Here is a 71,455-nt window from a genome sequence, read left to right as displayed (position 1 = left end):
GTGTTTTGGCTAGTGGGCTTGGCCACTTACCTGCACCATGAAAGAGCATGAGCAGTGCTCAGTCTCTGCCTGCTTTCAGGACAGGCACCTCTCTGAGACAAGCCCTGGGGGGTGGTGAGAGGGGCAGGGCTGTGCCTGGGCTTCTGCCTCCAGCCCAGCACATCCCAAACACATCCTGGAGCTTGTGACACATTTGGCCCTTTTACACAGTGTTTGGTTATGGGTGAAAACTCCTGCATGGGAAAGCAGGGTTCCTCGGGGCTGCCTGGGGACTTGGGCTGATGGTGCAGGGGAACTAAGGGGGATAAAAATCACCACCTTCCTCCAGATGACTTCTTACTGATGCTGCATCTTCTCTAAGACAAGCAATGATGCTGATACAAGTTGGCATGTGCATGGCAAATACTCTGGAATAAAACTTCCCCATACGCAGGCGTCTCCCGTTCCTGCTCTCTTCCAAATATCTGTTCTTTGAGCCCCCAAATATTGCTCTGAAACACAGATTTAATGTACTAAGGGGCTCCAGGGCAATCACCACATCATGCCTTTCTCCCTGCAGCTCACTTACAGCCAATTTCTCCGGCTTGCCTTTCCATTTGCCAGGAGCACTGCAGCCAGAGGCCCCTGCCCAGGCAGAGAGCATCCTCATCAGCTCTTAAAACTCCTGCTTTAATGGAGAAAACAAGAGAGGGAGGAAGGCCCTTGGCTGGACTCGCCTTCCCTGGGCTGTGCATCCCGGCCGTGCAGAGCCCTGCCTGGAGCCCTTCACTGCTGCGGCGGCAACGGCAGAGGGAGCACACGCCGCTGCCTGCCAGGCACTGCGGGTTTTTTACCCAGATGTGACTTTTAATTTTAGTTTTCTAGCAACAGAGAGGTGGACTGGCCCCATCCACCCCCCCGTGATTTTTCCTGATTGGCATGGCAGGCCCCGAGTGAGCGCAGCTCGTGGGTAGCGGCAGGGAAGAGCTTTGCTTCGGCGGCGTGAGAGTAAATCCCGCAGCACGGTTGCGGTTTGCTCCCTAGTAAGAGGCTTGGAAATATCGATCGGCACTGGAGAAGAGATGTGCACAAGAGAAAGAGCACAAGATTTGGGGATTTAAAAATGATATAATTGGATTCCTGAATTAAACACAGCAAGCGGGAAGGTTGGCAACAGCATCCATCCAGGGGCTAAGGCGGGGTTTCTCAGCCTTGCTTGCCTGAGTGTCCAATGTGGGACCATCCCAGATGATTTCTCCTGGGAAAGTGATGTGCCTGAACAAGTGTTTTTGGGAATGTCTTTGCTGACAGGCTAAAATGGTGGCATTGCCTCCACATGCACTACGTTAGGCTGTTTTCCCTGTGGTGCAAGTGCATGGAATGGTGGTTCATCTGGGTGGGGCTGGACACTCTTTCTGAAGGATGGGAGGTGGTTTTCGGTTTCCAGGGATGGCCCATAGTTGCACTTACCAGTGCCTTCTGTCAGCAAAAAGATTTAAAATATTTAAAATTTATAGATTTTTAAACTATAATCTCTTCTGCTGTTTGTGTGAATACTTGGACGCATCTATTTATGCCATATATCTCTCCCTATCTAGATCTCTCAATGCACATGCCAGCAATTCTATAAGATAAACTCCTTGAACTTGTAGTGGCTTGGTCCTCACATGCTGGGCTGTGCGATGCTGGTATGGGAGACATGGGGTCCATTTGCGCTGTTTTGGGGACAGAACTGAGTCCCAGTGTGAGGTGGCCTCCCATGCCACAGACATGGGGGGCAGAGGCAGCGTCCCCTCACCTGGGGGATGGTGCTGAGCTGCCCTGGAGGGCTCAGCCCAAAAGCAAGGACCAACCTGGTGCTACTTTTACCCCAAATCCCCAACATCTGCCCCAGCCCAGGGGATGAGGCTATGCACTAGCATCCCCACCTGAAGCAGAGACCCTCCAAAACATCACCCAGGTTCAGGTGGGAACTTTTAGCGGTTAAACTGCATGCTTATTATTATGTATAGGAAACATATATTCATCTTTTATATGCATTTAAACATTTTGAGAGACCTGGGAGGCCCAAAGCAACAAAAAGCCTGTGTTTTGCAAATTACCCCTTGTAGTTTTCAAGTATGGAAACCTCTCCTGGGGTTTCCCTGCTCCCTGGCTGCCTCTGGCCAGCTGATTTTCTGTCCATGTTTCTATGGAAACAAAAATGGGATGGGTGAAAAGAGGGGGGAAAAAAAGTTCTTGCAATAGGTTGCATTTCCCAGCTCAGAAAGTGGGATATTCCCAGGCCGGGATTTTTTTTCCCAAGAGAGCTGGGGTTGGGATATGCCCTGACGTGCAGATGAGTGGGTAGTGGTGGGTTGCCCTTGCTGTCTGCTGCATTCAGAGGAGCAGCTTTGGTCTTGAGGCTTTAATGCTATTATTTATGGCCACTTTGCTGCTATAGAGGTAGCAACTGGGTTAAAATAAAGTGTTATCTAATGGCTGGGGCAGGACCAGGGGGGTGCCCCATCCTGGTTGAGCCTGCTCAAAGGTGTGACCTTAAGGGATGGTCTCAGCCACTTGATGCCTCCTCTCTGTGTCTGCGTGGGCATAAAATGACATTATTTACTTTATACCTCTGCTACGAGGCTTCATTAAAAAGCATCTGCAAAGACTTTGAAGTCCTCAGCTGGACATCTAACGACATAAATGTGAGTAGTTACAGCAACACCATCCTGTCAGGTAGGGCTGGCACAAAGGCTCTGACTTCTGATGAAGATATCAAACCCAAGGTGTACTGCAGCCAGCTCAAAGCAAACCCGAAATTATGGTCTCTGCAGGGAAAAGTGACAGCCCTGCTATGGAGATCAAGGATTTATGGAGATGGGGTGGCCAGATCTCTCTCCTGCATCCTGATAGCTGATGTGACACGTCAGGTGTCAGGGGAGCTCCTATTCCTAAGAGGTTAAACAAGTTGTGCGATCGGGAGGGCTGACACGTTGATCCGGGTGAGGAGTGCATCATTAAGTTGTATTCCCGTTGCTGAGACAGGCAGCAGCAGCTCAGTGAGGCTTGCGTAGCCTCAGGTGAGCTGTACAACAGGAAAATATACATCTGATGTGAGGTTAGGTGCTCTGAAATGTGAAATGATAATCAGGATAGTTGCTTATTGCTGAGCCAGGTGAGGGGCTCTGTCATATAATGCAGGGTCATGGTTCGTATTGGTGGTTTATATGTATATGTATACATCTGTATGTATGTATCTATCTATATATAGCAGTAGATGTATTTCTTTTAATATTTTAGATGGTTGTTTGCATTGAAACATTTTTAAAAATTATTATAGTCTGCCTCACTTGAAAACTAACTTTTAAAGTGTCACAAGATGGAGAAAAGAGGATTCTTTGATGGGAATCAGGGCAGCTTTTGGCTCCCACTGGAGAAAGAAAGAGGCTGGTTACAGGTTCAGTGGCCCCAGCACGAGGAGCACGGGGGACGGACCATATCCAGCAAAGAGAAGTGACGTTCTTTGGAAATCAGCAAGGAGACAAAAGACATACAGATGTACATATATATAGAGAGAGTATATACAGTATATACAGTATGTACATACATATATGTTATATATATATAAACACCACCACCATGAACCACAATATATGTATATATATAAAACACCCACACATATATATATAAAAACACCCACGTACACACTGAAGGTGAGTGTTAGCATTTATACTGGAGTATAGATACCTGGGGGATACCTCTGACCGGAGGCTGCTGAGATCCCCATCCCTTACTGTGGTTATTTACATTTACTTGTGCTGGAAAGCACTGCCACTCTCCTCCTGTCTTCTTCCTTGCACGTTTGGGCTTTCTACCCCTATTTCTCTTCTCTCAACTCCAGGTTATTTTCTACAGGAATAGGATAAGGAAGTTTAAGGAGCAAATTGCAGAAGGAGAAATACCATCAACCTGAGTGTCTCATGTCTGCAAACTTAACAATGAGGACAGTTGACATTGGTAGGGTCAAGTGGGAGGAATCGAAGTCTCATTTTAACATGCTTATGATTAACAAGCCACAAGATATACGCTGAAGTGATGCTCCAGCTCTCCTCCAGCCTGCAGTAGCAAGGAGGGGCAGGGGCAGCGCTGTGTGGAGAGCGAGCGGCTCCGTGTGCGGGTACCGCAGCACATATGGCGAGCCCGGCCACACGCTGCTCCAGAGCCGTGAAATCCGGAAGCACAAGGGCACAAGCCACAGAGAAAATATCAGTTTGGATCTCTAGCTAGCTCTGGGGCTTTCTGTTCAGACCCATTGCATTACCTGAACAAAAGGCTTTTCACAGTGGAAAGGGTTTGTTTAAAACCCCTTCTCAAAAGAGAAGAAAATAAAATCAGTTATACAAGAGGATGCTGATTGCAGCAGCCATTCATTAAAAAAGGCTTGTGATTATTAGGTGATTTCAGGAGCTGGCATGATGGGAGATGCAGCAGGCCACCGGAGGATGCCGCACCCAGTTCCAGTGGGCACAAAACCACTGCCAGGCCATGCCATGGGGGCAAACAGTGGCACAAAGATCCTTTGGGTTTTGGGAGGCAATAGAAGAAATCACATGTCTCTGAGTTTGACATTTGAATAAGTGCAATGCCCTGACCATAATTCTGCTGTCTCATTGCCTGTCATGAAGCCTGGGCACAGTTGGGAGCCAGGTGCCTTCAGCTCCCACAGCCTTGAAAAGGTTTTTCTCATGGGGATATTCATCCAGAGCCGGGCAGCAGTGCAGCAGCCTGGGGAGATGGTGCAGTGGCTGTGCTCGTGCAGCCCTCAGTCATCGATACATGGATGGTTTCGCTCTTTGGTTTTGTAAATCTAGGCACTGTCAGAGTGGCATATAGATGAAGGCAATGTGGTAGGTTATACTTTCCCCTTCCTATCTCTCTGTGGATGCCAAAATCATGATGTCTTCTGTCTCCTTGGTGATGTCCAAAAGATGTCACGTCTCTTTGCTAGACGTGGTCCATCCCCAGTGCTCCTCATGCTGGGGCCGCTGAACCTGTAACCAGCCTCTTTACTCACTGGGAGCCAAAAGCTGCCCTGATTCCCATCAAGGAATCCTCTTTTCCCCATCTTGTGACACTTTAAAAAGTTAATTTTCAAGTGAAGCAGACTATAATATTAAAAAATAAAAAATAAAGCAAACAACCATTTTAAATATTAAAAGAAACATATCTACTGCTAAACCCCATTCCTCGTGTTTGAGGAGCTGCTCCCAGTCTGCACAGTTTACCTGGGTAAAGTGAGTTGTCCCTGATTTCATTGTCAGAGCATTAAGAAGTTGTTTCATTATTCTAATTTGGCATGAAAATACCTTTAAATAGCATTTCATTTTGCCCTTTCGCAGTATTAAGTAACTGCAAGAATCTTTTCAAGAGCAATTGCCCACAGCTTTTTGTGCAAATATTCTCTTTACAAAAGTCTCATGATGATTTGTGAGAAGCAATAGGGGAAAAAATGTTTCACTGACAGAATAAAGGAGAAATCTAGTGTAATACTCAATATAGCCTTATTTATCCTGTAGCTAATTACAACCATAATCTGTTGTATAAGGGAAGCATTTCAATGTCAAATTTCATAAAAGAGATTAACTCTCAAGGAAAGAAGAAACGATGGGGGTGTGGGAGCATTGCAAGTGCCCACCAGCACTAAGCATCCCTCCTCTCCTCCAGGTGGGAGACCTCAGCTCAGTCCCAGACGCACCACTGGGCACTGGGTAAGCAGATTTGGGCCCGACTGATAAATATCTTTGGTTAGTTTATTAAAATCATAGAACAGTAGAATGGTTTAGGTTGGAAGGAACCTTTAAAGATCATCTAGTCCAACCACCCCTGCCATGGGCTGGGACACCTTCCACTAGATCTGGTTGCTCAAAGCCCCGTCCAACCTGGCCTTGAACACTGCCAATGATAGGGGATTTACAACTTCTCTGGGCAACCTGTTCCAGTGTCTCACCACCCTCAGTGTAAAAAATTTCTTCACCTCTTCACAGCAGAGGTGCTCCAGCCCTCTGACCATGATCGTGGCCCTCCTCTGGACTTGTTCTAACAGGTTCATGTCTTTCTTGTAGTGTGGACCCCAGAGCTGGATGCAGTACTCCAGGTGGGATCTCATGAGAGTGGAGTAGAGGGGGAGAATCACCTCCCTTGACCTGCTGGCCATGCTTCTTTTGATGCAGCCCGGGACAGAACTAGCTTTCTGGGCTGCAAGTGCACATTGCCAGCTCATGTCCAATTTTTCATCCACCAGTGTCCCCAAGTTGTTCTCTGCAGGGCTGCTCTCAACCTATTTATACCACAGCCTGTACTGATACAGGGGATTGCCCCAACCCAGATGCAGGACCTTGCACTTGGCCTTGTTGAATATCATGAGGTTCACACAGGCCCATTCCTCACATAGTCACACCAAACCTGTACAATAACTTTCAAACGCTTCAACAACCAAAACGTTAAATGATGTTAAAACATCAGTTTGACAGGACTTCACCACATTTGGTGGGGTTGTCACTGGGGAGCAGGTTTAAGAGAGCAGCTGCTACTATATAGTAAAGATCTTTAAAAACCAGTGCCCACAGACCCTTCCCTGCAGGAAGACCTTCCTCTGTCATGCATTCATGGCCCTAATATTTATCCACCTCCTTGTGAGGTTAGTGAATGGTGATCTGCAAGAACAGACTGAATTACCAGGTAATAAATCAAATTGCTTGTCCTGAAAAAGAGGGACGCAATATCAGTGCAGTTATTTCTTATGCAGGCAGAGGCCAGAAATATTCAGGTAATACCTGTGATGTTTTCCTGAAACTAATGAGGATGAACCGTGTGATATCCATCAGGTTTACAGAGTGGGAAATTTGCTCATAAACTTTTAGACATGTGCGCCCAGAAGCTGAGTGAAAAGGATGCAAGTCCCAAGAAGACTGTCTCTGAGAGGGCCTCTTCAATTAAATCTTCCTCAAGATGTCAATCACCCACTAAACATAACTGCTCTGGGCATGGGAAGTCCAAACCAGGAGGTTTAAATGATCTGGGAAGAGCTGGACCGCAGCAGCTGGGGCTGCTCGAGCCTCCACGGCTCCTGTGAGTGGCCACAGCACTGAGGAGACATATTGCCCGGACTGAGACCAACTAATGCAAATCCATTTTCTGAATGATGGATGTCCTCTGAACTCCAGTGCAAGACAAAGTGTTTATACTCCTTTGGGTGATGTTGTACTCAGGGATTGGTAGGCACTGGATTTAAGTTTTCACGTATCAAACCAATTAGCTGAACAGTGATGCTGCAGTAACCTTGCCAGGTGACCTTGGAAAAGAGCAATAGTGATGTTTGTCATTTGTAACTTAATCGTAAAAAGTAGATAACAGCCACCTTCTCCCACTGATCTGGCTCTGTGGGTTGAGAGCTTGTTGGGATGAGGAGTGCTACGGCTCAGGCATAGAAAACACCAGGTGTGATGGTACCTGCATGTGCCAGGGCTGCATGAAGCAATGGAATAATGATGATGATGATGATGATGATCGCAACAACAGTCAGCTGCTCAGGGAAAACCTTGTTCATAATACAACCAGGCAATTAGGAAGCATTCACTGTAAAGGCCTTAATCTGTGCAATTTTAGGCAAGACAAATCCTTGTGAAATACATATTCAAATGCCGTCCGTGCTCTAGAGGGTGAAAGCCCTGCCTGTGCCTCCTTGTACCGCCGCAGCTCTCCAGCGTCTCTGGTCTCTACCTAAAAATAAAACCCTAAGCAAAAAAGAACAAGACCCCCGCTGGCAGCCTGGCACAGAGGCAGAGCACAGTCGCTGCCAGGCATGTGGTCTCTTTGTCCTTACAGGTCAAACCTGGAATAGAGTTAAGGATGCCAAGTCTCCAGATCAAGACTTGGAGCCAGAGCTCCCTCTCGCCTGCCTCTTGCCCGGCCCCAGCCCCCGCTTGGACCCCTGCCCAGGGGTCAGCCCCATGGTGGTACCAGAGCCCAATGCTGAGGTTGAGTCAAGGTCTGAGGGCATCACCCAAGCTGAGAAGTGCCCTCTCCCCTTTGCCACTATGCACCGAAAGAAGGCAGCGGGAAAACTGGAGTGTTTTCTCCGCCTCAATAGCCCCACAAGATTCTCACCCACACCGGTGAAAGGCTGGGAATTGTGAGACCTTGACTCCAGGGCCAGCCCAGGACAAGTGGAAATAGGAACTTCACTTTGCCAATGATTTCTACTGTGTCCCCCTTGCTGGCTGCCCACGGACAGGAGCATGTTTTCTCAGGAGGATGTGGGAGGGAGGCTGGGCTGGGGCCTGATTGCATTTGCATCCTCCTACTTCCTAAAATCCAGGATAAACCACAGAAGTCCCAGCCTGTCTGCAGCACAGCAGAACTGTAAAATCCATGTCTGAGCTTCAAGAGCGAAAGACCTGGAAGTCATCTGCCCTCAGGTGCTCCCCATTTCATGTCAGGAGCATGCCCTTCAGTCCCAACCAGCATTTGCCTTTTGTTAAGCACAGGCAGAAAAAAGGAAACTAAACCAAACCCACACAATACAATACTGAAAGAAAAAAAGAGAAATGCTGAGGTTTCACGTTACTCCAAATCATCACATAAGCAGAGCATCATTAAAACAACATTTCTGGGAAAGTCACCCTTCAGCCATTCTCTCCTGTTCTTTCCTACCCTGCCCCTGAGTCCCAAGACAAGGAGTTGAGAAGTTACAAACAAAACCCTAAAGGAGAGATGGTTTGACATTGGTTCCAGCAATTTGGATTTCTACTCTGTCTCAAAAAAAGTGGCAAATCTGTCACACAGTGCTTATAGGTTATCCTTGGTGAGCACAGGCATAAGCCTGGTGTGTTTATTAAACCTGTGGCCTGGCAGAGCGAAGGTATCTGAATTGCAATAAAGTTCATTTTAAGGCAGTAGGTTTAAAACTCTTCATCTTGGTTTAGTGAATTGAATGCTGGGATAAAGTGTTCAAACAGTGTCTCATGTCTAGGCACTAGTGCCTCGCAGGTGGTTCTGGTCACTTCAGCAGACACTTAGGGCTCTGGTCTGGCTTTTTCCTGGTTGTGTACCATAGCAAAATAAGATGCTCTTGTGTCTGTCTATGAATATATATGTCTAGGTGGATAGACATATGCACTGTATAAATATTTATAAATAAATTTTATATATAATATATATATTTATAAATATGTTTAGGACGAGAGGAAATGGGCTTAAGCTGCGCCAGGGGAGGTTTAGGTTGGAAATTAGGAAAAATTTCTTTACGGAAAGGGTGGTCAAGAATTGGAACAGGCTGCCCAGAGAGGTGGTGGAGTCACCATCCCTGGAAGTGTTTGAAAAACGGGTAGATGTGGCACTTGGGGACATGGTTTAGTCTAGTCTACCATTGATTGGCTTAGAGTAGACTTGGTAGTGTGGGTTAATGGTTGGACTGGATGATCTTAAAGGTCTTTTCCAACCTAAATGATTCTATGATTCTATGTTAGATTTAATTACGTGGGGCTGGCTTTGCTCTCAGTCCCATTCACTAACCCCAGCCCCAGCAACTGTCCACATGAGCCTCAAGCCTTCGTGTGGACCACCTATGAAACAGACCTGTAGGAGGACAACGGCTGTCTTGGTCCAACCAGACATTCACCATTCACCAAACCTTTCCAGGGGCCAACGGCACAAGGAGGCATGTACACAACTGGAAAGCCTCGCCATGTTCCTCAGGAAATGCTGACCAGCCTTACTTTTAACAACACTGGGATGAACTTTGTTTCTGGCCAGCAGTAGCATCACTGGAAGATACTACAGGATGCTAGCTGCTTGCACAGCAAGGAGGTATCAAAAAGGCTCCAGCACCTGCAAAGTTCAGACTACTCCAAAACCTGGCTGTTTTCTTCATTTGAGGAATCAGATTCATGACAGACATATAGTGATGCACACATTTACCTGGAGCTTAGTTTTGAGGAGCCAACGTTGTTGTTTCCAACATTGTTGTCATACTTTCAAAGATGAGGTGACTGAGCTACATATGACGCTGTGGCCTTCTGCTGTCAGTCTGTGATCTTCTTCTATGGAACAAGCAGACAGTAATCCAAAGGACCAAATCTGTCCCACAAAGTTCTTTGCAGAAATCATGGGTTTGCAGCCTGCGGGGACCAGGGAGCCACCAGTGACCCTGCCCGTGGCCATTCACCACCACGTCCTCATCTCAGCGAGTGTTTGATGTGTCTTCTGTACCTCCAGCACACAGTGCTACTGGGGGGCTACGCCAGGTATCAGCACTGTTTAAATGACCTAAAGCCCATACCAAGCCTGGGAGCTGGGCAAACTGGGGCAGCACAGAAGAGGAAGCAAATGTTTTGCTGTTTTCAGGTACCTCTGAATATCTCTGAACTGCCAACCAGCAGCGGCAGGATTGAGGTACCCATAGACTACGGGTCATTTCATGGGGTTTCTGAATGGACACTTCAGCACGTTGAGGATGCTCTTCCTGGGCTCTGCAGCTGTGTTGGTGGGATCAAGCCTCCAGGCAGCCCCCACTAAGGCCAGGTCTGTACATTTGGAGGCTCAGAGGCAGTATCTACTGAGGTTTGACAGCAGCTCTGATGACATCACTTACGACCTTCTCCTCTCTGGGGAGGAGGATCCCCAGCACAGGGGAACCGGTGCAGTTCAGCAGCCTGAGCAGCGCTCAGTGGCATGTCCTGCACCTCCCTGCACCTTTTGGGCTCCCCCCCTGCTTATCTGCCCCAGCCCAGCACTGGGGAAGCAGGAGCTGTGGCTCCAGAGCCACCGCATCACTTCCCCCTCCTTCCCAGCCCCACACCCCTTCTTTTTCCCTATCTACACCCAGCTGGGAGGCCAGGGAACAGGAGCCAGCCTTTCTCTGCAGAAAACCTTTCCTGTTTATTTATGTTTCCCTGCTGCCCAAGGAGATCCCACCAATCTCTGAAAACTGTATGAAGTTATTTGCTTAAGCAAACTGACAGCAGCCTCTGGGCTAAATTTTTGATCCGTCAGTTTTCTGCCATCTTCAAAAAGCGATGCAGCGCAGGTGTATGCATGGCCGGGCACAGGCAGCAGCTATCCTGTGGTGCACGGGGCTGACACAGCTCGCTGTGGGCAAGAGGAGTCAGCGGAGGTGGACCACCACCCTCCTGCATGTCACGTCTGGCTTGGCAGCAAGGGGACAGCTGATGTTATCCAGTGCCCAGTGTCCAGGTGTGGGTGTCTCCGTCCTGGCATGGCAGGAGGCACCAAAGAAAGCACAGAGTGGTTCTGCTGTTGAAGCAAACCAGAGCTGCAGGGGCTTCAACTGCCTTTAACTTCTCTCTTGGTCCTGGCTCCCAGCAGATCCCCTCCTTCTGTCCCTCAGGCAGGGGAGCAGTAGGAACCCGGAGCCCAGCCCTGCCCAGGATGAAGTTTTTCCAGCACTTGCTGGCAATGCTCTGGCTGACTCTCTTCTCTCCAGTGAAAGGTATTTTTCAGTGCGTATCATAGTCTCATATCCTGAGGCTTTTCTGTGCACTCAGAAATTCAAAGTGATCACACTGACGCCAACACTGTTGTTTCATCATTCACACCTCTGGGATGAATACTGTAAAAATAATGTGACATAACAGACAAAACTGCAGGGATGGATTCAAGCACAGGAGGAAGGAAATGGAGTCAGGAAACTGTAAGGTAAGAAGGCTCAAACTCTACACTGGATAGCCAAAACTTCCCACCCCAGCTTCTTTAAGATGCACATAGAATATCATGCTGTGAAACTTTGTTCTCTAATTGTATAGCATGAACCAACACAGACGAAACCACGGGTACTCTGCATACACAGGTGTAATGAAAAACACGTCCATTGTCCAGCTGATACTGAGAGATTACATGCTGTACCAGGGGGGTAAAGAATATGGGTATATTCTACTCTGGACCAAAATTTAATGTCTGCTGACTTCAGTGTATGGCTCCTCATTGACTGCTGGACCTTGCCCTTCAGTGGCAAGGACAGACTGCCTGAGGGAAATGCTGCTTGTGGTTAGTAGACATGCAAACTTGGAAATGCGTAGGGAAAAGCTATACTTGTAGGAACCGAGCACAAGATCAGGTAAAAAGCCGTGACAGTGAAGAACATTGTCCATCACAGGCAAATGCTCTGTTATGAGTGGGATGTGGATGGAAGTCTGTGCAGGGGGTCCCCAGCCAGTACCACCCCTGTTGGTGAGAGCCACAGCAGCACCAGAAAGTCCCACTGGAACCAGACGTGGGAGATGCTGCACAAAGACAAGGGAGGAAACGCTGCCTGCCCCAGGGAAAATGTCATCCCTGGTCCCTCAAATGGGCAAAATCTGGGCTGCCATCTTGTAGCGATCCTTACTTGCCATTCTCAGTTGACACCTTTGAGACGGGCAGATTTTGAAGCCATTTCTCAGTCTTTGCTTCTACAAACTTTGGAGGCAGATGGGTCTGGCTGAGAAGCAAACGAGAACAGCAGCTCTTCAGATGCACTGGTGTCCACTGTTGGACATCTAACTCCACACTTAAGGGTACAATGAGTGGCCCGATTGTCGAAGACATTGAGCATCCAACCTCCACACTGGGTCATAAAAGGAGATCGACATATTTGACAAAAATGAGCATTGTCCCAGTCTCACTGGAGAATTTTAAAACCGATTCAGGTCTCCACAGCTGTGCAGAAAAATCTGTAAATCAAGAAGTTACTCCAGGCAAGATTTAAAATGCTCTAATTGCCTGTTGGATTTATGACAAAAGTACCACGAGAGGCAAACTGGTTTCAGTACTTCATTGGCATAATTTAGGGAAAAATATATCTTTCCTTCTGTAATAAGTCATTATTACATTAAGTACAGTGTTCAGACTTTCCCCATTAATATTGCAGCATTTTATACCAAAAAAAAGGTGTGTATAATTGATAATCAAAAGTCCTTGAAGGTCAGAAAAATACAGTATTTTAGTGCAGTGAGCTTAAAAAACAACTGCAAAGTGAGATTACCATTTGGGATTTTGCTGTGAAACTCAACGGGAGGTAGATAAACAGCCCAGGCCCCATCCTGCTCTCGCTACCCTGGTGTCATTTGGACTGATCCTGTTGAAACACAGTAGGTTTCAAGGGTTGGCCCAATACATTTTTAAAATGGAGGTTTAATATTTTATACCACTCCTACTAGTGCCCATCAGCCCCTATTATTAGTTATGTTCACATCCACAGGGTATGCTGATTAACCCCATAATACTCTTGTTCACTTTTTAGCTCATTTTCAAGTTACCAGAACTTTAGGCAGAAGTGTGGTTATGCAGTCCTTGGCAGGTACGATCTCCGTAGCCTTAGACGCTGCCAATGTAGGGATGCAGGATTTGGCTGTGGCCAAGGGACGCACACAGTGCCTGTGGTGGTATGGGGACACCCAGAGGTGCTGCCTACAGGGGAGCCCATTGGCTGTGTACCATCTCTTGCACTGCCTCCTCCAAAGCTGAGGAAGTCAGGGTGCCTTCCAAGCCTCTAGGTAGAAGAACATCATGATTGGGGAGGGGATTGGAAGAGCAGACTGCATTAACCTCCCCAGGTTTTCCAGAAGACATCATATGGCTGCAAAGAACACCACGTGGGGACGGAGAGAAGGGGTGCTGTGTGCTGCGGGGTCAGTGCTGTGTGGCTGTGAGGTGGTGTGAAGGACGTGGGGATGGACCCGTTCCCTGACAGGCGTCCCCCCTCCCCACCTCAGGCAAAGAGGGTGAGGCATGGAAGAGGAGCGTGAAACGTGAATGAGGAGGGCAAAGGGTGGAAGAGGAGGGCAAAGGGTGGAAAAGGAGGGCAAAGGGTGGAAAAGGAGGGTGAAACATGGAAGAGGAAGGTGAAAAGTGGAAGAGGAGAGTGAAGGGTGGAAGAGGAGGGTGAAGAATAACAAAGGATGGTGAAGCAGCTTTGCTGTCCCCACTACTCCTGAGTGTATTATTCTAGCAGCTGGAAACCAGCCTTCATACCAGGTTGTTGTACAACAAGATTTTTTAATGGATATAAGCCCAAACCTGCAGAAAGTTTCTTGAAAGGCCAGATTCTCACAGGGCTCAGTAATGAAGCTTCACCGATGGAAGTATCTAGTGCTGGTTTATAGCAGCCGTAAGAAATCAGTGTAATGTAAGAATAACCAGGGGAATATGGACTTTAAATATACTGTCTTGTTTTGGTTTTAACTGGTATTTTGGATCAAGAATCTTAAAAGAAGACTTGACACCAGCTTTTATGATAATACTTTTCCCTAATGACACTACACCTTTCCCCCAGTCACCACTAGAAGTAAAACTATGAATAAAAGCATTTTTTCTAATCTTTACACTTTATATTAAAAAATAACTCTCAATAAACACCTTCCAGGATCACTTTTGACATTAAACATTGATTTCTATGTCTGTTATAAATCTTGAAGAATTGCCTCAGGCACTTGTAATAATCTAAGCATTAGATAGGAGCATTTTCACTATCTAATTATTACCCAGTTTAATACAAGCCGCACTTCAAAAATATTTGAAAAAAGAAATCTTAAAAAAAGACCCATCCCCTAGCAATTCCACTATTGCTGTTGGAGCCAAATGCGGTACGTGCCAATACAGGGAATACAAGTCAGACCACCCAGTAACACGACTTCTTTGAAAAGACATTGCAATATATACAGAAATGTCAGGGTCTTCTTCTTTCTAAACAGGTAGAATCCCCCCATTGCCCTTATTTCCAAGAGGAATAACATCCGGCTTCATTCTTTCCTGTTTCCAAAACATGCCTCATTGCTGAGCACAATTCTGAGACACAAGGTTAATGTAACAAAGGGGTTTGTGCATTCCCATGTCCAAGGCTGATTCCTGCTTGTTTACATTTGAAAGCCATCATTTATTTTTGCATCTTTCTCCCCAATACATGGCTTTTGGGAAATGAAAGCTGGCAACACTCTCCCGTAATTCAACCTAAAGGAGGCCAGTACAGTATAACCAGACACAGCACTGAAAATTTCCAGAACAACCTGAATTTAGGGTCTCCTCTACTTTGTCCAGCTGTTTTCATGATTTAAGTTCACTTTGCTTAACTTGACTTTATAATTCTCACTCCAAAAATTATAAAGGAATTATAAAGAAATAAAATACCCAACACAGCAAGTTAAATACTTGAGCTGGGCTTAATGTCATCACATGTAATCATATATACTGGAACCAGCTACCCTGGTCTGTCTTCTTGGTGGCATGAAGTCTGCAGTATTGCTTTCCCTGTAGGTATCTGAGTTGACACCAAAAGGGCTTGTTTGTCTCCACCAGCCCTGCGGAGGACCAGGATGACAAGCCTACATAGAGACATGTATACTGGAGTGAGCTACAGCTAAGTGGGGTGAATCCCACTTTCCAATGTCCAAACGATTTAATAGAGATGAAACCCAAGAGACATTACTGAAATGAAATAAATCTGGGCAGAAATGATTGCAATGGCGTTTGGGGAATGGAACAACTGCATATACCCTGAGAGATCCGGGGTCGACAGAAAGCTTGCTGTTCTCTGGGGAAGCCTATATGACTTTTCCTGGCTAGGAAAAAGTGAATGATGGCTCCACGAGTTGTCACTGCTTGCTTGGGCCCCATCCTGAAATTGCTTGATCTGTACCTGGTTTATAAGGACAGCTTTGGATGCAGGTGACTTCCTTGGGAGCTGTAGGAGCAACCACGGGATGGACACATCAGCTCCTGGGTGCCTTCCCAACCCCTTCACCAGGGTGAGGGGAGACTGGGGATGGAACTCACCCCTTCACCCAGGATATTTGCAAGGGAGCCCCTCACCTGAAGCGTTCCCAGTTGCTGGACTGAAAACAGTATTTTTGAGGAGTCATCTGCTTGAGGTGCTTTTGTGGAGGGGCTTCACCCCTAGAAGCACCCGGCTCTCTCCACGACTGTAAGGGTAGCCTGAGTGACAGGCTCGAGTGTGACATTTGCAATGCCCATGTCCACACCTGGGCAATGCATCCCAGCTGTCTGGTCGCAACTGAGTCGCAGTAGCAACCCCGGCACAACTGGTGAGTGAAAGGCTTCCCAGGGATGGGGATTGTAGGTAGGGGAATACCTTTTATTACACCTGGAAAGGTAGATGAGGTTGTTTGTAGCTGGAAAGGTAGATGAGGTGCTTTGCACCCATGCTTTCCTTCAGATCTGAAAGCCTCAGACCCCAAAGACTATCGGTTATATGCAATTACCCCAACTAATCTCATGAAAGGTACTATATCTCCCCATAAACGTTGCCTCATTTAAACGCTTCAGTAAGGAAGAACAATAATTGCTACCACTACAGTGATGTTTTCAATACAGTGGGAAGATTTCAAGCTCTCCTTACGGCAGTGCAGCCCAAGAAGTATGAGACCGTGACAATATTACCTACCTTTTCCCAATACATTGCCTCACACTATGCAAATAGAGCTAAATGTGATTTGGGCTCCAGATATCGGCAAGAGGATACAATGGAGTGATCAGAAAATATCTTCTGCTGGAAGGCATCAGGTTAAAAAAGGATAAAAGGCTTGCGGAAGGATGGGGTTTAAGAGGAATATTATAGAAAAATCAGAAATTCATGATGGAGGTGTAAATCTCCCGGTGTAAATCAGCACAGCTTTATGGATGCTTATGTTTGCATTAGCCAAGGATCTAGTCCCATGTGTTTGATCAAACGTGCTTTGGTACAAGGGAATAAAGGAGTATTGCAGAAGTGGGAGAAAGCGGCTTCCTTCTCTGAGGGAGAGCAGGAATGCAAAATATGTCTAAAATAATATGCTATCCAAATAGTCTTTCAGCCTTTCCCAAAGGAAAAATACACTTCTCTACAAGGAAAATGCCACATATCTCTACAGCCTCAGGAAAAGAATGAGGTCACATCTTTCACTAAAGCTGAAAGAGGTGGGTTTTTTGGTGCAGTGTTTCTTCCCCTTCTTCCAGTAACTAGACATGCCTTGCTGCTGTGGGGTCCTTGGGTATTCATCTTCAGCTGGGCTCCTTCCCCCATGAAGTTCAATCCTCACTCGATCTAAAGGGCTAAATCCTGCACCACCAAAGCAACGCTGCTATTACAGAGGAAATGGGTTTGCCCCTTGCTTCTATTGGTGTAAATTGAGAGCAATCCTCCTTAAGTTAAGAGGTGAACGCTGTCCCATTGACTCCGGCTGCAGAAGGGTTTCTTGCATGGGAATGAGGGAAAAGAAGCCAACTTTATAAACCAGATTTTGGTCTCTTTACACAAGGACAATTTGTAATAAACCCTGTGGCTAACATGAAGTTATTGCAGATTTGCACTGGCATGAATGAGGTCAGAAACTAGCCCGGGGTGGCTGGGAGAAGGCAGCACAGAGGTGTTGGAGCAGAGAAATTTGGAGTTTGACTTCCTGCAGCCCCTAAATGATCTCAACACGGTGACACCCCGCCTTCGATGTATTTTGGGTCTAATTGATGAGTGTCATGGCTCAGGACCGAGCACATCCGACATGGAGAAAGCCACATGGAGCTTGTCGGAGTGAGCCGGCACCATGTGCTAATTAGAGCTGTCTGCTCAATGAATTTAGCTTTAGCTGCTCACAGAGTGTCTGCAGCTAGATTGGGATTTCCTCAAATTGATTTGTAATTTGAGGTTACTCAATTAATTTTTCTTTTTTTTTTTTTTTAATTTTATTTTTGCTCTGTGGCTTAATCGCACAAATGTTTGACTCCCAGTACCCATGCCCTCCTTGCTTTGACGGGTGCTGGCACTCCCCAGCCAGGTGCCCTCTCCAGCATCTCAGCCCTGATTTGGCCACCAGCGGGCCAAACCTCCCAAGATTCACCAGCCATTTAGAAGGAGGTTTCAAATAAGCAGGATAGAGGAAATTCAAACTTTTTTCTTTTTCTGGGCCACACAAGCCTTGCCCAAGGCATTATTCATAGCAAAATTAGGCTGCTGCAAGATTCACTGGCGGGGTGCAGAATTTAAATAGAATTTTCTCTCGTCCCAGTTACACAAAGTCAGCCTGATTCCCCCATCCCTTATGCTGGCGTAAAGTGGGAGTAATTCCAGCCACATGGCTGGGATTTACTGCCCACCAGAGAGTCCAGCCCCAGCCCTGTGGGTGAGCGGAGAGCCAGGGCAGATGTTCCGGGAGGCATCGTGCGGTGGCTGCTCTGGGTGGCCGGTCTCAGCCCTGGTGGGTTGGGACCTCACTGTGTGAGCAGCATCTTCCATCTGATGTGAAAAACTGCATGGGTGCAATTCAAATTTCTTTTTTCCAAGCATTTTTTGCGGTCAAGCTTTGAGCGCCAGCGTGTTTGGAGGCAGGGAAAGCAGAGGGTGTATGCGTGACCGCTGCAGAGTCATGACCCTGCACGGACAATGTTTTACGGCGTTCATCTCCCACTGCTTCTAACGTGGAGCAATGAAAGGTCCCGCTTGCCTTTCCAGCCTTTCAAATATCTCACTGCTTTAAGCTTCACAGGTCAGAGTCATTGCTCTACTACAGCAGTTTTATGCCAGGCAAATTTGGCTGGCTCCAGGGAAGTGGTGCTGTCCCAAAATAAGTGATGTGCTCTTGGGAACCATTTGGTTTTGGGAATGAAATTGTGGCTCCCATTCAGAGACATTTGCTTTTGCAGTGGCTGAGCCCAGCGACACGAAGAGCTGAACCTTGCAAGGCAATGAGAACCCTTCACTGCTGCTGCTCAGCCTTGGCTGTTTTCGTTCCAGGACTCAAAACCAAGCATCTGCTGGTGGGAATATCTGGTGTATCCTGAGTTCAACAAGCTTCCCTTTATCCTTAGGATTATCCTCCAAACCATAAAAAATAGCCTGGAAAAGGTACCAGGCACTACTCGCCCACCAAGGTAATTTGGTTCATCATTTATGAACTTAAAAAATGCCAACATAAACACTTCTGTGATATTATGGGATTTTTACAACAAAGGTGTTTGTTCTGGTTTCTGTTCAGCTTCTCCCCTGGGGGGGCAGAGCCCAAAGCTGTTGCTCACTGCCTGTGGCTCTTCCTAGCGGGAGCTCAGACCCGGAGCCAGGCTTCCCTGCTCTTGACTTGAGATTTTCAATCAGAGCAATTCCACTGACTGCAGAGGGCTGCTTCTCATTTCCAAACATATGCTTAGGAATATAATCAGGCTTACAAATCTCTGCTGACGGCAAAGCCAAGTGCCAGCTTCCCTTAACGAGTAATGCAAAACCCTGCTGGCGGGGGGGAGCAGCCTGTGCCCACTACCCAAAACCTGACAAGCCCAAAGCGGAGCACGGTCCTGGCTTCCTCCTTAGAAATGAACATTTTATGAGCAGGATTGGAAATTAACGGGTGCTTTGGCACTGCAAGAACATGCTATACCCACAGAAAGGTGCTCTTTGCCATCGTGGCAGCGCTGGCATTGCTCTGCTGCCTGTGGTGTAGGGATGCGCACAGGGCAGGAGGGTCTCTGCAGATAACCAAACCCCAGGGAGAAATAGTGTGGACTTCACCAGCAAGCCCCAAAGCACAACTCAGAGGAGGTGAGGGTTACTCCCACCCACCTCTGAGCAGCCCCTTTCAGCCCCAGGTGGCAACAAAGGATGTCGCTGTGCTCGTTCCCACACAGGAGAAGGTGACACAACGGGTTCCAGCCTGCAGATGCAGTAATAAGCCGCTCACACCGCTCATCCTTATGGTGCTCCAGACACGTCTCTGCTGACGGGGATCACCATGCTTGTCAATAAAATGATTCATCTGCTACCTGGCTGCTGCTGGAGCTGGAGGAAATGTTGCTCAGAGTTTTGTCAAAGCTGCAGACACGCTTGGCAGGATTTAGCCTGGTGTCTCCACGTTGGTTTCTACATGTGAGCAAAACGCACAAGCTGTGGTGGTACTGGTACCACTGGAAGGGTGTCTGGGACACCCACATGGTGATGGTAGATGTCACCAAGGGCCTACAAAAGACCAATACTCTTCTGGACCCACAGCTGGAGGTTGCATGGGGCTCCATATGGGAAACCCAGAGCCCAAGCTCATGTAGATGCCCACATGCAGACACTGGCATTTACAGATCCCTTCATCTGCCGGTTGTTCCCTTGCCCATGGTGTTTCCCAGAAAACCATTATGACCATTTCTGACCACTCTGACCATTTCTTCCATCGATGCCTGGCCACCGTTCCCAGCCACCACAGTGATGCACAGCTCCAGGAGAATAAGGCGGTCTCATCTTGTTCAAAATTCATTAAAAACCTCCCATGGAAATGGTAAATCATCAGGGTGGACCTTAGGAGCGATGGAGTGGTTCTGCTCTCTGCAGAGCCTCAAGGAGAGATTCAAAGCACCCAGAACCACTCGCCTTGGGCAGGATGTTTGGTCAGCTGCGGCTCGCTGGTGTCTCTGACTGGACATCAGAGCGGGCTCCGGCTCAGGAGGGAAGCGTGGCCCCATGGCACGTGTCTGCTCCAAGCTGGGTGGTGATTTTTGGGGCAGGGCACATGTGTGTGCAGCTGGGGCATACATGGCAGGACATGGCAGGCACCAGGCAGACACCGGGGTGCTCAGGCATGAGCAGGACGTGGCACGGGGTGGCTGAGGAGGGCACAGTCAGACTGGGAGGGTGGCACTGGAGTGTGTCTGGCACTGGGCAGCATTGCCTGGCCCCATCTGGGTGCAGCATTGCCCTGGGTGGGTGCAAGCACTGCCTGGGGTGGGTGCAGCACTCTCAGCCAAAAGCTGTGGCCGAGCCCCCAACAGGTGCCAGCGTGCAGGGCTGCCGCCCCCCCGGCTGCAGTGGCACCATGTCCCCCACCTGCACATGGCCGAGCATGTCAGCAGCACCTCCAAAACCAGCCAGACCATCAGCACCAGGGTCTTGGCTGGGTGACAGGGGATCCCACCTCCACCTCTGGGCACCCCAGAGCCCCAGGCCCACCCAGCCCTACTGTACATCCCCTCCGTCCCCTTCTGCCCCTCTCCTCTGCAGAGGAAAATGGAATTTGCCTTTTGTCTGGCAGGGGTCAGACAGAGCCGGTTTGTTCGATAAAGCTTTAACGCTTTGTGAACACGTAGAAAAGCTCAACCCGGGGCCCTTTGACAATCTCTATTGTTTTGCAGCTAAAAAAAAAAAAAAAAAAAAAAAAGAAAGAAAAAAAAAAAAGAAAGGCTGGTTCGATTTAAAACACCAAGTTCATGGCATTTCAAAGAGAAATGATACACAGCGTATGGATTTGTGTGATACGGGGAGATAAAGCAGGGAATAAAATGCCAGGCAGGAGCATTACAAACGCTGCTCTCGGGGGTGAGCCTGGTATTTTGCCATCTGATTATTTTAAGAGGTTTCTGTCTCTGCAGCAAAATCTCTGGCATTAGCTTCACATCCCAACTCTCAGCATTTGGGTCAAAGTCTGGGAAAGGAAAAGGTGTGAAAAAGATGAAAGAATAAGTGATACTTTGCCCTCATGTCTAGCATGCCCGGGAAATGGCATGTATATGTGTGTACGGTCCGCTTCATCCACACTGGGGTTCATTGTCTGCAAAATTCATAAGCCACATAATGCACCAGTTGCCAAGCAAAGCTGGGATATGGGAACCCTCCCCATAGTTTATTTAAGCAATAAAATTTAAAAAAAAGGGACTCCTGAAAGAATCATAGGAGCTGGCGAGGAGGTCAGTTGATTGAATATTTCATTTATTGAATGTGCGATTGCCAAAATAAATAACTCGGGGAGGAAAGCACTAGTCAGGAAATTGAATGTGGTTTTTTGTCTCCGGCGAAGTTTCCCTTGAGTGATTTCCTTTGGAAGCTGCCGCTGCCCGCGGAGCGCATCCCGATCCTCCGGCTCCGGTGGCAGCCCAAGCACTGGCGACGCATTCCTCCCGGCCAGCCTCTGCCAGGAGAACAAAAATGTGTTGTTTCACTGCCCTTAGAATGCATGGAGGAAATAGGATTAGGTCCAAATAGGAGCAAGGTAAGTAGGCATAATGGCTGGCTTAAATAAACTGTGCCGTTCTTTACGAGGCTTCTCGATATTGTTTCCGCTTGGTTGTGCTGCATGCAAGGCAGCGCGTTGCCGTGCCCAAGAGGTGCACGCGTAGATCAGGTTGGGGGGATTGGAAATGTATACTGCTTGGTGGATTTTTTCCTTTTTTTTTTTTTTTTTTAATTTTCAATAAGAAATGCAACTTTTGCCGTTGTGAGATGCTGAAACCCCTGTGGGAGGGAGGGATGGAGGGAAGGAGGGTGGAGGGACGGAGGGATGGAGAGATGGAGGGATGGAAGGATGGAGAGATGGAGGGATGGAGGGATGGAGGGATGGAGCCTTTGTGAACGCCTCTTGCCCCCTGGCGTCCCCTCGCTGCAAGGACAGCCGGGGCCGGGGAGGGCACCGGGGAGACCGGGGAGGGGACGGGGGGGACGGGGGCAGGGAGGACGACACCGGCCGCCTCCCATCTCTCATCGCTTCTTTCCCCAAAAACCCAACCAACAAAACCAGGCAAACCGACCCAAGCGACACCCCCGGGCAAAACTTGTTTCTCTCTCCCAAAAGCACCTTGTAAAAATAAAAAAAGATCCTGCCCAGTTCCTCAAAGGGAGGTTGGGAGGGCAGGAAAGGGAGAGGGGGGAAAAGAAAAAAAAAGAAAAAAGAAAAAAAGCAATAAATTTAAAGAGTTGGTTGCTAGGAAGGGAGTGCGGTGGCTTATTTGGCATTTCTATCCTCTTTTGCATAGTCTCAGTTTCAGCTGGCAGACCAGGAGGTATGTGATTGCCTCCAATAAATCTGTTTCTCATTGCAGGTTGACAAGATTTTAAGAAAGGTTCCTAATGACCGATGCAGGCTGGCATCGTAGCTGAGTTTTGTAATTAAACGTTACTGAGCAGCGGCAGTAGCTGGGGATAAATGTCAAGGATTCTTTTTTTCTTTTTTTTTTTTTTTCTCCCCGCAATTTTGGGAGGAGAGGCTGGATATGTCACACAGAAATTGCAACTGCCAAAACAATCTACTAGGAGTACATCAATAAAAAATAACTTCCACAAACTTCCCCAGCGAGCCAAGGAAATGACACTTAGTGGCTCACGATGCTGAGCATCTCCCAACCACCCCCCCCGCCCAAAAAGCTGCAATTGCCAACGGCCCCGGCAAACGCCCCGTCCCGCTGCAGCGGGACCCGGGGCGCTCGGGACATCCTGCAGTCGTTAAATTGAATTTTACCGAGAAACGGTGCTCGGTTGACAACTTGACGGTAGGGAAAAAAAGCAAGGGAAAAGGAGAAGGATGAACGCGAGCGATTTCGTGTGCGGGGGGAGAAGCGGCAGGGCAGGAGCTGCGGTGGCAGGGGGGCGGGAGGGTGCGGGCAGGGGGCTCGCTGCCCGGGAGGGTGCGGGCAGGGGGCTCGCTGCCGGGGAGGGTGCTGAGGTGGGGGTGCCCCGCCGGCCGCGGGGCTGCCGCCTCGCCCCCTCCGTGCTCTGCCGAGGTGGGATCAGCTCCTGCCCAGCTAACTCGGCTGCCGCTTCCCTTTCCTTATCTCGCCTTGCTTGCTTGCTTTTTCTTTCGGATTTGCCTTTTTCTGTTTCTCGCCTTTTCTTTCTTTTCCTTCCTTCCTTCCTTCCTTCCTCCCTTCCTGCCTTCTCCTTTCTTTCTCTCTTCTTCTCTTTCTAGATTTGCTCCAGCTCCCTTCCCTTCCCTTCCCTTCCCTTCCCTTCCCTTCCCTTCCCTTCCCTTCGCTTCCCTTCCCTTCGCTTCCCTTCCCTTCGCTTCGCTTCCCTTCGCTTCCCTTCCCTTCCCTTCCCTTCCCTTCCCTTCCCTTCCCTTCCCTTCCCTTCCCTTCCCTTCGCTTCCCTTCCCTTCGCTTCCCTTCCCTTCGCTTCCCTTCCCTTCCCTTCCCTTCCCTTCCCTTCCCTTCCTTCCCTTCCCTTCCCTTCCCTTCCCTTCCCTTCCCTTCCCTTCGCTTCCCTTCCCTTCCCTTCCCTTCCCTTCCCTTCCCTTCCCTTCCCCATCCTCTTCCCCATCCTCTTCCCCCTCCCCCTCCCCCTCCCCCTCCCCTTTCCCTTTCCCTTTCCCTTTCCCTTTCCCTTTCCCTTTCCCTTTCCCTTTCCCTTTCCCCCTTTCCCTTCCCTATCCCCTTTCCCCCTTTCCCTTCCCCATCCCCTTTCCCCCTTTCCCTTCCCCATCCCCTTTCCCCCTTTCCCTTCCCCGTCCCCTTTCCCCCTTTCCCTTCCCCATCCCCTTTCCCCCTTTCCCTTCCCCGTCCCCTTTCCCCCTTTCCCTTCCCCATCCCCTTTCCCCCTTTCCCTTCCCCGTCCCCTTTCCCCCTTTCCCTTCCCCATCCCCATCCCCATCCCCATCCCCATCCCCATCCCCATCCCTCCCCCTCCAAAGCCCCATCCCCGTTCCCGGCCGCCCAGCCCCGCTCAAGCCCGGCGCCGCACCGCGCCCCTCCGCAGGGCTCCGCGGCCCCTGGGTCCCCCCCGCCCCCGCGCAGCCCCGCCCCGGCCCCCGAGCCGCGGCAACGCGGGGGTTTGCGCCCCGCTCCGCGCCGGGGCCCCGCCGCCCTCCGCCGGGGCTGCCCCCGGCCCGGCTGCGCGCAGCGCGGCCCCTCCGCGCCCCCCCGAAGTTGCGCTGAATTCCCGCAAACCGCAGAAAAGCCATTGCCCTGGGCTGGGCCAGAGCCGGGCTCCATTCATTGCACATGTGCATGCGGGAAGTTGAACGGCGGTAGCAGCCAGGGGTTCAAAACTGCGAAGTTAAATATTTGTTTTTAATTTTCTGGCTCAAAAATTTTAACTACCAGGCAGGATTCCCGCCGCTCTGATGTGCTTGCATAAACGGCTTTGTTATTACCGCTTGCCTGCTAAAACAACATTTGCTTCTCGTCCTGGCGCACCGTGTTGGGAATCCGGGCGGGCGGGCGGAATCTGCCGCCTCCGCGAGTTAGCGGCCGCGCCGCGTTAGCCAAACGTGGCACTCCGATCGGGTTCTAATTAGATTTGCTGATTACAGGCATGCTTAAAGGACAGGACTGCGTGTTCATGGAGGGAGATTTCCTCAAGAGCCTGTTTGATTAAACGTATTTACAATAACTCCGGTGTTTAAACATTGTCACATTTAGGGGACGGTTTAATGAAAGTATAATTTTAGGAAGGGGAAAAGTTGCCGAGAACCGCGTGCTCGCCCCGGGCTTATTTTACTTTATTTTACTTTATTTTACTTTATTTTACTTTATTTTACTTTATTTTACTTTATTTTACTTTATTTTACTTTATTTTACTTTATCTTACTTTATCTTACTTTATTTTACTTTATTTTACTTTACCTTACTTCCTTTTACTTTCTTTTACTTTACCTTACTTTCTTTTACTTTACCTTACTTTCTTTTACTTTATCTTACTTTGTTTTACTTTCTTTTACTTTACCTTACTTTGTTTTATTTTATTTTATTTTGTTTTATTTTATTTTATTTTCCTTTTATTTTCTTTTTCTTTTTCTTTTATTTTACCTTCTTTTCTTTTACCTTCTTTTATTTCATTCAGGCATTACAACCGATAAACCACAGAACCCGGGCCGGTTCCGTGCCAGCCAGACAAAAGGGGCTTTGTCACCGGCTCTCCGCCGACAGGAGCCCTCAGGCCCCGCGGAGCGACCCCCGCGGAGCAGGGGCTGAAGGTGCGCACCCGCGCACCGCATCCTCGGCCGCACCGCGGCCACCTGCGCGGGGCGCGGCCCCTCCGCGGGGCCGCCGTCTGCCCCCGCTGCCGCTCCCCGGGGGGCTCGAAGCCCCTTTCTCCGCAGCGGCCAGCGCGGCTGGGGGATTTATTTTTATTTCTATTTTTATTATTTTTTTTTTGCAGCGCCGCTTTTCGTTAGGGTCCGTGTCCCCCCTCCCCCCGCCCCCGCCGCGGTTTCTTTCGCTCTTCCCCTTGCAGCGGAAAGACCGCGCCCGGCCGCGCAGCCTGCGCCCCCCGCCCTGCCCCCCCCCCCCCCCCCCCGCGGGCCGGCGGGGGTGCGGGGGTGCGGTGCGGGGGGTGCGATGCGGGGGTGCGGGGGGGTGCGATGCTGGGGTGCGGGGGGTGCGATGTGGGGGAAGCGGGGGGGTGCGATGCGGGGGGTGCGATGCGGGGGAGCGGGGGTGCGATGCGGGGGGTGCGATGCGGGGGAGCGGGGGTGCGATGCGGGGGGTACGATGCGGTGGGTGCGATGTGGGGGTGCAGGGGGTGCGGTGCGGGGGGTGCGATGCAGGGGTGCGGGGTGGTGCGATGCTGGGGTGCGGGGGGGTGCGATGTGGGGGAAGCGGGGGGGTGCGATGCGGGGGGTGCGATGCGGGGGAGCGGGGGTGCGATGCGGGGGGTGCGATGCGGGGGAGCGGGGGGTGCGATGCGGGGGGTGCGATGCGGGGGAGCGGGGGTGCGATGCGGGGGGTGCGATGCGGTGGGTGCGATGTGGGGGTGCAGGGGGTGCGGTGCGGGGGGTGCGATGCAGGGGTGCGGGTGGTGCGATGCTGGGGAGCGGGGGGTGCGATGGAGGGGTGCAGGGGGTGCGATGTGGGGGGAGTGGGGGATGCGATGCGGGGGTGCGGGGGGGTGCGATGCGGGGGGAGTGGGGGATGCGATGCGGGGGTGCGGGGGGTGCGATGCGGGGGGGTGCGATGCGGGGGAGCGGGGGGTGCGATGCTGGGGTGCGGGGGGTGCGATGCGGGGGGTGCGATGCGGGGGTGCGGGGGGTGCGATGCTGGGGTGCGGGGGGTGCGATGTGGGGGAAGCGGGGGGTGCGATGCGGGGGGTGCGATGCGGGGGAGCGGGGGGTGCGATGCGGGGGGTGCGATGCGGGGGAGCGGGGGTGCGATGCGGGGGGTGCGATGCGGTGGGTGCGATGTGGGGGTGCGGGGGGTGCGATGCAGGGGTGCGGGTGGTGCGATGCTGGGGTGCGGGGGGTGCGATGTGGGGGAAGCGGGGGGTGCGATGCGGGGGGTGCGATGCGGGGGAGCGGGGGTGCGATGCGGGGGGTGCGATGCGGGGGAGCCGGGGGTGCGATGCGGGGGGTGCGATGCGGGGGAGCGGGGGTGCGATGCGGGGGGTGCGATGCGGTGGGTGCGATGTGGGGGTGCAGGGGGTGCGGTGCGGGGGGTGCGATGGAGGGGTGCGGGTGGTGCGATGCTGGGGAGCGGGGGGTGCGATGGAGGGGTGCAGGGGGTGCGATGCGGGGGGAGTGGGGGATGCGATGCGGGGGTGCGGGGGGTGCGATGCGGGGGGAGTGGGGGATGCGATGCGGGGGTGCGGGGGGTGCGATGCGGGGGGTGCGATGCGGGGGAGCGGGGGGGTGCGATGCAGGGGTGTGGGGGGGTGCGATGCGGGGGGAGCAGGGGGTGCGATGCAGGGGGTGCGATGCGGGGGTGCGGGGGGTGCGATGTGGGGGAGCGGGGCTCATCGCCCGCCCCGCCGGCGCGGAGCCGGGCAGGGGGTCCGGGGGGGGCGGCACGGCTCTGCCCAGGGGTACCCACGCTCTTCCTCTTCCTCCTCCTCCTTCTCCTGCCCCCGGGGCAGCAGCCGGGCGGGAGCACCCAGCCCCCGAGCCGCCCGCACCCCATCGGCCCCGCAGCCCTCGATGGGGGGGAGCGAAATCACCCCAATTCCCCCTCTCTGGCACCCCAGCACCCCTGCTCTGACATTGCCACCACTTGATTTTTTGATTTCCCACCCCAGATGTATAATTTCACCACGGAGGAGACTTTTCTGGGGTTTTTTGGACGAGGAAGGCTCCATCCGAAAATACATTTCCCTTTTTGTCTTGCCTATTAGATATAATTCAACATAAAATGCCTGTTATAATTACTGATTATACAAGGGGTCCCTTGTTTTCGCAAGCTACTAACAGGATTATCTAACCAGCGCTGGATTTCAAATTAACCATAAACATGACATCGGGATTCATTTCTCTGCACTGGAAAGGAGGGAAGGAGTGGATTTGGGGATGGGGGGACGGGGTGGTCCCGGGAGCCCTGTGCCCAGCATCACTTCCCGCTTGCCTGAGCCGGGCACACCAGGCAGAAGCATCACCCCTGCAGAGCCTATGAAGGCTTTATTATAATTATAAAAATACATATAAAGATTGAAAAATACGTATGAAACCATTCTAAAGTGCTGTCTCGGGGGGGTTTGGAGCGGCCTGATCCATCCTGGGGCAGAGCAGCAGCTCAGCCTCCTGCCCGCTGCCTTTGCCCAGCCACGGGAAATGGAGGGCTATAAAAAAATCTATTAGAGATGAGTTAATTAATGGTAATTGGAAAAGGGACCTCCCCTACGTAAAATCGTCTTTCTCCATAAAAGAGCATTTAAATATAACCTGAGAAAAAAACCCACAACACCATAATGAAGCTTTTGAGTAAAAGACCTTGTTTTTATTGCTGAGGGGAGCGGGGAGAGGAGGAAAGCCCCCCCAGCCCCAGCCCCGGCCTGGCTCCTGCCAAATCCCGGGAGGCGACGGGAGCAGCTCTCCTCGCACGTTGCCTGGGCGAAGCCTCGTGGTCTGCGATGAAACCTGCCTGCCCGGCCACCCCTGCTTGCAGCCCCCGTTTTCCTTCTGTGTGGAAAATGGCTTCATGTGGGGAAGGGGGGACCTGGAGGGGCTCAGCCCCGAGCGCAGGCTCCCGGGGGTGCTGCTGGGGGGCTGGGGTCCCTGCCCGCGGTGCCGCTCCTCCCCTCCTTCCCATCCTTCCACCAGAGCTTCAACTCTTTAGGCCTGGTGGAAAGTAAATCCTTCTAATGAGTCAAATAATTTTGGACACGAGAAATTTCCCCCCTCTCCTTTGTAATTAGAGCTGGCCGCGTGTCTAAAATGATCTGCTTTCCAGAGGGAAACAATAATTGAATTGTTGGGTGTCTCCCGAGCTTTGCAGGGCTCCGGGAAGGCTGCGAGGGAAGCTGAGCCGTTCTCTTGTTAGCGTCTGCAATAAGAGTGAGACACCCTAGAATTCAATTACGCGGCTCCTCCAGGAACCATTATAATTATAACGTCAAGTTGTTTTTTAAAGTTTCATAATTACGTTTTAGGATCCTTGCGTGGGTATTTGGGAACATGTCTGCCCGGCCCCGGCCCCCCGCGCGCACCCTCCTTTGCCGCAGCCTCTTCCCTGCCCGTGCTTCGGTGGCATCCTGCTCCCTGCACCCACGGGTGCCCGGTGTGCCCTCCCTCTCCATCCCTGTCCCTGTCACCCATGCCACGGCCCCGCTGAGCCCTTCTCTGCTCCATGCTGCCGGACATCTCTCCGAGCACCGTGCCACAGCGTCACGGCATGTGCTGTGGACAGGCTGGTGGCACGTCCCCGTGTCAGCTCTGTTCAACCCCTCCGATTTCTCTGCCTGCAAAATTGATTCCCACGCATGCCTATTCTAGAAGAAAATCGGGAAGCAGCAGATCGGAGTCGCGAGTTACTGGCAATTTTGTGTTCAGCTAGTTAGAAATAGGCGTCCGACATTGTCCTCCCTTCAGTGGCACCAGAGGGGTGAGATTTGGGGCACGCTGGCCGGTGCTGGGGGACCCTAGGCGTGGGGTATTCAATATCAGTGCTGCCTGTGCTCAGGTTGGCATCTTCACCTTCAAAAATGCAAACATAAAATACTGAAAATCTCTCCCATTCCTTTTGCAGGTGGAAATTAAAAGCTCAGAAGGGCTTGATGTGCCACTGGTGATGCCTTGCAAGCTAGAGCAGGGAGCAGCATTGTGTTTGGATGGTGGTTGAGCTGCTTTTAGTCTCTGTTCAGAAAAGCGGATCAGACCGCTCATATTTTACATTCCTGCTGAAACGAGAGAGCTGTGACTCCTATCTTGCTGCAAAGCCCTTGTTCAGTGCCTCTTCTCTCTCCTGCCCTCACCATGTGCCTGTTGCAGACCCACTGTGACCTCCTTGGACACATGAAGTCCCTGCCCAGGTACACGTCTGTGTAGAGACCAGCGCCGGGCTGACAGGTACCAGCACTGGATGGAGATCTCCCAGCTGTACAGCGCTGTTTGGAGGTGTTTAGTGAAGGAGCTGCTTCTGCAAGATAGGAAAGGGGAGACTGAGAGAAAGTGCAAAACGACAGAAGAGGGAGAAGACCAAATGGTGGGAAGGTGGAAGAATCATTAGCTGCTTCTCCAATGAGAGGGTGAGTAGAAAAGCTAAGCTCAGTCAGATCCAGTTAGAGCACAGGCACTGCAGCACAACCTGTTTTCCAGCATCCCGCCATCAGAGGGATCCATCGCATCCCGGTTTGGCTCTCCTTGAAGAAGTTGAACGAGACCCAAGAACATTCCTGAGTTTCATCCAGCCCAGTCTCAAGTGTCAAACTGGGGGGAGAGTCTAGCTCAGGCTGCAGTGCAGACACTTTTCACAGAGCTCCTTGCCAAGGTGGACCGGGTCTCCCCAGAGATGTGCACAGAGGGGTTTGCTGTACGCTGGCCATGCCATTTTTCTGTAGAGGGAGAAACCTGACCATGTCTTTAGCTCCCCATACGCAGCAAAGAGCCACAATGCACAGGGCCATGCACAGCAGGAGCAGGCAAGCTTGATGTTCTCCCATCCTACGCCATGGCCATTACCGAGGAGGTTAGACAGCCCCAGGCAGAGAGAGAGAGATCAAATGAATCCTGGTAAACACTCATCAGCACCGAGACAAAGGTGCCACCAGAATAACCTTGTTTGGTAGCGTGTCTTGCAATCAGATGCTCAAACCAACTTCTGAGCTTGTACGCAGGTCCTGAGGAGGCTGGTGCACACCACTGGCTTTACGGAGCCACATCGCTGTCCAACCGAGGCGCAGAAGATGAAGAGCGTGCCTTGGCCTTCGCAGGTCAGGCCCCCACGTAACAGTTGTGGCACTGGGACAGGAGAGCGGAGAGGAATACGCAATGACTGTGCTGATTTCAGACTGGGAATAGATTCACTTTTCATTCTCTCAGACAAGCAATTAGAGCCGTCTCCCCAAGCAGTTCCCACCCAGCAAGGAGTTCCAAAATATGAAAATTCTTCCCTTTCATATTATTTTCCAGATGTTCAGTCTTCACTTCCCTTTATTAATGCTTCTTTTGCCAGGGTGACTCATTTAACAATTAGCCCAGGCATAGGGTGTAGCAGCTGTTACAGATATTACCTGTGCCTCTAAGGCAAAGCTTCTTACCGTTGTTTTTTACCCATCTTTCTTTTCCTTCTAGGCCTTTAATAACGTGTAAAAATATCTTCAAATTAATGGGAAGCTCTGATTCCTCAACCAGGTCAACAGATGGCTCATTTGGACCTGCCTTCAACAAAGCAGGTGGAACATGCCCAAGGAGCAGGCAGACAAATGCAGCTGTTCTTTCCCCAAGTCCCACTGCAGATCTGATGGGAAAGACTCATTCGCTGGCTCCTGCGTGAGGCTACTTGTTCTATCAACCTCATAACTTTTTGTTCAAACTTCTCTCACCTGACCGCACCTTCCAGGAGATTGCAGCTTCTCACAACCATGAGCTGTGGGTGTGATGATGCTGAAGTATCTGTACATTTTTGGCTTCAGGATCTACTTCCAATGTTTGATTGCTGGGCAAAATCCCAAAACCCTGGTATTCCTCAGCTTAAATGCTGATCGACATCTTTGGTTCACATATTAGTGGACACTGAGGGTGGGGTTCAAAACTTGAGCCTAGTGCCATCTGAGATGTCCCACATTGTCTGTGTGGCCTTCAGCTGCCGCCCTTGGCTATGGGTCACCTGTGCCCAATCTATCGGCCCCATAGGGATGCCTTGAATACCCTGGGGTGTCTAAAATTATGGTAGATGTTTGTGTTTTGCAAATTGGTCCCACCAAGAGAGTCACTGGTCCCCAGGTCATATCTTCAAGTTTGTATTCAGTAAGGACTCATTCGCACCATGGTAGGACTCTCATCCCAGCAGCACCGCGAGCTGTTTGGGTAAAGATGAAGTAAAAACTAAGTAATGATGGCAGGATCTGCCCTGGTGATATCAAGTGCTTTCTTTGCATGAAAAGAAAAAATCTGATAAAAACCTAAGTAAAATCATCAGGACTGATTATCTTGTTAGATACCATTACTATCGTCTTCCACTTGCAGCTGATAACTCCTACTTCTGCGTGGCTCTTTTCCTGATGTTTTTATTCACTTTTATTCAACTTGTTCCAAGACAGCCTTAGGCGAGGTGCTTGGCAGGTGACCTACGGGAGGTTTGGTAGGAGGATTACTCAACGGCTGACCTCCAGCCCTGAGCCATGACAGTCACTGCTGCTCTGCTACGGCTGTTGCTCCCTTCCGCGAGCAGAACTCCAGACCTGAAGCTGCGTGTGATGCTCAGCGCATCTCCAGTCCCATTACTTCGCCTACGATGCACCTCACGTCTCTTGGGTTTTAATCCTTTCTGGAATCAGGACTTTACTGACTGCACTGTCTGGGTGCTTCAGTAAAGCAAAGAAAAATATTTAAAACCAGAGCTTGCAAAGAAGTTAATTGCTGCAGAGTCCTGCATGGAAATGAATGAGCTCTGCTGGTCTGGATAAGAGCTCTGTTGCACAAGAGAGCCCTTGAAGTTTTGATTTCCGCCCTGTTTACTTTGCTAATGCTGGGTCAGTGAGCAGGGTGTATATTCCTGGTGATTCTTCCTTAGCTCAAGTTCTGCATCTGTGTTAGCTTCACAGAGATTTCTGGGCTATGCTGTCCGATCCTTGCAGGGCAAAATTTGGAATGGGCTTGTGCGATGCTGGCTGGGATGTGTTGCACCTCCTTCATACACCAGCTCGCTTCACCTCTTCCACCAGCAGCAAATTTCCTGGAGAAATCAGAGCCCCTTGCTCAGCCCACCAGCATGGCTCCTACGCTACGGGGTCCTGGTGCAAGAGCTCAGCAGCACAGACCCCCACCAGAAGGATCCTTTGCCAGCTGCACACCAGGAGGGATCAGGGATCACAAACAAGATTTCTTGCTTTTGAATGACATCAGGTTCAAATTAAACCTAGCATTAAATTCAACAGGAGCTTGTTTTTTATAAAGCGGCAACAGTGCAATAGGTACTGGTATTAAAAACTGAATGATGGCTTGTAGGTTTCAGAGTTAACACATAGCCTGAGGTATCCCATCTCCAAGAGCTGCTGTTTGAAATTGCGGCAGTCTCCATCCAGTACAACATGACAGCTACGTAGCTGGCACCGCAAAGCTGCTCTTCTGAGCCAGGGCAGAATAAATGAGAAAAATTTGGGGGTTTTAAATGTGGTTTTTTTTTTTTAAAAAAAACCCAAACCCTTCAGTTCGTCTTCTGAAATGCAGTTGTCAGAACAAGGCAGAGATTCTGCAGAACAACCCGGCTCCCTGCTTGCTCCCCCGGGCACCAAGGTGGGGGATGCGGGTCCTTCCAGCAAGCTGACTTCTTTATTGTAGAAAGAGGTTCAGAGACAGGCTGGAAAAGAGGGGGGCGGGAAATAGCCTTGAACAAGCTGAGAGTAAAGGCTGAAAATGAGAAGGTCCAGACAGTGCAGCGTGCAGACTACAGATCCAGCACAGGTCTCTGCTGCCTTTCAAGCCACCGTTGGGATAGCATGGAGAAGGATGAAGTCCGAAGGGTGACGAAGCCAGTGTTGAGGCTTGAGGAGGCTGCGTAACCAAGAAGGGGTGTGAAGGAAGAAGAAAGTGATTAACCCGGAGCCAGGAAATAAAAGGTTGATGATGGTGGCAAGTGAGCAAGGAGACACTTTGTAAAAGTGATCAGGACTTGCCCCTCCCCCCCAGAAAGAAGCTGATTTATCAAAACTAAAGATAATTCCTAAACCAACACATTCTTATGAATTTCTGTAACATGAAATACAACTGGGAAAAAAGTTTGGAAATTGAAATTGTTCATCCCATTTTTATAAAAAAAAAAAGCATGGTTTAGATTTTTGAATTGGTAAAACTTTGTACTGTTAAACGACTTGGACCACCTTTCAAAGGTCAGAATCAAACCAACACATTTGAAGATGGTAACAAGTGTTTCAGTTGACCCAAAACTTTGTGCTCGGAGGTCTTGTCTTCATGCAAAAAAAGTAAGGGTCTAGGTCTTGTTTTTACTGCAGTCGGTGGCAGATCTCCCACAGCCACCTCTGATGGCAGACTTTTGTCATCACTGGAAGACAGGAATAGTGCCATGTTTGGGCAGTTGCCCTCACATACATGCCAGCCTGTGGCAACAAGAAGCAATGTGAACCCACAAACCCCCACATGATGGGCCAGACCAATGGATTTCAAGTGATGAGCTGAGGAGCGCCCCGGCATGCCCAGGGAAACCCCAACCCCAGTGACCTCTCTCAGTGATCCCACCATCTCCTGCTCCTAAATGATCTGTTTGTAACATAACATCTCCTTCATATCCAAGTCTAAGGTTTAGGAGTCTCCCCCCCAAAAATTAGGGGATCACAAGCCCCTTGTTCAATCCCGTATGTCCCAGCAATTCTTTGGCGATGGGTAGGAAAGGCTGTAGGTACTGCTGGGCATGTTCTCAGTTGGCTGTGGGCCAACTGCATTGCAGGATAAAGTCCTCTCCAAGCTGCCCTTGTCCCAAGCCAGATTCTGCAATGCAGGAGCATGTGATTATCTGTCTGGTGGTAAACTGAAGAGAAAGGGTGGAAAAAAAACTTTCCTCTCCTCCATCCTCCCCAGCAAAACACAGGCCAGCTGTAATTCATTCTGTGACTATTAGTTTTTGCTGTTTGAGCTACTCAGCTGCTTTTGACCAGTTAGAAAACAAATAATCAACATCAGCACAAACAATACTCAACATCTATTGCTTTTAGGAAGAGGAAGCTTGGAGCATCCCTGGAGCAGCTACGGGAGCTGGACTCCCCTTCCCAGCTCCAAGCCACACCAGGCTGACCACACTCACCTGGCCACCACAGGCAGTGCTGGAGCCACGGAGCAACTACTGACCCAGAAGAAAATGATGCAGCTGTGTTTTATTTCTGTGTAAAAATGCTGATTTGTAACTGGTATTTTAATGCCTTGGAAACACAGCAAGTTGGTGTAATCTCTGTAGCCCTTGTCTGGTATTTAATATAACAATGGCACTCAAACTACTTCATACCCAGGCATGACACTATAATAGAGAAAACAAGATTTGCAGCTGGAGAAAAACTTTACCATGTAAAACTCATGTGAGCTCTGACCCTTTAGGACTTTTTGGGCAGTAATGCGTTATTTATAAAAATTATCATACATACTTTGAATTCTGTCTTTAAAAGTTAACCAGATCAGGCCAGTAGCATCATCAAAACCTACAAACCTTCTTATCACACAGATAGGCAGAGGACTGCAGCTTTAATGCATATATAATTCACCTGTCCCCAGTTGTAACCCATGGAAACAGACCATCATCACTGCACAACAGGAGCATTTAAATGCATGGGAAGGACTCCAAACTAGGTATGGGGCAACTCGTGGTATTTCATTGCCCAGAGAAATCACCATCACCTCTATGTACCTTTCCTGACCTCTTAGCTGGAAGAGCCTGTGATCACCCATACCTCTCACAGGTTTCCAAGACAGGGCCCTCAATGATCTCTTATATAAAGTATGCTTTCTTCAATTAGTCCAGCATGTAATGCTTTGTTCTCATGAATTTTGGAGCTACTCTGATGTGCAGCAAGGCAATTGAGACTTAATTTCATTATTCATCTCAATATGTTCCTGTTGTATTCAGAGAACAGACTATGGGCCCTCCTGTGGCTAATTTAGCACCTGCAAATCCCCATGCTTAAAGCCAACCTACTGAATGAATTTGCAGGAACTATGCACAGGTCAAATAATCATTCTTGCTGGGAAGACTTTTTTTTCCTTTAGAAACTTTGTACACACTTTCTTGTCTCAGAAGGAGACCATTATGTCCTAGCTCTCCAAGACCAGACTGTATTCCACTTCTTTTTATATGTATTTTTAATTCCTTTTGACAAAATGTAAGCAGAGTTTGAGGGAAAGCAATGTACCTGGAGGATCTGGGGCATCCTCAGACTTGAGCTGTTAACAGCTGCCTCCCCAGGTGTCATGGAGCACACACTGAAATTAAGCAAGCACAGGCTATTTAAGCTAAAATAGTTAAGTTCTGAATGAAGACTTCTTCACCTAAGCCAGACTGTACTGATATGAAGACTGATCAAAAAGCCATTCTGCTGTTTCCACCACAAAATAACAGCTTCTAGAAGTCTGAAATAAATATTTAAGTGCAGCAAAACTGAAGACTTCTTGTCTAAATTTGCAAGATGCTATCTTCCCTAAATCAGATGATGCAAGTTTTAGAATAGCTTAGCCTTGTTTGCAAGCTGTGCTTACTCATTCTTACTGTTTGCACTCTTTAAGATACTTCAGAGTTTAGTAGTCATTACTGCAGATAACCAAGCCTCAACAGGAATTTGCGTGTTTACCCTGCCCCCTCCATATTTTGTTTCAAATTATAAATTTCAGCACCTTGGAAGACAATGGTAACAAGATTCTGTACCTTAAGTCACATAACCATAACATACACTTAGGCCACTTTCTTGGCACAGTAGCAAGACTGTTTTTCTTCAGCTGTATAACCCAAGCTGGAAACCCCTCTAAAAGCTAATCTCTAAATTCAGTTTAGGATTTTTTTTTTTTTTAAAACCACTGAGTATGCATGAATGAATATTTGTTATGCAACCGTAACAACTGTCATTTTCAAGAAAGATTCCTGCATAATGTGAATACAGAGAATCCAAGGCAAACATGACTTGATCTTAAAACTTTAATAGTAAAAAAAGTGTAAAACCAAACACACCGCTGAAAACTTATCAGTAAGAATGAGAATTTAAGTGTTCAAATTCAGCATAGTGCAAATTTTCCTCACTCCCCTCCTGCCTCTTCCAAACTTAAATCACTTTGGTTAAGATACTCAGAAGTATTGGCAAAAAATGAACTTTTGACTTACATTGTTGGCTGCGTTATTTCTAACACATACAGATTTAGTTTCAGTCTTTACAAATAAATCTTAAATACTTTGATAATCATTATCAAACAGCTGCAGAGATCACTGTCACCTTTACTTACGTCTGGTTTTATAACATTTTGAAATTGGTTTCAGGATTACTACAAAACTGTCTCCCCAACAGGTAGCATACTTCTTAAAACAGCTGAACTGATCCAGTCCTGATCTGAGGACACAGTTTCTTGAAGTAGTCCTATAAAATGTGATTATTTAGGTTATAAACATTTGAGGAAGGATCTTATACCAATGAAATTACTCTTGATTTAAACCAAAGCAAGATTAGAACTGGGGTCCGCTGTGTCATACAGACTTCGTGCTAAACTTTTCCTGCTACAAAAAAAAGCACAAGCAGCAGTTATAGCATTCCCTTAGAAGAGTGAAAACAGCCAGAACACTGCTACCTTGCCTCAACATCTGTTTTGATGGGTCAGTCTTTAACCGATGCCTCTAGCTATATCTGAAGCCATGTAAGATTGGAAATGAACACAAAAAAAATTGCATAATACAAAAAGGCAAATCCATAAAAGTTTACAAGTACACCATAACCACAAAATTGGAGTATTTCTAAAAATTTGGGTTCAATGAAAGATACAACAAAACTAGCTTTACTAGTTAAATAAATTATTGCTCCATTTGACTCCATGCAGCATTGAAATGAACTCAGAACCCTTTTCTCTTTAATCTCTCATAAGAAATGATCGATATTGAAGAGAACATGAGGCTCAGATTTACTGTACATTGCACTTCAACTTTAAGACCTAATACTTGCTATTTAGGTCTCCTGTGGTCTAAGCTATCAAATGAATACATTGTGCTCACCAGAACTAAGTATTAAGAAACACCAAATGTTTAATGTAGTGACATAAGCACTTTTTTTTTTTCTTAAGAAGGCAATCACAGATTGCAAGTTCTATAGGGTTGTGAAAAAACAAGTAGTGATCTCCTTCAGAAACTGAACTGAGAAAACAAGCTGTTCGCTATTCTTCACATACAGTTTAAATCACATTTTAGGTCTGCTCCTGTTTCCAATCATTTCAGTCAAAACCCTGACTCAAACAGAAGCAAGATCAAGGGCACCTCTAGGAGGAAACTGCAGATCTCAGGAGTTGGGGGCACATACTCAATGGCCAAGCAATGGCCTGCAATGCACGTTTTTTCAGTGACACCAGACATTTAAGATACCCAACACCTCCTTCAGCGAGATACTGAAGCGTATGTCTAATATTAAGCAGGAGTACTCACACACACTTAAATTTCTTCCTGAACTGGGGATAGAACTTGATTCTTGCAAATCTGACTGCAAGCTTCAGAAGCAATGAAATTTCCAGTCAGTATTTTCTGATAAAGTTCATGTTAGAACAAGATTGTCTCCAGTGTTCACCTATCATGAAGTAATTTAGAAATTCCAAACTAAGTGACTTCCAATCTTTGGTCCCTCCAACCCCCTCCACCATCAAAGACAGAAACTTAATGCAGCATTACAAGTAAGGGCATGATTCCTTCATAAGACTCTTAAAAGCATTAGTGCAATGCCTTTAATCTGTTTCGATCACTCTTATTTTTAAATAACCCTATTTTTTAAAGATTTGGATAAATACTATTCCTATTAAACCATACTTCATCATTGTTAAGCACCATCGATCTACTTCCTTTGGGCACTGATACAAGAGCCTGTAATTAAATTTCAGTTTCAAGGCTTTAAAATACGGCAGCTGCTTCAATAACTTACATTGGAATCTAATACTTGGAAAACTGCCACTTAGCCGGAACAGTTGTATGCAACTTGGTGTTAAACTCTTCCAGAGAACAGCCATATGCAAATGCTTATGCAGTAAATCAGGGTAAGATTTCAAGATAAGCAGTTAATTTCACTTGGCTATTCTAAGAGTGGATTAATATTTTTTCCACAAGTCATTTGTGCAGTGAGCCCATAAAGAGATTATTTTTTTCTAAATAATCTTCAATTTAACACAGGAACACATCTTCGTAATGTTGCTTTTACACTGGCACCGTGCTCTCTTCTTCAAAGATTTAGTCATTGTGTGGTTTCTCTGGAATACCCTATGGATAAAAAACAAAACACATGTTGTATTTTAATGCCATCTGATAAGTGACTACATTATGCAGTATTTTCAATTATTAAATGGTCACCTAGCTTCAGTTAGGCTGACAATGACCTAGCAGACATTGCTCCTTACAAAAGCTCAACAAGGATGTGCTCCTTAACTGTGGACAAAAAAGTCACTATGGGTCTGTGCTGCCTCAGTTGGTGCATCTGATAAAACCACCTACCAATCGCACTGCTTTTTGTAAGGCTCTGTTAGCTTTCCTCCCTATCTCAGTTTATTTCTTAGCAGAAGGTACACAGTGCTTCACTTAATGGGCATTAATTCAGCTTCTTTAACAGCCCTCTTTTCAAACTGTCTTCAGGCATAAGTTACTTATTTTCCAATCAAAGCCTGGCATCAGATAGACCTACTCATTTCCTCTCAAGCCCCTTTTCTAGTATGAAACCCTATAGTATGTCAGTGTAAGAAATTTAGCCAACATTTCTTCAAAACAAAGCTTGTAACACATTCTTCTCGTTCTAGAGCCAAAATGCCAATGTATTTGCAAGTACTGAATGCATTCACAGTTCTGCAGCCTCAAGCAGTAGTAAACAATAGATATTTGTGAGGTCCAAGTTCTGGATACCACCCTAGTTTGCCAGATGCTGAGAATGATGGTTACAAGTCAAAGCAAAGTGTTGCCATCCATTTAACCCAGCTGATGAGCACTGACTGAGCAACTTTCGGTGTCATAACGAGCAGCGAGAGCTGATGGCAGCAGCAGCACCTTCACCTTTTCTTTTGAAGTCAAGCTGTTAACGAAAATGTTGAATTTCATCCTCAAGCTGACAGCAAAAAAACACCCCAAACCTAACAAATAAACCCCCAAACCCCTCTGCTAACAGCAGGTTTGCTTAAAGATAACACTGCATTTGGTTACTGCATGTAAGCTCACTTGAAAGCCAGTGACTAAAAAGCAGCAAGCACCTCCCAGCTAATGTTTCTCAGGATGGGACAGGATGTCTCAGGGACACTTCTCATTCTACTTCTTCTAATTTCTTTTCTGACTGCAAAAGCTAGGCAGGGGCTGAGGAAGAAGCAAGGCAACTTTACTCCGCTAGATTATTATCCACAGGTGCCGCCTTCTCCTCTAGACATGCCCAGAAAATATCTACTGTTTGATCTGCAACTGTCACATGCAGCCAAACAGTTCAGGGACTACAGGAGAACATAGCTACAAAAATAACTGTTTTATTCAGGTTTAGTTTAGGAAAAAAAAATGCAATATTCCACGTTCTTGCCACATTTTCAATGGCTGACAAAACAGACTGATGCTTTCGGGTCATCTCTACAGAAGAAAGACCCTAGTAGACGGAGTGCTACCATTCTGCTTTAGAAGTAGAATTCTTTGAATTTCCAGCACCGAATGCTTCACAGTGACTTGCAGAAGTATTCCTATGAAAATGTTGGGCTTCTCCAAGTGTTTCCAGACTAAGTAACAGTAATGTAAAACACACGAGAAGGTACTTCTAGATAACCAGAATAGAATGCTTTGCTTGCCAACTTCCCTCTTTCTTTGTAAGGAAGATGACAAGACTGACAGGGAAGTTGCAGGCAGGAGGAACCAGTCTGATTTTAACTACATTCAGGCAAGACGCCAGGTGAAAAGAAGTCAAAGGAAAAAAGAAAAAAGTCCTATGTGCCTAAACTTATTTTAGCTCTTTCTTCTATAAGGCTCCCTTCCTTTGCTTTCTAACATAAGCAGCATAGCAACTGAAAGTACTGCCTATGCCAATGTGAAATACAGAACTGTAGCATATAACTGACTGTAATTTTATTCCGAGACTCTGCTTGCAACAGCAAAGCTTAAATAAAACTATATTAATATATCTTTTTCACCTGATGTGAGTGGCAAATTTAAGAGAGAAATTATACCCTCTCTTCCCCCCATACACATAGCCCTAAGAAAAAAACCACACGCAGATAGTATGCATCACTGTGATTTGAAGGAGGAGTCGTGAGCTTGTATTTTAAAGAACCTCAGAGCAAACAAAAATTGACTGTGAAGTTAAGATTGTGACCATGGTCCCAGGAAACCTGTAACTTGGTATCAAGCCAGCGTGAAAGAAAAACTTCAAGAACAGGAGTAGATTTGCCCCATGGTGGTTTTTTTTGTTTGTGGGTTTTTTTTTGTTTTTTTAAATATACAGCCTTTTCTACAAGAGGTTACTGTTAATTTAGTGTAACTGAGAATCAATACTAAAGAAATTGATCTTCAATGTTAGCCAGTGGTGGTCAAGCAACCTGGCTCTCTTCCTCAGCTTGTCTGCAAGCCTGTCCATCTGCAGCATCAAGTTCAGACTGTCCACATTAGCATCCATCCACTGGGTTAGCAAGGCTAGGCAGAAGGGATAGAAAACCTATTCCAGCAAAGGCAGCTAGCTTTAGACTAATCTTTTTACTCATTCGTGGTTCAGTCCCAAAAAGCAGCTCCCCCCCTTACTAAACCATTCAGAGACTAGTATTTCAGGAACTGCCAAGTCTACAAATGCCCTTTCTTCACTAAAAATTAAAGGCACCTAAACCACAGCAGCCTTAGAGAAGTTAAATACTTGAAGGAGGTTTTCCAGGATAAAGTACTTACATAGCAAAGACAACAGAAATTAAATCCATAGAGTATTAATTATTACTATCCCGTGTCAGAACACTTTTCACAACCAAGCCTCAGGCTGATGTGCAAGCACACAGCCAGATTTACTCTTAAGTATGCTACAAGGAAATAATTACTTAAGAACCTAGCTAATGAGATAGTAATTTATACTATACTATCCCACATATGGCGTAATACTTGAACTACATCTTAAGTGACCAGAAAGAGCATATTTGATTCTAGAGTGGTAGAATTTAATGCTATATAGGGACATTTCCTTTCATGTACATAACAAAAATGGTTTATTGCATAAATAATTAGAGAAAGCCCATCTGTGTCCCAGTTTTCTAGCTACCTTAGACATTAATTCAAAGTACTGATGGAGCAGGAATGATTAAGATTCTCACCAGAAGCAGCACACTGATTCCAGACTTATTAGGCTGTTGCTGGAAAAAGTTAAATACAGAAGATACTCAATCACTTACTAAGACAATTCCCACTCTACTGGCAACACAGGTTGTACATTTACATTTCAACTCTTGAAGATATCTATTTATCTCTGTCAATTTGTGAGTCATACCCTTAAAGGCATAGTTTGTTCTTGGATTAACAACAATGGAAAGTATATGGATTGTTAAAGGAAATGCTAATTATACAGTAATTACCATAGCCAGTTGGCGTCCTATGTTTCCTACAGTCACACCTCCTGAGAAAAATATACATGGAAGCCAAGAACGGATGTAAAGAAAATCTGGGGATGTATACCTAGTAAACAAAAGGAAATAAGTTAGAGACAAGTTATTATCATCGTTTTACATATTGTTAAGATGCTACAGAATTCTCTTCCTGGGCCCAAATGAAAAACCAGTAACATAAGAGGAGAAACAGAGAGACCAAATTAAGTCTGTTAACTTATTAAGCGTCTAAAATCCAATGTCCCAGCCAGCAAAGTTGAGAAATTCTCTCTCCTGAGAGCCACTTAATGATATACCAAGCCAGAAGAAGTTCAGTTTGCTGAGCTGTTACCATCTCAATGTACATCCCAATTTGTCTGCTCCCCACCCTCCACCCCCACTTCTCAATCCGATCATTTGGAACAACTGGACAATTAGCTGCCTTAGACAAACAAAATGTCTTATTATAAGGACATACCAAATATGTTAGTAACTAACTTCCAGTACATGTGCACCCCAGTTTTCAGTCAAGAAAAGAGAGTTGAAATAGCATTTTAAAAGCATAACTTACTGATAAACACCATTATATACAAGAAACTGGGTTATCAGAGTTGCTACAAAGGCTATTGTAATTCCAAGGCCGAGACCACTTCTTGAACGATCAAATGTCCACCAAAGACCCAGTGATAAGGCTGCTAGCGTCAGGGACAGCTGGATGTTGTTCGCAAAATCTAGTTTCTGGAAAAAGATGTTAAGGACAATCCTTTTAAGTCTGCAGACATCCTGCTGCTGAAACTGAACAAGGGAGAACTCAAACTGAAAGTGAGCATGATTCTATGTCTCTAAACACAATATTAAGGATCTGGTTTTCAGACCTGCTGAGCAATCATAGCTCTTGCTGACTTCAACTGGAGTGTGAGTGCAAAGGCAACATCATTTTTTGTCACACTGAGCACCTAAAGAATATACTATATTGTAATATATTTAACTTTTATAGACTTCTGTCTCAAGTAACCCAGCTATCCCTGCTGATTTAGGTTTTCTGCTCAAAACATCATTATTCAACACAGAGAACACTCTTACTGAACAGTTCAGTGTACCCCACTAGTTAATTGTGTTAAGTATTAGATGTAGACAACATACAGATTAAAATAACACAACTTATACTGTTATATTTGCAGTTAAACCAGAGATACTGTGACATCTATCCCTCCCTGCTCCCAGAACCGCCACCCCCAACTACTTTTAAGTGAACTGTGTTATCTGTCTTAAAGTAACTACTGCAGCATACTGCAGGTCTCACAGAAGCTTGTCTCTGCCAGTAACACCACCCTTACCTTTGTAATTCTCCCAGACGCAAATGGAAGAGACTGTTTCATGACAAGAGACTAAACACATCAAGTACCAATGTAAACTAGTTCAAGGATACAGCACTTGCATGATTAATGCCAACAAAAACTGCTATACATCGCATTACGCTGGCCCACTCTCTCTTGAACTTGTGTGGTTCCCCAAGGTGGCTGTCAATGCAGGGATACAGCAGGCCAACAACAGCTGCAAGAGAAGTTAACACGACTTGCACTAACCGTTATACAACGATTACTTCAATATTACTAAATATTTGGCAAAAAAGTGCTTGACAAAGCAGTGAGGTGCTTATCACACTACTGTAAGCCTGATGAAGAAAAGACAATCATTACCCCCCTCTTCAGAAAAGAAAAATAACCCCACTCTAACAATCAATATTCTGTTTGCACCTTTAAAGCAGAGATATATACTGTGATGTTAAGGTATCTGGCTTCAAGCTCCTCTTCTCCCACGAGCATTATCTCATTTCATGTCCTGAGCAGATGCTTGTTGTGTACCAATAAATAACAAAGAATAACAAAAAGCTTAATTACAGTGAGGAATGGAACATGTGTTTATTGCTCATGCAGGGTAGACAGTTTTCTGAACTTGACTCATTAGCCGTGAATCAGGTCCCAAATTAAGTATTTGTCTGGACTCAAAAAGTTTCTTGGCAGACCTGCTTTCTCTCCTTCTGCTGGGCTGTAAGTCAGCCTATGCTGCCATCCAGATCGGACGAATTTTGATACCAAACAGAAACAGAGCTGAACTTGAAGAAGCACCTGCCATCAGTCATATTTACATCAGGGAAAAATAACTACTCTTACTATTAACCAGACAAAGTTTTTATCCTCATATACCTCTTTCTTGGTCTTACCAGCCTGCAAACTTGTTGCAGAAGAAAAGCATCAGCTGGTGTTAGTTCAGCTGTTAGCACAAACACTGGATGAGTTTCAATGTTCGAAGCCTTGCAACTCCGTGTGTTGTCACCAACTCCAGGGTCAGACATGCTGCTTTAACTCTCTGTAACATGTATATTTGTTTCCTTTTCTACGTCCTTTTTTCCACCCCCTCCTTAACGTAGAAGTTATCCCTCTTCGGAGTTTAAGAAGGCTACAAGACATACCATTCTAAGAAAACTCGTGATCTCATGCTGAAACAGTTTCATTATTTTTACGCCAGTCACCAGGACTTTCACCTTACGATAAGAGCTAAATGCCAAAGCCTAACCCAACCGTGACAGGCCTGTGAGAAAGCTCATTGCAGCGTATCTTGTGGCAATCTCTTTTTACTACACGGCTTATCGTTCCTTCAACTTTATGGCTTATCATCCATACGCCCTTACTATGAGGTACAAACAGCACATGACAATACCATGGTATTAAAAAAAAAACAAACTTGGGAGAGTTGTTGAAAGTACTTTCAATGCAAATTAAAAAAAGACTACAGTGGGTTTACTTCCTAAGATTTTTGACACCCCCTCCCCGTCATCAAGGCCTTGTTTTGTTTTGACAAGGGCAGGAGGGGCTTACTAGGCCAGCCTGCTGCTGCGCTACCGCACCGCGGCCGCCTCCGCTGCGCTACTCCGCCGGCGCCCGGCGGGCGGCGGGGCCCCGCTCCCGACTTCCTTGTTTTCGGCCCAGCCCGTGGCCAGTTGGCGGCGGCAGCCAATGGCGAGCGCCGCCCGCCACTCACCAGTTCGCCGGCAGCCAATGGCCGGCGAGGGGCGGTGACGGGCGGCGGCCGCGCCGCGCCCACTGGTGGCCCGGCGCGGGGGCAGCGCGGGGACAGCGCGCGCCGGGCTCACGCTGTCGCGGGGGAAAGGCGGCTGCGTGGGGAGCGCGTGCTTCCACGCGCGGCTGCGCGTCACGGCGCTGCGGCTGCTCGGCCGCGCTTCCGGGCCGCACCGCGCTGCGGGAAACGCGCGCTGCACCCACGCGCAGGGCGCGCCAGCTCAGACGAGAAAGGGCAGCCTTCGGACACGCGGGAAGCGTGTGGGCAGAGCTGGAGCGGGCGCGCATCCTTCCGACAGGCAGAGTTCACATCGCTCACTGCAGGTGATGGCAGCGCCAAGCTCCCACGCACGCAGGTCACAAATGCAGCCCCACCGCCTCTCCTCCCCGCGGGAGGATGGGAGGGGAACAAAAACCCAACCAAACAAATCACTCGTGGAGGTCAGCCACTCACCTGCTGCTGTCCCGCAGCACGGGGGCACCCACCAGGCAGAGGAGAAGAGAGTGGAAATGACCTCGTCGGGGAAGAGAGTCACGTTTCTCTGGATCTGCAGCAAGTTCAGCACCAGGGCCATGAAAGCGCCCACGACGAAGAGGACCACGCTCCTCTGCACCAGGTGTTGACTCAAGTTCAAGGTGCTGCTGCTGCTGCTGCCGCCGGCGCTGGAGGTGCTGGGGCTGCGCGCCCGGTGACCCACCAGCGCCAGCGAGGGGCTGGAGACGGAGGAGCTCAGCATCTCGCCCACCTTGGCGGCCAGCCCGGCGGCCGTGTCCCCCAGCTGGGCTTTGTGCCTTCCCCTGGCAGCGCAGGAGCAGCTCCAGGCGCAGCTCTCCAGCCTGGGCATTGGCTTCACCGGAGCCCTGAAACACACGCGCGGGGACGGCCCGGTCAAGCCCCCAGCAAGGGGCCCGGTCGAGCCCTTACGCGCCGCCGACGCACACCGCCAGCACCGAGCAGGCACCGAGCGCACGGCTGGGCGCCCGAGGGGCTGGGGGCCGGCAGCAGCCCTGCGGGAGCGGCCCACCCGCGCGGCCGCGGGCCCGGGGGCTGCGCTGCCTCCGGCGGGCAGCGGCGGGGCCGCCGCGACCCCAGCGGCTCGGCCCCGGGGAGGGGCACGGGCAGGGCCCGGCGGCTGCTGTCAGGCCGGCGCTGCCCCGCTCCCCGCCTCCGGCGCAGGGTTCGCCCCCCCCCCCCCCCCCCCCGGCTCGGGGGGGCGTACAGCCGGTCCCCGGCCCGCTCCCCGCCGGGCACCGGCCTCCCCGCCCTCTCACCTCGGAGGGCTGCGCCCGCCGCCTCGGCCCGTGAGGGACAGGGACGGCGACCGCTCCGCCGCGCCGCCTCCCTCCCTCCCGGCTCGCCGCCGCCGGCCCGCGCCCCGCGTAAGGTTTATAAGCCCCCAGCCGCGGGTGTCACGTTACCCGCCGCCGACCTACCCGCGGCCGGAGGCAGCGCCGGGCCCCGCCGCTCCGCGCCGCGCCGCTCCGCCGCCCCTCCCCTCGGGCCGGGCCGCGCCGGGCGGGGCGGGGCCGGGCGCGAGCGCCGAGCGCGGGAGCCGCCGCGCCAGCCCGGGCGCCCGCGTCCAGTCGGGTGAGGCGGCGCAGCCAATCGCGGCCGGGCGGCTGATATGACGTGCGGGACACACCACCCGCCTTCCCCCCGCCCGCGCCGCGGCTGGCGGCGGCAGGACCGCGCGGCGCCCTCGCCCCCCTCCCCGCGCGCCGGGCCGCGGCCAATGGCGGGCGGGGCGGGAGCGCGCGGAGGGCGCGCGCCGCCTCGGGGCGGGGGGGGGCGGCTGTCACGCGAGGCCGCCTCGGCGCTCCCTCGCCAACGGCCGTAACCGCCCGCTGAGGGGGGGCTGAGGGGAGCCCGGGCGGCGGCGGCCGTGGCGATGGTGGTGGTGGTGGTGGTGGTGATAGCAGTGGTAGTGATAGTAGTGGTGGTGGTGATAGTAGTGGTGGTGGTGGTGAAGGTGGCAGCAGTGGTGATAGTAGTGGTGGTGGTGGTGAAGGTGGCGGCGGTGGTGATAGTGGTGGTGGTGGTGATAGCAGTGGTAGTGGTGTTGGTGATAGTAGTGGTGGTGGTGGTGGTGATAGTAGTGGTGGTGGTGGTGGTGATAGCAGTGGTAGTGATAGTAGTGGTGGTGGTGATAGTAGTGGTGGTGGTGGTGAAGGTGGCAGCAGTGGTGATAGTAGTGGTGGTGGTGATAGTAGTGGTGGTGGTGGTGAAGGTGGCGGCGGTGGTGATAGTGGTGGTGGTGGTGATAGCAGTGGTAGTGGTGTTGGTGATAGTAGTGGTGGTGGTGGTGGTGATAGTAGTGGTGGTGGTGGTGGTGATAGCAGTGGTAGTGATAGTAGTGGTGGTGGTGATAGTAGTGGTGGTGGTGGTGAAGGTGGCAGCAGTGGTGATAGTAGTGGTGGTGGTGATAGTAGTGGTGGTGGTGGTGAAGGTGGCGGCGGTGGTGATAGTGGTGGTGGTGGTGGTGGTGATAGCAGTGGTAGTGATAGTAGTGGTGGTGGTGTTGGTGATAGTAGTGGTGGTGGTGGTGGTGATAGTAGTGGTGGTGGTGGTGGTGATAGCAGTGGTAGTGATAGTAGTGGTGGTGGTGTTGGTGATAGTAGTGGTGGTGGTGGTGAAGGTGGCAGCAGTGGTGATAGTAGTGGTGGTGGTGATAGTAGTGGTGGTGGTGGTGAAGGTGGCAGCAGTGGTGATAGTAGTGGTGGTGGTGATAGTAGTGGTGGTGGTGGTGAAGGTGGCGGCGGTGGTGATAGTGGTGGTGGTGGTGGTGAAGGTGGTGGTGGTGATAGTAGTGGTAGTGGTGGTGGTGAAGGTGGCGGTGGTGATAGTAGTGGTGGTGGTGGTGGTGAAGGTGGCCGCGGTGGTGATAGTAGCGGTGGTGGTGGTGAAGGGGGCGGCAGTGGTGATAGTAGGGGTGGTGGTGGTGAAGGTGGCGGCGGTGGTGATAGTAGGGGTGGTGGTGGTGAAGGTGGCGGCGGTGGTGATAGTAGGGGTGGTGGTGGTGAAGGTGGCGGCGGTGGTGATAGTAGGGGTGGTGGTGGTGAAGGTGGCGGCGGTGGTGATAGTGGTGGTGGTGGTGAAGGTGGCGGCGGTGGTGATAGTAGGGCTGCTGGTGGTGAAGGTGGCGGCGGTGGTGATAGTAGGGGTGGTGGTGGTGAAGGTGGCGGCGGTGGTGATAGTAGTGGTGGTGGTGGTGAAGGTGGCGGCGGTGGTGATAGTAGTGGTGGTGGTGATGGTGAAGGTGGTGGTGGTGATAGTAGTGGTAGTGGTGGTGGTGAAGGTGGCGGTGGTGATAGTGGTGGTGGTGAAGGTGGCAGCGGTGGTGATAGTAGCGGTGGTGGTGGTGAAGGTGGCGGCAGTGGTGATAGTAGTGGTGGTGGTGGTGAAGGTGGCGGCGGTGGCGATAGTAGGGGTGGTGGTGGTGAAGGTGGCGGCGGTGGTGATAGTAGGGGTGGTGGTGATGGTGAAGGTGGTGGTGGTGATAGTAGTGGTAGTGGTGGTGGTGAAGGTGGCGGTGGTGATGGTGGTGGTGAAGGTGGCAGCGGTGGTGATAGTAGCGGTGGTGGTGGTGAAGGGGGCGGCAGTGGTGATAGTAGGGGTAGTGGTGGTGAAGGTGGCGGCGGTGGTGATAGTAGGGGTGGTGGTGGTGAAGGTGGCGGCGGTGGTGATAGTAGGGGTGGTGATGGTGAAGGTGGCGGCGGTGGTGATAGTAGGGGTGGTGGTGGTGAAGGTGGCGGCGGTGGCGATAGTGGTGGTGGTGATGGTGAAGGTGGTGGTGGTGATAGTAGTGGTGGTGGTGATGGTGAAGGTGGTGGTGGTGATAGTGGTGGTGGTGAAGGTGGCAGCGGTGGTGATAGTAGGGGTGGTGGTGGTGAAGGTGGCGGCGGTGGTGATAGTAGCGGTGGTGGTGGTGAAGGTGGCGGCGGTGGTGATAGTAGGGGTGGTGGTGGTGAAGGTGGCGGCGGTGGTGATAGTAGTGGTGGTGGTGGTGAAGGTGGCGGCAGTGGTGATAGTAGTGGTGGTGATGGTGAAGGTGGCGGTGGCCTCCGCAGCCCAGCCCTCACCTGCTCGCCCAGCCCACCATGGTGGGTTGCCCCCTCAGCAGACGGCAGTTGGTCATGCGGAAGGTTGAAGGTGTCCGCTGCGGCATCTCCTGAAGATGAAGGGATCGGTGATCCTGGCTGTTGTAATTCTAAAATGATGGTGTAAGCAGATCCCACCAAACACAGGACTCTGTAAGAAGACCTTCTCGCTCTCTACAACTACCTGAAAGGAGGTTGTAGTGAGGTGGGTGTTGGGCTCTTCTCCCAAGCAGTTGGCGATAGGACGAGAGGAAATGGCCTCAAGCTGCACCAGGGGAGGTTTAGATTGGATATTAGGAAAAATTTCCTCACGGAAAGGGTAGTCAAGCACTGGAACAGGCTGCCCAGAGAGGTGGTGGAGTCACCATCCCTGGAAGTGTTCAAAAAACAGGTAGATGTGGCACTGTGGGACTTGGTTTAGTAGGCATGGTGGTGTTGGGGTGATGGTTGGACTGATGATCCTAGACATCCTTTCCAACCTCAATGATTCGTAGTTTTACTCATTAAAAAATAATCCAGCCACCAAGCCAGGCAACATGAAATTAATTATTACTCTACCCTAAACTGGTTTAGTGGTGGACTTGGTAGTGTTAGCTTAATGGTTGGACTTGATGATCTTAAAGGTCTTTTCCAACCTAAACGATTCTATGATTCCATGATTCTAAGATTGTCCCAAGCCCAGACCCTGTGTCAGCAGCCAGCCATGGGGTGCCTGGCAGATCCCAGACTCCTGACTGTTACCGTCAGTGCTGACAACCTGAGCAGCTACTCTGCCAGCACCGGCAAAGCCTGGGTCGTGATGCACCTAGCCTAGCGTAGCTGTCATAAAAATACAGTTAAATGCAAGTTCACCCTCTGGATTCTCTAAGGGTCTGGGAAATTGGCCTAGCAGAGATGGTTAACTGTGTGTGCTGTACGTCAGGTTAGAGTTTAGCACCAACAGTTGTCTACAGAGCAGGACTCGGCTGCTAGGCTTCTTTTTTAACATGCCGGTTCTCCAGGACATGCTGGAGGCTAGTGTGTTGACAGTAGGAATAACTGGATTTCTTCTTGTCGTGGTTTAGCCCCAGCCAGCAACTCAGCACCACGCAGCCACTCGCTCACTCCCCCTACCCCGATGGGATGGGGGAGAGAATCGGAGGAGTGAGAGTGAGAAACACTCCTGGGTTGAGAGAAGAACAGTTTAATAATTGAAATAAAGTAAAATAGTAATGATAATGGTAACAATATAATAATAATAGTAATAATAATATACAAAGCAAGTGATGCACAATGCAATTGCTCACCACCCGCTGACCGATACCCAGCCAGTTCCCGAGCAGCGATCGCAGCTCCCCGGCCAACCCCCCCAGTTTCTCTCCTGCCCATGACGCCATATGGTATGGAATAGCCCTTTGGGCAGTTTGGATCAACTATTCTGGCTGTGCCCCCTCCCAGTTTCTTGTGCACCTGGCAGAGCATGGGAAGCTGAAAAGTCTTTGACTAGCATAAGCAGTACTCAGCAGCAACTAAAAACATCAGCGTGTTATCAACATTCTTCTCCTCCTAAATCCAAAACACAGCACTGTGCCTGCTCCTAGGAAGAAAATTAACTCTATCCCAGCCGAAACCAGGACACTTGTTTATTTAGCTGGCCTCACTGGAGCCAGCAGGTTTTCTTTTCCACATGAGGTATGCCCTCTTTACAGTTGGAAGGAATATAGGACCCAATGGCTTCCCAAGCAATGTCACTGAGGATTTAAGAATAGTTGCTAGCCACGCCCACAACACACAGAATGATGGTCCAAGTTCTTGGACCATCAACGTTCAATGATGGTTCAGTGATGGTTCCAGTTGTCTCATCGATGTGTTAAATGTAACAAAAGATATGGAATCAACTAAAGATATGGAGAGAGGCATGTCCTCTGTATATGGTAAAGAGTAAAATTCATCTGGGATATGGTTATCCCTTCTGATCTTTGCCCAGTTCTAGCTGGGATGTAGAGTTCGGATAGCTGAGCCTGCTGAGCAACGTGCCTTTGGATGAGGTACTTGACTGTCTTGGTGACGGCCAAGATGTTAGTGCCACTGTTGGAAGTGACAGAAGAGCCCAATATTTTTCTCTTAATACTGACTAGCTTGGGATCAGCCCTGTCCTGCCTCACAGACTTCACTGCTCAACCACCATATACATGTCCTCTGTACATGGAATTGTAGATATTCAGTTTCCGTTGCTGTTTTATCTCAATAGTGTACTGAAACAGCTTTTTGTTTTAGTTTCATATGCTAAAATTGTCTGGATTCTTGTGTCAGATTTGTTAAGACATGATTTATTTCCCTTTCTTAACTTTTTTTCCTGACCCAGTGGACCTGCACTGTAAGTTTGAGTTAACCATTTTCAGAGCAATCAGTCATAATTTATTGTCAGCATTTTATGGGTTCCTCTGCAGAAACATTTGATTTGTTCCAGGAAATCACATGCAGACATAACACTTCCCTTCATGGCAACTGTGTACGAGTTTTGAATTGACACAGGCAATGTATCTGTATCCCCGGACTGCTAAGCAATACCTTTGGCAGCTCTAAATGAGGGCTAGAACTCATTCCCTGGATAATTTTCTTTCTTGTTGAATCACTTTGAGATTTATCAACAGGACCGTGGATCTGAGATAAAATGACCCATCTTTGTAATAAATCTCTTTCTGGAGTTAACCCGTGGGAAACAAATATAGTGCATTCTTGTGTGTGTTACATCTCTACTTTATTTGAAAAGATATCTTTCTGTATTAAAATTTTTTTCCCTGAGTCTTACCTATATTCTCTGTTTCTGGGCAGAGTTCACGTTCCCTTGTGCTGCATGTGCTAGCTTTCTTTCCTGAAAGAACCTCTTAAGCATTTGTTTTATCCTGTGTTTTTCCTTTCCTCATGGGTATGTCTCCTTTGCCACTTCTTTCAGCATCTTTTTATTACTTTTTTTTTCCCCAGGTTCATAATATCATGTGGTGGTGCCCTTCTTTCTTCCAGGCTTCTTTCAGGCAGCAGGAACCAGCTTCTGAGACGGTAAAATTTGCTGCAGCTTCGCTAAAACCAGCGGAAGCGATACCACCGTGCACTAGTTGAGAAATTGGCCCTAAGCTTGTTTCTCTTGAAGTTACCTGCTTGGAATGAAGGTTAAATGCCCCTTTATGTTCATGTTGCTTTACAGTCGATGCTTTACATTTCCTTTTAGAATCCTAAAAAAGGTTAGGCCTCTGCATGCTTTGATTAATGCCTGGAATTTTACACTTAACAGTTATTTCTGGAAAGAAGCGCTCGTGTCTTTGTAAGATTAATGACATCGTTATTTTTATCTCATACCTTAGCGAAGAGCAGAATCTGGAAGTACTCAGTACTTCCACTACTACATAAATAAATAATTTCACCTGTTCTTTCATGCTTTCCATATTAAACTCTGTGACTCTCTGGAATCTGACAACGTGCTTGTCTCACAAAGACTCTTTCATGAGCCTCTTAGGCAGGAAAGTTGGGATACTTGGACATTTTATTTTTTTCCCTACTTAAACTAGATCAAAAACCGAGCTGGCTGCTGATACAATCTCAGAAGGCAGTGGTAGAGAATCACAGAGCAAGACCTATATTATGCCTAAAGCTGTTCTCCCTCTGCTTCACTGGAGACTTTTTGGAATGTATTCACCTTCAAGACTTTCTTCTATTGATACAGAGAATAGAAACGTTCCCAGTCATAAGCTAAGCCTTAATCTCCTGTGTCTCCGTAAAAGGATTTAGTGACATGCATTGTTTGACTCCTGATGCCAACCTTATGTACAAGAGTTCAAAAAATCTTTTGACATCAGCAGCAGTTTATCAGACAGAGTTCTTTGCTTTATCAGCGGTCTCCAGTGTAGCTGTGTGAATTCTCAGGAATCTGCGGCGAAGCCTGCGGATCGCACGGTGCCTTCTCAGAGGTCAGCGTAGCTTGGTAGTAAACGGTGTACATTGAGTTCTGCTGCATAGTTTTGTGAAATTGCCCAAGTCCGAGTGCAGGATCTCATTAAAAGCTAAAAGGAGAAGGATGGGGAGTGATTACATGGTACAATAAGCAGTATGCAAAACGTACAGACTCTGAACAAGACAAACCCTAGCTGGAACACTTCAGGCATGTAAAACAAAGGGGTAAACCAAAATGTGTTGGCGGTTAGTATATAATAATGTGAGTCATCCACAGTGAGCAGAACTTAAAAACTCGGCTGCGTTTACATAATCTGAGGGTGAGAAACTATAGTTGGAGTCTGAGCATGGAAATTAAACCCTAAGATATCCTAACAGAGCTCTATCTTTGTGTAGTTAATAATATCGTAGTGGGCATATGACAGAAGTTAATTGATGGTTTTTTGTTTAGTTGCCAACATTGCTCTAGCTGCTTTTTTTACGAGAACAAAACAGAAAGAACAATTATATGTAGGCTGCCGTCTTCAAGTGTCTATAAATTCATGTAACAGCTATCATATAATTAGCTAATCAACATCCCACATGCAGCTGTGGGTACTGACTCACTGTCAGTGAACCTCTGTCCTGACACAAAGACAGTGTCTTTGTCTCGGTTTCAACTTCATTCATCGCCATGGTTCTGCATATTTATGTAGCAGCGCGTTCAATGAGTTCATACGTCGTATTCAAGATGGTGATTTGCTCTAAACTTCATTGTGAAAAAATACTATTTGCTGGTTATATTGTTGTTGAAAAAATTACTTCTTTGATATTAGTAGGTTTTTGAGGCTGATATGAGCAGTGTTACTGATGCAAGCTGTTCTATCCAGGTATGGTTAAAAATTGTTGGAATTCTGGTCTTGCTATATTTGCATTTGTAAGTTTATTTATACTAACTCCAGATATTTAAAGATACTAATTAGAAACAGTGTTTCCATCCTTTTTTTTCTTTTTTTATGTTAGCTGTGTCGTAAAAAGCGGGGCACTATAAGGACCAGCTTTCCTTGAAAGTGAAATGATTGGCTATAATGCTTTTGTAAATGAGTAACTAGTCAATTGTCATATGAGGGGATGGCCAGTTTCTTGTAATAGTAGTCCAAGTCATGATAGTCTAAAGAATAGGCGAAGAAAACAGATGTGCCATCATAAAAAAAGCCCAGAAGGAACATTGTCTTTTATGGCATTTATTTTTTGATGGAAACATTACTTGCACGAAGAAGAAAACTAAGTACATTTCTACCACCGATCCTTATACAACATCAGGCTTTGTAAAAGGGTTCCTCCAAGGTGTATGTGCAAGCATGGCTGTGGTTGATCGTAAGCCCAACTGTTTTTCGCTTGTTTGGCGACCTGGGACTCGGTCATTCCCATATAGGGTAAAAAGGAAATTTCCTCAAGGATTGCAACGTGAACTAAGTTCCTCTTACAGCCCTCTTCTTGTTATACACAATTCCAGTGCTTTTTGTCCTCTCATGATGGCAGCCTTCCCACTTACTCTTGTCATATGTGCCTGAGGAAGATTCTTCTGGAATTCATATGCTAGCTAGTAGGGTTAACCATGAAGCCACTGCAAAGGAGTTACTCCTCCAGTACCTGCTCAAAGCTTTAGATTTCATCATGCTACAGTGCGGGAGATGTGTAGTGACACTCTCCCGTAGTGTCCTGGTTTTGGCTGGGATAGAGTTAATTTTCTTCTTAGTAGCAGGCATAGTGCTGTGTTTTGGATTTAGTAGGAGAAGAATGTTGATAACACGCTGATGTTTTTAGTTGTTGCTGAGTACTGCTTATGCTCATCAAGGACTTTTCAGCTTCCCATGCTCTGCCAGGTGCACAAGAAACTGGGAGGGGGCACAGCCAGAACAGTTGATCCAAACTGCCCAAAGGGCAATTCCATACCATATGACATCATGCTCAGTATAGAAACTGGGGAGGGTTGGCTGGGGAGCAGCGATCGCTGCTCGGGAACTGTCTGGGTATTGGTTGGCGGGTGGCAAGCAATTGCATTGTGCATCACTTGCTTTGTATTACATCATTATTATTATTATTATTATTACTACTACTACTACTATTATTATTTTGTTGTTGTTATTATTATTATATTGTTATTATTATAATTACTATTTTACTTTATTTCAATTATTAAACTGTTCTGATGTCAACCCAGGAGTGTTTCTCCCTCTTACTCCTCCGATTCTCTCCCCCATCCCATCGGGGCAGGGGGAGTGAGCGAGCGGCTGCGTGGTGCTTAGTCGCTGGCTGGGGCTAAACCACGACACATAGCTATTCAGCTTCGAACGAGTAGTTACACAGGAGAGGAAGGAACTTCACAGCATCCTCATTTTCCAAACTCTTCTCGCTATGTCAGGTGGAAGGACTGTTCCCATCTAGGAGCACTAGGCTGCAGCCTCAACGTCTGATGACACAGCCAAGGTCTAAATCAGATGAGCAATTCTCTCTTCCTTCCTTCCCTGTGCTTACCATGGTAATAACTAAATAACAGAGCTGTGGCTACCAAGAACAGACTCAGTACCACACTCTGGTGATAGCTGTACATCTTCATGTCCCTTAAACTCTGGAGCACAGTGGCTGAGAGCTTTAGAGCTGTTGCTATCATATGGGAAAGACTTTCTTCCAGAGCTTGTCACATAGGATGATTCTGCCCAATTCACATAGCTTTTTTTGAAAAAAGTAAGGCATATATAGTTCATCTGCCAGGACAGTGTTATGACTGCATGAAAGAGGTCAGCGGAAGTGCCTGAATACTGCCAGTGCCTCTTCCAGGCTGCCATCTTGAGAGTGTGAATACGTAGAGCTAATCTCAGTGATTTTTTCTCCCATCATGCTGTAGACATGTCTTGGTTTTGAACACGACACTGGGAAAAGCTTTCCAGTGTAAAGCTCCCAAGGCAACCAGGAAGACCAGTGCAGAGGAAAAAACACGCTGGGGAGAGGATGTGCGTATGCACTAGTGCATGATGTACGGAAGCACGGCTTCTATGTTGTGTCATGATTAGTACTGTAAACATTGCCACTTCTCAGGCAAAATCTTAAGATTCCTGTTTCAGTGATTACATCAATACTCTTAAATGCAGTTCACTATACCTAGGTGGTAAGAGTTGCTGTTAAGTATGTTTTCAGATTGCCAAGCTGAACTTTAAGTTAAAATGGTGCAGCATATGGGAAGCCTACAGCTATGGGAAGCCTACAGCTTTGCCCAGTGCCGTACTTTAGGAACTGCTGAAGCTCGGTTATGCTGGAAAATGTATTTACTTAAAGCCAAACCATTCAGCCTTTACTCATAAAAGGACAGACTTTACTTGTAATGATGAGATCAGGCCACTTGCATGCAAACTCAAAGGACATAATTATGTGCTAAATTGTACTAGTTATATGCTAATGTAGCTCTTGCTATCATTGTAATGCAGGATTGGACCTTATACAACAGCTTCAAATACGCCACAGTAAATTTTACTATTTTTACAGATACTGCTAACAGATTAGTCTTAAATCAAATACTAGGTTAGGATTCTGCAAATTTAATCTTGTTAATGCTCTGAGCTGCACGCTGGCAGCTTCACTTGCTTATTCAGGCTTATTTTGGGATGTTGCTTATGCACAGTGCTGAAGGAGTTCAAAACACGTAGGAGAACAATGTGCACAGTTTAGGAACATGCACTGTGCCCACTCAGTTTGCCCAGATTAATGCACATAGCGGAGGTGCCGAAGTTAGTAGCTGTTGCTTTCAGTTGCCCTTGGAGAGAGCAGGGGGAAAGAGTACCTCCAGAGGGCTGCGGAGATCTGGACTGGCCTTGGGAGGTGCCCGTTTCTCTCCTCGGACTGCTGCGAAAGCTTCTGCTTTCTTTATTCAGAAGTAAGCGAAGTAGGATAGATTCAAGCTTTGAGGTCAGAGAGCAGCTATATGTTTCTACCCTGTTATCATACGGAATGGTTTATAGGTCCAGAGCTCGCCCATGTTTCGCTGTTTGGTCAGGTTTGTTTGTGTATTGCCTCACAAGGTCAGGTGTTTGTGACATTTGTAAAGATGAGATTGGTGCTTTCACGTCTGTTGCAGAGGCTCAGGAACTGTGATTGCAGAAAGACCTCATGGCAAACAGGCATTAACCTCTTGGGTGTTACTAGTTTCTAGTCCCACATCCAGCAAGTGAGAAACAAACACAAGGAATAAAGAACGAGAACCCCGTCAGAGGAAACAGAAGAAACAAATATAAAATGCCTCAAGATATAATAGCTTTGTGTCCCATCTGAGAAGCTAAAAAGTCTCTGCATCCCGTCTGAGAGGCTATCGGCCTTCTCATCAGCCAAGCTTGGCATCTGCTCAACTGCATATGTATTTAATTTTCTCACACTCACTGGAGGAATCGCAACTGGAAAAATCAGGCAGGCATCTATCCCCTACTTCTGAATCAGCAGCCCAAAGATTTGCAGATATCAAAGAGAACTTGCCCCTGTTTTTTAACATTTAAGAATCTGCTGGTTTTGCTGCTTTGTGGTTAGCTGGTTGCCTGTGTTTGCATGTGGAAATCTTTGTGTTCTCGTGCTGTGTTGTTTCTCTGGAATGCTATGAGCATTTGTTTTTGTTTGTTCATACTCGGGTGGAGCTAACTGTCTAATTGGGTAAATATTTGCAGTGTTATACTTGGCACGCATAGAAGACAAAGAGGGCAGGCTTCCTGTTGACATAAATGGCCTTTTACACCAGCCCGGCAATGTAAAGGCTTAAATAAAATTGATAACTAGAAGGCCACTTCTTATGGTCAGACCATATAAAGTGGATTTAGTATAAATAACTGTCATGTCCATATTTATTTCTAATTACAGATGGACTGTATTTTCCAGTTGGGAGGTCTTGTGATTACAGCCATGAAGGCGGAAGCTGCCTTATTCACGGATTTCATGTTCAAAAGTGCTTGACTTCCGCTGGGACTTAGCCCTGTTGAAAAACAAGGAGTTTGTTTACCAGCCTTGTCTTTGGACATCAAGGGTGAGTTTTCCACAGGTGTAGATGTTTCCTAAGTGAACATTAATAGGTCAAAACGCCTGAAGCTTTTTTGAAAATTGCAAGCTTGTGGTGCTTATGGAAGGTGTGTTTGTATATATAATAAATACCTTGTATAAACTTTACCAGGTGACTATTGCATGTGTTATCATTAGCTAAGCTACAAAGCACGCTATAAAGATCTGCACGCATATGAGCAGACTGTAATGAAGACTTATGACTGAAAAGGCTGTTAATAGGTAATTCGGCCTTTAGTAAAATGTTAATAAAAATGGTTGCGACATAAGGAAAAGTGAAATCAAACTCCATAGTTGAGGTGTTGTATAGACCTGACCGTATTTCAGCTTCTATGTAGCTGTATCTGTGAAAGCCTGGAGCTTATCGTGAACTGATTTATCCTGCCTAGTCTTGAAAGAATTGCATAGTCTCATAGTGCCATTGCTTCATACATGCCTTACGGGAACAACTGTCTGTCTGTAGGTCTAAGAAAAAACTTTAATATATGAGAGTTTTATTTTATGAACAATTATTTGTCTTGTTTGCCATTCTCACTATATTTCTTCACGGTTGAGCTATTTATTCTTGACTTCAAAAAATAAATAGGAGTAATTTAGAGGTTCACTTCCATAGGGCCAAACTTTAATGCTTTTACACTGTCTGGTATCTTACTTCATCATTAGTTCCACTGGGTTCATTGATATTAATTGTGGTGCAAAGTATTCCTCAGACTGAGTAAAACTTCCCAGTCTGTTTTAAGCCTTTTATTACCACAGTGTGGCCATCCACTCCTCTACTCCTCCTTGTCCTTTACTGAAGGTCCCAGATTTTTGTCTCCCTTTACAGTGTGTGTAGTGAAGCTCGGATTGTCTCTGAGCAAGCATTCATTGACCGGGTAGCCAGCCCTATCTCTGCTCCTGCATAGTTGTTCCTGTTGCCAGTCCCTACAGTGTGCTCGCAGATCTCTCTGTGTAATCATTCTGTGAAGCAGAACAGGGACGTGAGCCAGGTGACAGAGACTGCCTTGCTGGTTTCGGCTGTATCCCTTCTCTGATCTAATCCACTTCTCATCCATCCCTACGAATGGCGTGGTGAGTGAGAACAAGCAGCTACAGAGGGACGGAGCCTGCTGAGGTCAGTCATACCACCGCCTGTTTTGCCTTCCCTGCTTGGAAAGCGTTGTCTCACTTCAGTTCACCACCAAGCTATTTCACAAGGGTTGTGCTGAATGAGCTCATGCCTGTCAACTGATGGCAAACTGACTGCAGCTTTTCTTGTTGTTGGGGTCTTCGTAAGCTCCTCCGTAGATTCTTGCAAGCTCATGTCGAGTATTTCCCCCAGTCACGTGTAACTGGAATTTATAAAAAAGCATGTGTGATTCTGTGTTTTTCCTTGCTACCTTCATTCTGAAAATGTTTTGAACTTTATTTGCTTAGTGACCTTTATCCAGTTGTAAAATCAGGTTAAAATTATTCAGTGGCTTTAAAGGTATAGGATAAGTAGGAAAGCGAATACTACACAAGGCAGTAAAGCTGAATAAATCTTTTTTCATTAAGAAAGCAGGCTAAAAATGGTACCACTTCCCTTCCCCAACTTGATATTGGTTAACAGACTAAACGTACAGACAATCTTCCTTGTGATTTTGAGATTAGTATTACCAATCCTATTTCTCTACAGTGTTTTTCCTGCTTCTTGTGTGTAGTAATAACAATTTGTAGTAATAGTACAGCAGCACCTAGTCCTCATCTTCTGGCAGCCACCCATGGAAATTAGCTCCTCTTTCAAGTCTTGCCTTTTCTCTGGGTGCTGCATTTAGTGATGCTGGTGATATGTGTGTGAGTAGCCTAGGACATTTCTCACTTCTCCATCAGACCTTTATCCCACCATCACCGTGTTTTCTGAATACTTCCATCTGGTTTTGCTCGAAGATTTGGACGAAGCTTTCTAACCTGGGTTACATATGTATTTCATTGACTTTACTGTGAATGCTTATCTGAGTTGGGCAAGCAGAATTTGTCTTGTTGTTTGGTCTTGGGGCATTACTGAAGACTCATTCAAGTAGCAGAGAAGCTTTCATGAGGTTCGGAAGGAATGTATGCTTTTATGCTTCTACTCATGTACCTGGATCTGCTAAAGCCAAGTCTTATCCATTCACGAGAGAGATTTTGTCATGAATATCTGGTGTTTGGATTGGCAGCCAGTCAGAAATGCCTAACTGCCCAATGACTTTGCCCAGAAGCAAAGGTTAAATATGCACTTGAAATTTTTAAGCACATATTTAAAGTCCACAACCTAATTTGCTGAGAGAAATCATTAACATTTTGCTTTGTATTAGGAAATACCCTTTACCAATAAACTTCAATGGGAAAAGCAAAAACCTGGGTTTGTTCCAAAAGATTCATTCATGAAAAATTCTGTTGAATTAAAAAGGAAATTCACAATTTTTTTAAAGACTTACTATATCTGGTATGAGTGTTTTAGTCTATACCAACTGTACATTTTACAGATAACTATTAATTCAACTGATGTTTGAGATAACAGTATAATAAATACTGTAAGAATTATTGGCATGTCTTTAAAGTTCCTGTCTGCGTAACATATCTGGATTCTCCATAGAAATAAAGCCTGCTGCTATTTCATGTTGAAGATGAAACACATCCATCAATATCTTTCCCAGGGGAATAGAGAGAACAAGGACTGGGAGAAGGTGGTTCAGCAAACACACTCCTCGTGAGGAGCAAACTTGCACAGTAGCTTGTCTCTAACTCTTTCCAAGCAGTGGAGCATGTCATTGCTTTTGAAACAAACTGTTCTTCAGGAACAGATACAAAACAGCTGAAAAACAATTAAAACCCATAATTTTATGCAATTTTTATGTACTCAGTCTTTTTGAAAAGCTACTCTTTAGCACTGACAGAAATGCAAGGAGAACAGAGAATATTTGTGACCAGTGGAAGCATGGTTGACCTTCTGGCCTCGAGAAATGGCTTGATGAGAAGATCTTCTGCTTAAACCAAGCACTGGTGAAATAATTTGGACCTAGACTTGAGGTAATGATGTTTGGCAAAACTGCTGCAAAGGCTTTTTTCCTGCCCAGAGTGATACTGAACTGAATGAATGCTCAAGGAGTCTGTTGTGCACCAACCTGCAGCTGCATAGTTGACCAATCCTACCTTTTGGGAAAAATTGAATTTATACTGAGATACGAAATTTTTAGTACAAGTCTTTTACAAAGATTTGTTCTCAATAGCTAAAATCCTGTTTGACTCATGTCTTGCAGTTCCTTTACAGTTTATTGCGTAGTACATCAAGAAGGCAAACAAAGCTTTATCCTCCTCTGGACAGCTATTAGGAACAGATCCACTGACTCAACTTCTCAAGAGGACAAAAACCAGAATTTGGTTCTTTATTCCAAACTAATGCACATAAAACTTCTCTCCTTCCTAGGCCCACAGTCCCATGGAGTAGGTATCAACACGTAACTAAAGAACAAGAGAAAATACAGCAAACCTTGATATCTATGACTGGATTAGGTACTGTATCAGTGTTGCTAGGGACCTTTTCTGCTGGTAACCACAATTCTTTCTTTTTTTATTTCCCCAAACTGCATCAGCTGTAGCTGTTTCAAACTGCTTTCCTATTTCCTTTCCTCATTTAGTCCATCTGATTAATGCCACCAGACATTATTTCATCTCCTGAGAAGACTGAAAGGGGGAGGATTCAAAGCTGGTTTAAATTAACTTTTGTCTGCTCACCCCTTAATCTGTGTCAAGTTATGCTGGATGTGCTCTTCTAAGAGATGGCTCAGGCTTCTTTATCTGTTTTAGTAGCACTGCTTTGCTTTTCAAATCAGCAAACAAGAAGCCATGCCTTAAATAAGCCACTTCATTATCTTTTGGTTTGGATCTTTTGGGTTTTTTTTCCTAAAAACAAAATAAAATTGTTTATCACTGATAATAATTAAAACATGTATTTTTCCTTGTAGATCATAAATTGAATGGACAGTTTGTAGTCATTTGTCTACCATTTCAATGTGGAAATCAATTCTCAGTTATCTACGCATGGCTTGTCTGGATTGCGGATTAACCAGGCTGGGGATGCACTGACTTCAGTTTATTTACTACGTGGAAAGTTGACTTCGGACCAGCAGGCTGTGTTGATTCAAGCAGAGTGGTGCATGAACATCTGTCAAATCCATGGCTCCCTCCAGTTCAGCAGCAGATTATTTGCGTCATGGCTGTGTGGCGGCCTCTCCAATAGCCTCTGCAGGCTCCGACGGCGGTGTGCAGAATCGCTGTCATGATCAGGCTCCTAAAGGAGCACTGGGGAGAGCAAGGCAGAGATATAACTCCTGTTTGCACTCTTACCTTGAAGCAAGCTGGGCTTATTTGGGCTCTGGGACCTATGGTGGCAGCCCCTCAGCTGTCTGAAGCTGAGAAAATCTTCTTTGCTCCTTACACTACCAGCACAGGAGAGATTTCCAGCTTTAAATAAACTAGATAGCTATGAGTTAGTTTAATGTAGTCAGTATTAAATTGGAGTAGACTGAATAGACTGTGCTTGTAGGCAAGGCTGCTGTTTCCAAAAACTGGTCAGGGCTACAGCAAGATCTAGTTCCATGTGTTTCCCTGCTGGTGGCCCCAGCAAAATGGTTTTCCTTTTCACCTTCGGCAGCAAACATGGACTGCTTGCCCATAATTTGTATTTACTTTAAATTAATAGAATGTGGTGAGTTTAGTCCTTAATGCAGGTCATCGGTTCAATTTTAAATGTTTAAGTGTTTAAATAATAGACTCCATATTAAAATGATGCCAACAAAAAGGATCTAGTTTGCTTTGTGTAATTAAAAAAATTATAGATTTGTATGTACCTTGTTATCTTTATCTTTTATTATCCCAAAGAGATTCTGAACAGAGGTGCTATCTCACCTTTAACTGTGCTCTTGCAATCTTGTAATCAGTCAAACCAGTAATTTATGTTTCTGTTGAAAGCAGATGAGAAGTCATTAACTCATGTATTGCATCCATGCCTTTGCAGGTCTTTCATTTTCAGGAATTATCTGCACTAGCAGGTTTTTTTTCATTTCAGACTTTTCAAAACTCCTGAGCTTCCACAGGAAAGCCAACACTCTCAGCACCGTACAGGAGTGCTTGATGCCTTGCAGAAGTAAGTCCCAAGAGCTGGATCCTGTACACGTTGAAGTCATTGGCCATATTCACATTGACTTCAATGTGGCAGTTGGAATCCTGGGGTAGCAGGATTATTTCTCCCACTGAATTACTGGTCCTGGTTTTTAGGATATTTCCCCATTCTGCCACACACATCCAAAAGTTGTTTGTCTGTGCGTGCTTCTGGCACTCTGTATTCCTACATGACCTATTTTTGCAAGAATCAAATGCTTATGACAGCAGCAGGGCTTTATTGGTTCTTGCTGGGCCGGTGTGCTGACACTTGCAGTGAGAGCGCTCACGGTCAATGACAGTGCAGGTCCTGGCTAAGCAAACTCATTTCCTGCCGACTCTGCAGAAGCTCCTGTATCAACCACTTACTAGCAGCGTGTACTCGAGAGGATGGGCCGTACAGGCGTGTTTTCCATTAACAGAACCGACTCCAAGGCTAACTAGCAAGCATGGCCAGCGTAGTGATGCAAGAGAGGAGTGGCTGTGCAGAGCACACTAGTAAAGGAACAAGGAAACCCTGCTTTTGTCCTGTTAGGCTGGTACTGAATCACATATAACTCCTGGTTTCCTCTGTATATTCATCTTACTCAGCTAAAAATTGTAAGGGTGTGATGGATCAGCAGAGGTCAGGAGAGACTGAGTGGAAGGGGAGGAGTTGTGCTCGTTTAGATTTGTTTTCCAAAACAAAGCTGGTCACACCTCTAATAGCTGGACTCAGTTGTGTTTTCAGGTAGTCTTAATAATAGGTTGCTAGAGTGCTTAGCTTGTTCAATCCATTCAGTAATTAGAGCCAGCGCTGAAGTCATAAGGGGTGAGGTCTTAATGAACGTAGTAATTTGACTCCAAGTACATCTCTGTACAGCTTCCTCATGTACGGCTTACTCTTGCGTGGAACAGGGCAGTCGTCAAATAGAGCAAGTGTATGTGGCAGCTGAGGACAAAAAATGAGCATTTAAGTGACCATCAGTTTCAGCTGTGCAGGTTGAGGAAAGCAAACAGGCTGCATTAGTTCTTTTTCAAAGTCTCGAAGTGCTGAGAACTTTGTGTTTTTATCCAGTATTAAGGGTGATACCTCCAGCAATATCCACATGCTGAGGCAATGTTTTTAATGACTTAGGGAAAGAAGCCGTCTACTGAATCACCACTATCCAAGCCTGAAGAACCTAAATGTTTTTTTAAAATCTGAATATAATTAAGCATAGTCTTGTTCTTTTCATTAGGCGTGAAATGACAGGTGATGAGACTCCACTTACATAAAAGTAAAAAAATTACTTGTTTTAGTTTAGTTTTCTACCACAGAATCTGAAATCTGCAACCTACAACAGTATGTTGTTTCCAAGGACTGAGAAAGGGATAAAACAAATAACTAGAAGAAATGTATATATAAAATAACTATACTAAATATGAAGACAAAACTCCTGCTCATAAAGTTCCTGAACCAGAAGTCGCTAGAAGCTGGGGAAATATTCTGGAGGGCAAACCTTGCAAGCTTGTGCTCTTCTTAGCCCATTAGCCATTGTCAGATACTGGGCTAGCTAGACCTTTGATGTGATCTAGGACGGGCATCTTCTGCATTCAGTGTGTTGCCCACTACAAGCAGTTGCATCAAATTAGAAGAATAAACAGTGGGTGTCCCAGATTGTCCTAAAAATGTTTAATAAAAAAATCTCCAGGTAAACATCGTATGAGGCCATGCCTAATGCAAGAAGAACAGAGGGTAGAAATTCAAGGAAAGGCAACAATGATTATTAGTAGAAAATATGTATTTCCTAAGATCTAGAATGTAGTAAGAAAGTTCCCCAGGGATGAATGCCATTTAGTTTCAAAAGTAGACTGAGTAGGAGGTTGGAAAATGCTGTAAAAGAAATGGTCGCACAGTTTCGTCTTTTGGCCCACTAACATTTTCTTTATGACATCTGTTATAAGAAGTGCTTTGCAAATAATTTGGTTTTTTGTTATAATATATAATATATAATTGTTATAATATAGAATATAATAATATATAAAGGAATAATCATTCTGCTCAGATGCTGACTTGTCTGTTTTCCAAGCAGAGATATGCCAGAACATCAGCAGACTCATAGAGATTACCCAATATTTGCCTGCTTAAGTGTTGGCAGTAACTGCTGGCAAAGGGGAAACACCTTTTTTGGCTAAGGAGGCTACTTTCCTCATATCTACCAGATTGAGAGTAGCTATGGAGGTGTAGAATAGCTATAAAGATCCAGAAAGAAGAACGCTGAGGCCTTCAGCTTAAGCTCCAGTTCTACGTTTATGGCTATGTTAATCTGGAGTAGATCCCTTTACGTTGATCTAATTTTAAACAAGTTTACCTGAAATTTAAGTACTGCACGTACTAGAGAGTTGTGCTGTATTCTCTGCTATACTAAATGGATATTGCTATCTTCATTTTGGTGGATCAGAACACTTTCCAGTGGATGAAGATAGGAAAATAGGAGCCGGAACCAGAACTTTTCACCTCCAAGTTATAAAACTCACCAAAAAAGATGTTCCACTGACTTGCCAATGATAAGTGTTATCCACAGTGAAGTGGCAGTTTTTACCATCGCAGTGGCATCAAGCTGACTTACCTCTCCTTCCAGCTGGTGATTCCAGTCCAGAAGACGACTAAAGAAGCAATCCAGAGAAGCTTTCTCTATATCTGGGGTGCGTATTCCGTGGCTAGAGGACTGCAGTCACACTGCAGGTGCTGAATTTAGTTATATACACACAAAAAATAAGGAGGGTCACAGCTGAACTCTCCTAAAATGCTAATTCAAAACTGGCCTCCTATTAATCTTTTTGCTGGAGTGATTACATAGCTTGGAAGAGCTGAGAAAGGCCATAAGCTTTATCGTTATGACAAATAACAAAACAGCTGGAAATAAACAGTGGACAGGGAAGCACTTTGTTGCAATGTCTGTCTTCAATTGCAAGCAAAGCTGACTTGATGGCTCTGGTACTATCGTTGTTCTGACTTAACTTTGATTAATGCATGTGGAACCTCAGGAGCCCTGGAACAGTTTGCACCTGTTTCATAACTGCCTGGAGTTCCTTGTTAAGTAATCTGGCTGTGAGCAGTTACAAAGCTGGTCTGCTTCTCTTAACATTTCAGAGGAGGAAGAATTTAGCATTTTCCCATTCTGCACTATAACAGTGGTAGAGACCTACGTCTTACACACTAGCTGTTGATTGGGCATTGTCCCAGGGTGTGAGAATTAAAAATGTCCCCTGCTAACCACAACAGCCTCCCTTTTAAACGTCCCGAGTGCCTCTCCTCTCTGCCTCTCCCCCGAGCCACAGCAGACCTCACTGGCAGGCTGGGACCTGTGCCTGGGAGGCTTCGCTGCCTTTTGGATGCTGCAGCACAAGACATTGTTATGGGTCTGCTCGTGATCCTTGTCCCCTCCTGAGGCTCAGGAGTTTCTCCTCTGGCACTGCTCTCTCCTCTGTGGAAAGCCTCTGCCTCGACTACCCACCTTGGAGTCGGGGACTCCCTCCCGCTCCCACTCCCACTCCCATCTGGTGCAGCCACGGACCCCACAGACACTCTGCCCTGAGCTATCGCTTTTCTGGGGAGACAGAGGTGCTCTGCCCATCAGGGAGAGGAGGTGAGGCAGAGTGTGGCTGCTCGCCAGCCCTCCTCCTCTCCGTGGCCACAGCGGTGGAGCTGCGCCGGCAGCCGCTGCCAGCCAGGAGGGAGCCGGAGAGACAGGGCAGTTCAGTGCAGCGGGTGATGCAAGGTGGTGCAGGAAAGGTGCAAGACTAATATTGCTGGTCTGGTGGATCCTGTGTCACTGTAGCAACATAAAGCTCTTACATAATTCATAAATGCCATACATTAGCACTGCTTGTGCCATTTACAGTTATGGCTGTGATACTGTAGGGATGCTGCATGTAGCCTTGTGTTAGTTTATACATGGAAACATGATACAGCAACAGAAAACCCGTTGGTATTTCCTACCATCGTTGGTGAAGGCACCAAAAGAAAGGAAAATAGACTTCAAGTGAGAGAAACAGAGCAGCGAGTGACTCTGGACCGTTTGTCACTGCACACAAATGTTTCAAGGGCAGCTGTCTCCTGGCCTGGACTGTGAGCACACGGGGCTCTAACCCAAGGTGCTGGAGCTGCTGGAGCTTTTCCCTTGAACTGCCGGTGCAGGTGGCAATGTGCAGGCGGGAGAGGGGATGTCAGTGTTTATTTTCTTTCTTGGTGAAAAACAGAGGGTTGGGCTCATTGCTTCGCCTCTTCAGCATGCAGGGAGTCATTGCTGCATGGACACAGCTCCACCTTTCACTCATGTGGCTGCAAACCCTACAGTCGCTCGAGTATGCATATATTATTCTACTAGCCAACAACTTACAAAGTTTCAGTTACTTTTTGTCACCCTGTTTTTCACTTCAGTATACTTGTAAGGATAACTGAAAAATTATCTTCTGCTTCGATTTCCTTGTGCTGTTGCTGGAATTAATTGTTAACTAAGTTTCTTGTGGGGAGTGTAATGAAAATACAGTATGATAGTAATACGCTTCTGGCGTGATTCGTGGTTACCGGTGGAAGTATTTAATGATCTTTTTGTATACATACAGTAATTGCTTCTTCTGTATCACAATAATAGGTTGCAATACAATTACACTCTTGTTCTTCTTCATATGAGAAATGGGCACATGAGTGGAACGGAATCAGAAAAGCAGAATGTCCCTCATATCTTTTCAATATTCATCTACTCACTTGAGAGTCTGCAGTCTTTTGAATAACACTAGACTTTTATAACCAAAGTGATTGTGCAGCCTTAAGATAAACAATTCATAAGATAGCTAAAGTTCATTTTCATAACAAAACTAGGCATTAAGGAGTTATTCCTAAGGCTTTCCCTAAAGGTAAAGACTCCGAGGAATGCAATATGTTGCAGATAAACCCTCCTAATATAAAGCAATATATTCTCAGTTACACAGAGATGAGCAACACTCACTTTTCTCTAATAAACTTCTGCTGGAACCTGGCTGCTGCTGAAAAATCCTGTCTCTTTGAACAAAGGACCCCCGTCTTGCGAGAGCTCATTACCCGTATGATAATACTATTCATTTCTCTGGCACAATTCATTGGAGGGGCAGTGGGCTCCTTGCAAACATCTAATTAGGTCTCGCATCATCCCTGAGCAGCAAGTATTATTTTAGCCATTTTACAGTTATGGAAGTTGGGCAGAGGGGCTGCAGCCCGTGGCCCGGAGCCACCTGTCCTGTCACTTCCCCAGTGAGGAATAGACCCGGGATGTCTTTACTCCCAGCTCTCCGTTCCAACCTGTAAGCCACGACCTCTTGCAGAAGCTAATTAAAAACTAAGAAAATGCCTTGACAAGCTTTCAAAAATGTTATTGCTACAGCAGATTTCTGCTGGGATCAGAGTCAAGTTCCTAGCACAGCTGTAATTGTTGTCTGCGCTGCTTAAGCTTTTTTAAACCAGTCAGAAGACTGAAGACATGCCTGTATTCCTGATACATCGCAGAGTACACCACAGTTCCTTGCACTGGTGTTTTCTTTGGCACCCTGGCTCCATTCATCACAGGCATTTAAAAGTGCAAAATCTGAAGTCAGTGACCCAGCTTCTTTCAGTCGCATGGATACAGGCAGAAGTTGCTGGTGTCTGCATATGCCGATTGAGAGCTGGTATAGTTTCAATATTTGTTGTTGATTTGTTAGCTCTAAGATTATTTTATTTCTGGCAATCTACTTTTATGAATATAGAAAGCCCTTAGAAGAAGTGTCCTAGGTAATTTATTAGAATTCATTGCAGTTCAGCTGTCAAAACAATGTGAGTGCCCTTGCATTTGGACCGATGTTAAATCATAAACCTTTAGCTTATACATTTAGTTAGGAGGTGAAAGAGTTAATCTTCAGGGCAAGCTCCCTTGCCAACTTTAGAAAAAGCAAATTATGCAAAAGTTGACGAGAAGTGAAAATCACTGAGGAAGTGGATCTTTTGAAAGGAAGCAAAATCCTACTAACCCTCCTCCTCTTGGCATCAAGTACAGGTGAAAGCGATCCCGTGTCTGGACCCATGGCAGCAGGGTTCGCACCGAGAGGCAGGGTGCTGCTCACCCAGGGAGGTGCCATCTCTGCCTCTGTTCAACCCAGGTGAAAAATATGTTAGAAAGAGGATCTCAGATGTAGAGAGGAGGGGTCGGGATATCAGTTAGAGCATATTTTCCAACATAAAATTACTTGGTGTGACATTTGCTAGAGCAACGCCATTTCATTCTCATTTTAGTGTAGGGATAGCTTGTACTCCGGCGTAGTCATTCACAGAGCCCTGTGCCATGCTTCAGCAGAGTGGTGCTGCCAATGCTGCAGCACATTCAGCACTGCCAAGAAGCCGTTACTTGCATGAATTTTACTCCTTCTCTAGTAAAACTACAACTGTTTAGACATTCTGAGGTATATTCAGAGCAAGGATTCAGAGCAAGAATTTTACAGACCACTTTTTCAGTTTGGGGAATAGCTCAAGAAGATTGAATGGGGTACACTTTCTTAGTGCGTACATTTAAAAAAAGCCAGCAGCAATCAGCTAAAAAGGCCGAGAGTAAGTTAAACTATCACCTTACAGATAACCTGATGGCCAGAGAACCCTTAGCTACTAATCTTTCGCTCTTGCAGCTTTCCGTGAGCGCAATGTGCCAACCATGGGGCTTTCATACCCCGCCTGCTGCTGCTAGGAGCCACTGCCGTGCTACGCGTGGAGCGCGACGGCGTGCTTTGCGGAGCTGCCTCGCCCCTGAAACAGCAGCACCATGGGAGTGTTGAGCATGTGTTGCTCTCTCAGTATTGTGCTCGTGGAGCGTCTGATACTCTGAAAGGACCGGATCAATAAACAATCCTGCCAGCTATTGGCAATGATAAATCTCCTCTCCATGTACACCTGTTTGGATTCTGACTGTGATTTAGCATCTTGGCAGTTGCTGCAGGACTGTCTGCTTTCAATCAGTTGGTTCTGTGCCCTGTCTTCCAGCGTATCAATAAATCAGGAAGCTTTCCATTGCTTTCTCAGGATCTGACTGTGAGATGCCAGGCTTAACTCATTAGGGCAGGACTTGAGGGATGTTTGGTACCCTGTGGGAGCTGCTTCTCCATTCATAATGTGCCCCCCCACTACTTCTGTTTGGCATGGTGACTGCTTTCTTCAACAAAGTTGTCACCTTGTCTTACCTTGTTCCAAGGGTTTTTTCTTCTACTTGGCTGCCTAGAGTAGACAGAGAGTGATACTCTTCAGCCTGTTTATATAGAGGCTAAGCTTGGACTCATTAGTCTAATAGGTTTCATTGCCAACTTTTTGCCTCCTGCAGCTTTTACCCTTCCTTGGTTTTTCCAGGAATAGCTAATAAAGTGCATTGGTTTAATAAAAGATATTATGTCTTACTACAAGCCTCGGTTCCTCTGATCATCTTAGCCTCATGGCAGCATGAATGTTGCTATGACTGGCATTTTTGCTGTATTTTTGTATAACCTTGCTCAAGCAGGATTAGTAACAAAGTACCAGTATTGCTGGTGCTGGTGGAGCTTCACTTCGGTGAGGCTAGTGAGATTTCAGAAAATCCTCCATGTAGATATAGCCTATAGGAGCAATTTAACCTTCATTAAACAGACAGGCTGAAAGCCTTGACAATGTCATATGTGATGTGAGTGAGCATTTGTGACAGTGTCCTCACAAAGCTCTGCTAATGGCTTTCAGTCCTGCCCTCCAGCACTGCTATTCTTCCAGCACAGGGCCCTCTG

The 71,455-nt window shown here is 47.2% G+C and overlaps 1 protein-coding gene across 1 annotated transcript; it reads right to left on the bottom strand.

Annotated features, from left to right (window-relative positions):
- Window positions 1-38,960: 38,960 nt before the first annotated feature.
- Window positions 38,961-46,272, bottom strand: INSIG1 (insulin induced gene 1). The gene is made up of 5 exons (XM_075705121.1): window positions 45,882-46,272; window positions 43,777-43,901; window positions 42,919-43,085; window positions 42,339-42,438; window positions 38,961-39,036 (listed from the first exon to the last, which is right to left on the bottom strand). Exons 1-5 carry the CDS (start codon window positions 46,270-46,272, stop codon window positions 39,007-39,009), a joined length of 813 nt encoding a protein of 270 aa, XP_075561236.1. The 3' UTR covers window positions 38,961-39,006.
- Window positions 46,273-71,455: the final 25,183 nt, after the last annotated feature.

Source organism: Pelecanus crispus, chromosome 2 (genome assembly GCF_030463565.1).
Source record: "Pelecanus crispus isolate bPelCri1 chromosome 2, bPelCri1.pri, whole genome shotgun sequence".
NCBI classification, from domain to species: domain Eukaryota; kingdom Metazoa; phylum Chordata; class Aves; order Pelecaniformes; family Pelecanidae; genus Pelecanus; species Pelecanus crispus.
This window is presented reverse-complemented; position numbering and strand designations above follow the sequence as displayed.

What these genes read in the sequence shown, in the direction of transcription:
- INSIG1 (XM_075705121.1), bottom strand. Translation starts at nt 46,272, where the DNA reads ATGCCCAGGCTGGAGAGCTGCGCCTGGAGCTGCTCCTGCGCTGCCAGG. An exon ending in GTGCTGCGGGACAGCAGCAG is followed by an intron (nt 43,902 to 45,881) that starts GTGAGTGGCTGA and finishes CTTCTCTTGCAG; the next exon opens with CTGTTGTTGGCCTGCTGTAT. An exon ending in GTATATAATGGTGTTTATCA is followed by an intron (nt 42,439 to 42,918) that starts GTAAGTTATGCT and finishes TTTGTTTACTAG; the next exon opens with GTATACATCCCCAGATTTTC.